The sequence below is a fragment of the Nelumbo nucifera genome, chromosome 6 (assembly GCF_055504915.1).
Source record: "Nelumbo nucifera cultivar China Antique chromosome 6, China Antique-T2T, whole genome shotgun sequence".
In the NCBI taxonomy this organism is placed as follows: Eukaryota; Viridiplantae; Streptophyta; class Magnoliopsida; order Proteales; family Nelumbonaceae; genus Nelumbo; species Nelumbo nucifera.
In genome coordinates, this window is record NC_142654.1 from 45,846,666 (window position 1) to 45,918,754 (window position 72,089).

Below are 72,089 nucleotides of genomic sequence, written 5' to 3' on the forward strand. Positions count from 1 at the left end.
ATGAAGCTGATGATGGCCGATCTGAGAAATATAGAGCAAGGTTCAGGGGAAGATCTCTTGGCGTACGTCATGAGGTTCCAAAACTAACTCACTCCATTTTTTATGAACATGCCACAAAGAAAATCTTCATCGAACAACATGTCAAGGGATGTGGCCTGCTTATAGAATAGGCATCAAGAATGTGGAGGTTGAGATGTTCAGTCAACTATGGAGATGTGTAAAAAGAACTGTGCGCATGGTGAAGAACACCTCACACCAGCCTTCACCATATGGAAGGAATGAAGCATATGCAGTCGACTGGAAGCCTCAGAACAATAGAGGACCTAGACAGGGGCCCTACTACTGTAATGCCGCCCCGGGAAAGAGAAGTGACCTGCCATCCCTCCTCCCTTCACCTGCACAAAAGAGGAAGTAATTATCATAATAAATAAATTAGTTGAGGACGGGGTGATCAATCTACCACCACCACTAGTAGGAGTAGACCCAGAGGAGGGTAGACGCGACAGAAGGTGATGGAACTATCATCAATCACTACACCATGACTTCAGGGACTGTTTCTCATTAAGAAGATTGTTCGTACAAAAAGTAAAGTTGGATGAGTTCATAGAAAGAGACCCAACACGAGTAGAAATTGACCCCCTTCCAACCCATGCCCAAGGGGGAAATATCAACATGGTAGGAGCAACAAGACAGTAGCAGTCGGATGGGCTGAAAGAGAGACTCGAACAAAGCTAGGAGCTCCAATAGTTCTTCAATAAGCAGATAGAAAGCACGTCAACAAGAAAACTAGCTATCAAAGCGTTGGTAAAGTCCTCGGGATGCCATTAGAACCTTATCAGCCTGATCGCTAGCATGGAATTCACAGCGGAAGACATGTTAGCTATCGACCCCCATCACAACCGGCCTCTATATGTTTCAGCAAGAGTGGGGGCTTCCAAATGATAAGGTCAATGATAGATCTTGGGAGTTCTGTTAATTTGATCTCCTTCTACACGTTGAAGCTAATGAACATACAACGAGAGACTATTAGAGGACTACCGATGGAGGTCACATATTTCAATGGAAACACGTCTGTCACAAAGCAGTCCATTGAACTACAAGTAGCGATCAGGCCATTCTCCATCTCCCAGGAATTTCAGGTCATCTCAAGGAGGATGGCCTACCATGACCTCTTGGGATGAGCTTTGATACAAAGCCTAGCTCTCGTTCCATCAACACATCACTAGTGCGTTAAAGCCAAACACAAGGGGCACGTGATCAGAATCCCAACTACCAGAGTTCCCTTCGATAAGACAATGACCCACCTGCAAGACATGATCTATTACACAGAACTGGCAGATGAAGGGGAGACAAGGATAGCCAAGGTAGAAAGGGACGAAACTACCAGACCTTGCACAGAATAAGCTTCCAGTAGCTATAGAAAAAGAAAAAAAAGAACCAGATGCATGTGGGTAACAGATGGTGATGGGAAGAGCTATTACACCATCGTCACAGACTGTGAAGGTGAGGAAGCACTGACAAGTAAGAAGGCCATTCCTGAGGTATGAGCTGGTTTATGAATTCAAATTATGATTTACTTACATTATTCTAGAGCATGATCATAAGTTGTCCCTAGAAGTAAAATGTAGGTTATGCTTTATTTCAAAATATATTGTGTTCATCGCAAGACACTGTTATGAAACTATTTCCAGAAAAGTATATGTGAGTCCTTTATTTTTGGCCAAATTATCTCCTGATAACATGAGTTATGCAATCATGATTCCCTCTCTAACAAAGCTCTAAGTAATGTTTCAACTAGAACTAATTTGTCAAATCATTTTCGCAAAATGATGTTGTAATTTCATCATTGAACAATAAATCGCAACCCGAAAATGAATCACAAATGTTAGAGGTGCGACAATGAACAATATTAGACTCTTGATTAGTAGCACACACAAAAAGACATTGAGTATCGCTTACAACAAAGGGAACTGATAAAGGAGACTTTAGAAAATTGTGATAAAGTTCAAATACCTCCCAAGCGCATGACAAATTCCATCGACATAGTGAAAGAACCCTTAGAGGAGATAAACCTGGTGGTAAAAGGAGCAGAGAAGAAACCACTATACATATCAACCAAGTTAGGACCCAAGCGAAGAGAAAAGTTGATCGCACTACTGAAAGGTAAAGACCTTTCTTCATCACAAACCACTGAAACCTGTTAAAAGATTTTAATTTGTGTGTACTTTCATAGAATTTCAAGATGTTTTCATCTGGTTGTACGACCAGATGCTAGGCCTAGACCTGGACCTTGTTAGACATTTGATGAGGGGCATTTTGGTCACCCCACACAGTAATAGACACGTGGGCGTTGTCAGCAATGCAGCGTCCAACTCAGCAAGATAGCTCGACAAATCGGAACGTGGCAATCGACATCAGGGTTCCGACAATGACAGCTCGCCCCGAAACCGTCCCACATGCCATGCCCACTTGAACACCATTACTGCTTCTACAAGAACAGCTTGTCGAACTGTATGCCACAAGACTCGAGGGTGACTTGTAATCGCCGCACAAATCTAGCAACTAATAGTCCAACACCCCCCAAACTGTAGAAATTACTCCGTAGAAGACTCAGAGACGTTGCCTGATGGCACCTAAACCTTAAATAGCTATAAAAAGAATGCAAGATCACTCTGAAAGGTCTGTGCACTAAAGCTCTTGAACTCTCTTGAATTCTCACAAAAGTCCCCTTTACTAGCTTAAGCATCAGAGTGTTCTCCTAGGTAAAACATACTCAGGCACTCCAACCCTTCTTTCTTTACAGCCCTACTTAGCTCAGACCTATAGTTTATAGCTCAATAGTATAGCTTGGCATTGCTAGATTAGAACTTGGTTCGGCCCCAGTCACTGACATGAGGGAGTGAGTAGGACACGCATCATCAACATTCACTGTGCATAGACCCCAAGTTCAGACCAGTAAAAAAGCCACAAAGGATCTTTAAACTGGAGGTAGCTTTGAAGATTAAAGAAGAAGTCAAGCAACTCTTGAAAGTGAGATTCAACAAACCCATAGCACACCCTCAGTGGTGGGCCAACATAGTACTAGTGAAGAAGAAGAAAGAGCAACTCAGGTTAGTGTTTCTAGCTTAGTTACCTAGTCTTAGCACATCACCAAAAATTAACCCATCCCAACCGTATCGCATGTGTTGTGTTGACTTTAGAGACCTAAATAAAGCTTGCCCCAAGGATGAGTTTCCCCTACCGAACATGGAGGTGCTGATAGACTTGACAATAGGGAGTGAACTTTTCTCCTTCCTAGATGCTTACAATGGGTACAACAAAATCTTCATGGACCCTACAAATGAAGCTCACATGGCCTTTAGGACACTGATAGGAAACTTCCACTACAAGATGATGCCCTTTGGTTGAAGAACAACGGAGCCATATATCAGAGGGCCATGACACATGTCTTCCATGACATGTTACACAAGAAAATTGAATGCTATGTGGACAATATAATGGACAAAGAAATGAGGTAGGCAGACCATCCCGATGTGCTGAGGAAGGTGCTTAGTTGGTGCAAAGCTTTTAATTTGAGACTTAATCCATTGAAGTGTGCATTCGAAGTGCAATCTAGAAAATTTTTGGGAGATAGAGTTGACCAAGTGGGGATACACCTAGATGAGAGTAAGGTGAAAGCAGTCCTAGATCTCCCACCTCCAGTTAATGAGTCCCAATTAAAAACCTTTATAGGAAAAGTCTCATACCTTAGGAGGTTCATCCCCAGTCTTGCACATGTAGTGATGCCATTAATGAAGCTAGTTAAGAAGTCTGCAGAATTCAAGTGGACAAAGGAGCACCAACAGACTTTTGAACAGTTGAAGGTTACCCTTGCTAAGGTCCCAACCATGTCACCACCCAAGGAAGGTCATGAATTCAGGGTATACATCGCATCAGGTTCAAAGGCAATAGGATGTTTACTAGCACAAGAAGACGATGAAGGAGTAGAATGTTTAGTATACTACGCTGGTAGGACCCTTAAACCAGTCGAGAAAAATTACTCCCACGTGGAGCAGTAGTGCCTCGCACTGGTATTTGCCACACAAAAATTCAGACATTACATCCTAGGTCAAAAGATGAGACTCATTGCACGAAGTGACGCAATCAAGTTCTTCATGGATAGACCTCCCCTTTTTAGCAGACTTGTCAAATGGATAATGAAAATGAGTGAGTACATGAAAGAGTATACCCAGCCCAGGGCCATTAAGTATCAACCAACGGTAGATCTCCTTGCCGTCTTTCCCTCCAATGGTGACTTTCCCATATTATAAGAAATACAAGGAGACATAACCATGATCGCAATAGTTGAAGGAAGAGAGTGGGTCCTGACTTTCGATGGAATCAATACTAGTACTTCAACAGGTGTCGAAGTCACCTTAACCGCACTTGACGATCAAACCTTCGCTTACTCCTTCAAACTCTAGTTACCCTATTCCTACAATATAGCCGAGTATGAAGCTTTAGTTCTGGGTTTGATCAAGGTAATAGAGTTTAGAGCAAAGAAGATTAAAGTGATCGGTGATTCCAAACTGGTAATAGGCCAGCCTGATGGAAGCACAATAGTAAAAGAGTTGACTATCTTGCCATATAGGACCTTGATCCAGAGGCTAACCCACAACCTGGATGTAGACTTCGAACACCAGAATAGAGCCAAAAATAGGTTCGCCAGTGCACTGGCTACCCTAGGATCGAAAATTCAGTCCAACATAGACCCGATCAAAATTACCATCTAGACACTTGCCAAACAATCCACTGTCACATTAGAAGACTGGGTAGAAAAGGAGGATGAAATCATGTCGGACGACTGGAGGTACGAAATAATCCAGAAATTAAGCAGCCTGATAGTGGGGACACATGATAACAAAGTGCTTTTAAGGTTTCAACTAGTAAATGGAGTGCTATATCATAGATAGGCAGACGGGGTGAGAACATGATGCTAAGGGAAGAGAGAGGCGGAGGCGATCCTAAATAAGACCCACAAAGCCTATTGTGGAGACATCACCAGCACACTATATGGAAAATTGCAAAGGTTGGGGTACTACTGGCCTATTATGAAGTCAGACACCGCCAGAGTATAGTGCGAGTCCGAGAACTTTATCCAAGAGGTGGATGGGAGAGAATGCCTCGTGGTAGGTGAGGAGGATTGGAGGAGTATGTACATAAGCTACATAGAAGACAACACACTACCAATAGACCTAGCATTGAGAAGGACACTTCTATCCAAAGCTAAATGGTTCTACCTCTAGGAAGGTTTATTATACAGAAAGTCCCACACAAGGAAACCATTGTGATGCTTGGCCAATGAAGAAATTGAAGAAGTACAAGAAACAACCCATAGTTCTGAGCCTACCCCACACCAAGGACAGTTAGCCATGCATAACCATATTCTACACTTGGGATTCTATTGTCCCACCATGATGGAGGACACTCAAAAACATTTGCGTAGATGTTATAAGTGCTAGATCCATGCTAAAAGGATACACAAACCTGCCAATAGCCTTCATCCTATCATCACACCTTGGCCCTTCCACACCTGGGGAGTAGATCTCATAGGTAAAATCCATCCTCCCTCCAGAGGATACTGTTTCATCATAGTGGCCACAGATTACTTCACTAAATCGGCAGAGACCATACCCTTGCGAAGAATTTGTGCAGAGGATAATGTTTTATCATAGTGGCCACACATTACATGTAGTCCACCGACTTGGAGTCCCAATTAGGATTTTGATAGGCAATGGCCTATCTATTAAGAATTAGAATGCCCATGACCTTTTAGGGCGGTATAGTTCAAGATTAGGAACATCAACGATGTACTACCCACAAGGCACTGGCCAAGCAGAAGCCACCAATAAGACCTTACTAAGAATGTTGAGCAAAAAAGTGGTCGATAATAAAAAAATATTGGTTAGAGAAGTTGTTTGCAATCATCTGGGCTTACCGCACCACCATTAGAAAAAGCACATAGGCGACACCTTATTCACCAGTGTATGACCAAGAAGAAATGTTGCCAACAGAGATACGTGTGGTGTCCACTCGTGTAGCCTTTGCGATGGGGAAAAAGGATTAGAGCAGAAGAAATTGATCAACTCCTCATAGAAAAATTGGAGGCTATAGATGAAAGTAGGGAAAAGGCATTGCAAAAATAGAACAAATATAAACAAGCCCTAGCTACAAATTTTAACAGATTGCTAAGACCCATGAATTTTAGAGAAGGAGACAAAGTACTCCAGACAACATTGAACGTTAGACAGAGTAAGTCCACTAGAAAATTCGCTCCAACATGGGAAGGCCCGTATATGACCAAAGAGGCTCACTCATCTGGCTACTATGTATTAAAAACCATAGATACAGGAGAACTAGATGAAACAATAAAAGGCTACTGGTTGAAGCCTTACTTTGAATAGTATTGTACAAGTTGTAATTCCACTGTCTCATGAATTTGATTCAAAGATGAATATATCAAAGATACTATACAAGTTTTCTCTTTTGCTGAGCATTCTTATGAGATTGCACTTTGCTTATAAATAAATATAATGAAGTCCTAATACATATGTTAACAGTTCATGCTTTGCAATAAAGTCTACCTTTTCTTCTCAGTTTCGGCGATAAAGCCCTGATGTGTCCATGTATATAATCAACTGATAACTCTTTGTTGTTACAACATCTTGATCAGTATAACTTGTGTACTAAACCTTGAAAATGTCTCTCATATGTTCTTATCTCCTGGCAACCCTAGGATTGCACTCACATTCCCTAGCAACCCCAAGAAGGCCTTGGCAACCCCATGCTTACTCAGATTCCCCGGCAACCCTGGGAAGGCCGTGGAAACCCCAAGCACACTCACATTCCCAGGCAACCCCAGGCACACTCAAATTCCCCAACAACCCCGGGAAGGCCTTGGTAACCCCAGACGCACTCACATTCCCTAGCAACCCCAGGCACACTCAAATTCCCCAACAACCCCAGGAAGGCCCTAGCAACCCTAGACGCACTCACATTCCCTGGCAACCCCAGGCGCACTCAGACTCCCTAGCAACCCCAGGAAGGCCCTAGCAATCCCAAGCATGCTCACATTCCCTGGCAATCCTAGGAAGGCCTTGGCAACCCTAGATGCAATCAGATTCCCCGACAACCCCGGGAAGGCCCTGGCAACCCTAGGTGTGCTAAGATTCCCTGGCAACCCTAGACGCATTCAGATTCACCTTGCAACCCCAGCAAGGCCTTGTCAACCCCAGGCACAGTCAGAATCCCCAGCAACCCCGGGAAGGCCCTAGAAATCCTAGGCGTGCTCATACCACCTAGCAACCCCGAGAAGGCTCTGGCAACCCCAGACACGTTTATACCACTTGGCAACCCCAGGCTTGCACTCAGATTCCCTAGCAACCCTAGGGAAACCATGACAACCCCATGCACACTCACATCCCTAGGCAAACCCTGGGAGGACTTCGGCGACATCAGGTATGATCTGACCTGTAAATACAAATACTTTGTTAAATTTATAAATACAAAGATCTGAGGAAAAAAATTAGGCCATCTCATACATAGATGATGACACTTTGTTAAGTACAATGCTTATTCTAGCAGATTTGTCATGGGACAACCAAAATTCATCGCAAAAGGCAACAAAGGACTCAATCTCGAATCCTAACCACGTCGCTCACACAAAGACTTATTTCCTCTAGGCATGACAATGTCTTTCCTACTCCTTGGGAAAGTCGTATTCTCCTATAAAAGGTTCAATTCCCCTTTCCTATGCCCATGCTAAGTGGTTTACATTACATAGAGATATCCTTATCACACCTAGTAATGCTTTAGGAAATGGAAGAATAGTCAATTTCCTTCTGCCCTACAAACATTTCATGATTAGAATCCAATTGTGATCACCGGGAAACATACAGAGGCATTCACTCATGATGAAGGATCACAAAACATTCGATCACTTGGGTTCTATTTGATTCCTACAAATGCACCTTGCAATAAAATTCATGACTCTGAATAATCGCATCACGTTACTCAACAAGCGTGCTAGGCCTTCAACCAAAAAGCTCACCTAACATGTTTTGGTAAGTACTTATGGCGCGATGGTGTTTTGTCTTTGATTTTTTTCTGATGGAATGGCTCAATGTTAACATACATGTAGTGTATTTTGGGAATCAGTTCCTCTCGCTAGCGGTGTGTAATTAAGACCGGAATTGTATTTATGTCAACACCCACTCACGATTATACTCCAATCATAGCAATACATGATTGCATAAAAATTCACAAAACACCCAACTTCAAACAATCAACCTTATTTCAATGATCACACAGAACTCCCGAACGTGGGAGTACACGTGATTTGGCACGCCGACGCATAGAGTTGCGATAATGCTTTCTCCCAAACTTTGGTTATGATTAAACATAGGAGCACTATACACAAAAACACCATATCCTAGGGAATCATAGAATTCCCTACAAAAGAAAATCCCTTCATTTTCAATTAAAGTTTCAACGGATATGGGTTATCCTTTCTTGATCGATGATGAGACTGAAAAGAACCCTATTTTTGTCCCCTAATTTTCATCTTTTTACATTCCTTTAGCATTTAAATGGACTCATTACTCTTGTATTTCGATTCAGGGCAACAAAGAAGGCAATTGGAAGAAAACAGGGCAAATCGGGTGATTTTGCACAGTTTCGGCGACATTCAGTAATCTGGGCATAACTCATTATTCCGGACTCCGAATTGGAAAATTTAAGAAGCATTAGAAAGAAGAAAGAAAGACCCACAACTTTTATGTTTTGGGTTTTGACATATTCGACCCGAATCGAGTACGAAAACGAGCCCGAAGTCGGAACAAGTTCGCAGCCAGGCCCATTTCACGACTGAAGCCCAACTCGCAGAAGCACCTTGAAACAACCCAAGTTATCAAAGCAGCCCAACTCGAAATCAAGAGTCAATAGTCCCAATTTCGAATGTAATCTCCAAGGAAAGAGTCTTATCAGATCTAAAGTTTTGAATGTAATCCTAGAGAGATAAGAAGATTGAGATTAGATCATTAGATAAGAGATAGGATATGATTAGTTCAAAGAAGATCAAGACTCCCTGAAGATAGGATGATCTCCTAGGAGTTGGAAAACAGCCCTCTCCTTTGGCTATATAAAGAGGGGGGCAGACCAGCTCTAGCATCACTCACTCCAAGATCCAAGAGATCATCAAGAAAATCAAGAAACTCAAGAAAGCAGTTCGGCCATGGAGAAGCAGAGCATGGAGATTGCGCAGATCATGAGCAACTAAGCTTCTTTTTCTAGTTCAAGGGGGGAGATTCAATTGTGTCATTGTGAGGTTCTGTAGTTAATTTATTGTCTTGCTTTCTAATTCATGTATTCATTGATCCTTGTGCATATTTTTATTGGATGTTGATGTTAATTAGTTTGACAAACTGAATTAATGTTGATTTTCCTATTGCTATCCATGATTTCGGTGATCCGTAATTGTCACGAATAATGGTACAAGTATAAATTAGGTTAATATCTTTTTGGGTCAATTGTTCATAACAACGCTTGACCAATGTTTTAACATGGTTAAACCTAAAGGAATCGATGGAACAAGATTCAGTAATTGCAGCTATCTCAATTATTGTTATTTTGGTTTAACTGTTTTCACAAATCTTAATGCTATCGCTGTTTAACATGGAACACTATCGTTCCCAGTTGAGTGGTGATAAGTGTTGATCGAATGCTGGGTTTGGTCAACTGAATTAGGAAAACACAAGGTTTATTATGGCTATCCTAATAAATCTAAGGTTAAATGCTTGAAATTCAAGATTACCAGAGATACCTATGTTCGATGGCCAAATGGCTGAACCGAACCCTTGAACCAGAATTTGGTAAGACTGATTTCTCTTGTTTGTTTAAGTTGCTATTTACTTTCTGTTCTCTTAATTTCAGCATTTAATTCTCCCACTCAGTTACTTTATCCATTCGGATAAGAAATTATTGATTTGCTCCCTATGGGATTCGACCTAGTACCACTTTTTAATGCAATTATTTTATTGTGGGACTAGTACTAATTTTGAGTGCTTCGACAACCCGTCAAAATTTTGGCACCGTTGCCGGGGAGCAACTTTAATTTCTTAGCTATTACCTTCTTTTTGTTAACCTTCTTGTTTTATGATTTGTGCTTCTCAACGAGGTGAACTCGAGTACAACCCCGAAATTGAGAGGACCACCCGTCGTTTAAGGAAGGAGGCGAAACAAAGGAAGGACCATTCACCTAAAAGGGTGAACTCAGATTGCGATTTACCTGCTTGTGATCTACCCATCTTTGAAGAAGAAGAAAGAATGGCTGACAGAGAGAGGACATTAAGGGAGTTGGCTGCACCGATTATGAACCAACAACCCTTATGCATAACGTATCCCACGCTTGAGGTAGCCTTTGAACTCAAATCTTGTTTGATTCAACTATTGCCTATATTTCATGGTTTTCCAGGTGAGGACCCTCATAAGCATCTAAAGGAATTCCATGTCGTCTGTTCGAGCATGAAGCCCCAAGGTATGACCGAGGACCAGGTAAAACTCATAGCCTTTCCATTTACTTTAAGAGATAAAGCAAATGATTGGTTGTATATTCTTCCTCCCGGTTCAATACGCACATGGGATGAGATGAATAGGATATTTTTAGATAAATATTTTCCTGCATCCCGGGCTGCAAATATAAGAAAAGAAATATGTGGAGTTCGGCAGTTTGGTGGTGAGACACTATATGAATATTGGGCAAGGTTTAAACAACTTGTTGCTAGCTGTCCACACCACCAAATACCCGAACAATTGTTAATCCAGTACTTCTACGAAGGGCTCCAGCCCATGGATAGAAGTATGGTAGATGCAGCCAGTGGAGGAGCTTTAGTGAACAAGACACCTGAAGCGGCCAGGGAATTAATTTCCAACATGGCAAAAAATTCACAGCAATTTGGTGCAAGGACAGATGGTACCATTAGGCATGTAAATGAGGTAAGTCATACTAACTTGGAAAATCAGATTTCTGACTTAACTGCCTTGGTTAGGCAACTCGCTGCAGGACAATTACAAACTGCCAGGGTGTGTGGTATCTGTTCAATCCCTGGTCACCCTACAGACATGTGTCCATCACTACAGGATGGATCGATGCAGCAAGTAAGTGTCGTAGGAGGATTCCTGGGCCAGCCCCAACGAAAGTATTATTCCTACTCCAATTACTACAATCCGGGGTGAAGAGATCATCCAAATCTAAGCTACGGGAACCAAGGAGGATAGCAGAAATATCAGCCCCAGTTTTTTAATCGACAGCCCCAGTTTTCAACACCCATCACAGCGCAAGGCCAACCCCCAAATTCAGGTATGTCGTTAGATGATATAGTCAAGGCTCTAGCTACTAATACTCAACAATTTCAGCAGGAAACAAGAGCCAACATTCAGAATTTGGGGAACCAAATCAGCCAACTTGCCACTTCCATTAGCAAGCTGGAAGCGTAGAACTCCGGGAAACTACCATCACAAACGGTAGTCAACCCAAAAGAGAATGCAAGTGCAGTGGTGTTGAGAAGTGGAAGAGAGTTGCAGCCCCAACCAAGTTCACCATTGAAGGCGGCCAAGGAAGAGGAAGGACAAGGGTCAAACGACAGCCCCATTGAGGTAAAATCCGACCCCCCTCTCCCTAAAGTTACTAATGTTGTACCACCTTTTCCTAGAAGGTTCGCCAAGTCAAGGAAAGAGAAATATGAGCAAGAAGTGCTAGAAACCTTTAGGAAGGTGGAGATCAACATTCCCTTGTTAGATGTAATCAAACAAATCCCAAAACATGCAAATTTTTTGAAAGAGTTATGCACTAACAAGAGAAGGCTGCGAATTGATGAAAAGGTAAGAGTTGGAGAGAACGTTTCAGCCATGATCAAAAGGACCCTGCCAGAAAAATGTGTTGATCCAGGTATGTTTACCCTACCTTGTGTGATTGGCAACAAACGAATCGAGCGTGCCATTCTGGACTTAGGTGCATCTATTAATGTCATGCCATACTCGATTTACTATGCATTGTGACTAGGTCCTTTGAAAGAGACTAGAGTTGTTATCCAATTAGCTGATCATTCTAATGCCTACCCAGAAGGGATTGTTGAGGATGTATTGGTGCAAGTTAATGATTTGATCTTTCCAGCTGATTTCTACATCCTGATGTTGGAAGAAGACACAACCACGAGTTCAACCCCACTTTTATTAGGCAGGCCATTCATGAAAACGGCCAAGACCAAAATAGATGTGGATGAGGGTACCCTCTTCGTCGAATTTGACGGAGAGATTGTAAAATTTAATATTTTTGAAGCAATGAAATATCCTAGTGAATGTCATTCGATCTGCTCTACTGATACCATTGATTCGATTGTGCAAGAAGTTTTTGGAGAGGAAAACATGGACGATGAGTTGGAATATAAGGCACAATCGGACAGGGAAGAGGAGATCGATGCATCCTATGATACTCTGGAACCGGAACAAGAGGTAAGTAATTCTGATGTTCAATCGAAAATTTCTCATACAAGGTTGCTGCCCTCTGTTTTGCAGGCTTCGGAGCTGGAACTAAAGACCCTACCTGATCACCTAAAATATGCATACTTGGGCAAAAACGAGACACTGCCTGTGATCATTACAAAAGGGTTGACTGAGGAGCAAGAGGAGAGGCTCATCAAAGTCCTAAAGGACCATAAGGAGGCGATTGGCTGGACCCTAACCGACATAAAGGGGGTCAGTCCTTTTAGAGGATGATGCCAAACCGGTTAGAGAACCACAAAGAAAACTCAACCCGGTAATGAAAGAGGTAGTAATGAAAGAAGTGCTTAAACTGCTAGATGAAGGGATAATTTATCCACTTTTAGACAACAAATGGGTAAGTCCTATTCATGTTGTACCTAAGAAAACTGGGATTACTGTAGTAAAAAATCAAAATAATGAACTAATTCCCATGAGGGTACAAAGTGGCAGGCGAATGGTAATAGACTTTTGAAAACTTAACTTGGCCACTCAAAAGGATCATTTTCCCCTACCCTTCATCGATCGGATGCTAGAGAGGTTAGCAGGTAAGGCTTTCTTCTGTTTTCTCGATGGGTTCTCAGGATATTATCAGATTGTTATTGTGCAGGAGGACCAGGAGAAAACAACATTCACTTGTCCATTCGGCACCTTTGCCTACAGATGAATGCCCTTTGGTTTGTGTGACGCTCCAGGCACTTTTCAAAGATGCATGATGAGTATATTTTCTGATTTTATTGAAAAATGCATTGAAGTGTTTATGGATGATTTTACTGTTTATGGTGATTCGTTTGATGACTGTCTAAATAGTTTAAGCAAAATTCTGAATCAGTGTGTTGAAACAAATCTTGTCTTAAACTATGAAAAATGCCACTTCATGGTGAAGGAAGGCATTGTGTTGGGACATGTAATTTCAGCTAGAGGAATAGAGGTCGATAAGGCCAAGATTGACTTAATTGTGAGCTTACCCTACCCTACAAATGTTAGGGAGGTTCGTTCCTTTCTTGGACATGCAGGTTTTTATCGCATGTTCATCAGAGATTTTTCAAAAATTGCCCTGTCATTGTCCAATTTGCTGCAAAAGGATGTGCCTTTCGATTTTGGTGATGAGTGCAAGGAAGCATTTGACAAGCTTAAGAATTTACTAACAATTGCACCCATTATTCAACCACCCGATTGGAACTTGCCATTTGAGATCATGACCGATGCAAGCAACTATGCGATAGGGGCTGTTCTAGGTCAACGAATAGATGGGAAGAGCCACGTCATTTACTATGCTTCCAAAGCAACTACACAACTACTGAAAAGGAGCTACTAGCTATTATGTTTGCTCTAGATAAATTTAGATAATATTTTCTTGGCTCTAAAGTACTTGTGTTTTCTGACCATGCAGTTTTGAAATACCTAATAGCGAAGAAGGAGTCAAAACCGAGGCTGATAAGGTGGATACTCTTGCTCCAAGAGTTTGATCTAGAGATCAATGATCGAAGGGGAGCTGAAAACTCGGTGGCTGATCACCTAAGTAGGTTGGTGAAGGATGAGGACTCCTCACCCATTTGTGAGTTGTTTCCTGATGAGCAGTTGTTTCACATTTGAGACATGGTACCATGGTATGCTGATATTGTGAACTACTTGGTCACCGGAGTTTTGCCTAATGACCTTAGCAAATCCATGAAGAACAAAATCAGGTATGAGGCGAAATATTATGTATGGGATGAACCCTATCTATGGAAATTCTGTTCTTATCAAATGATTGGGAGATGTGTCCCTGAAGAGGAGTAGATGTCGATTCTAATTTTTTGCCATAATTATGCTTGTGGTGGCCATTTTGGGCCAAAGAGGACTGCTCGAAAGGTTTTAGATAGTGGGCTGTATTGGGCAACCCTATTTAGAGATGCATACTTGTTTTGTAAAAATTGTGAAAGATGTTAGCAAACAGGTACACTATCTCACAGGAATGAGATGCCCCAAACACCCATTCTTATATGTGAAATATTTGATGTTTGGGGCATCGATTTCATGAGACCCTTTCCTTCCTCTTATGGTTTTTCTTATATACTTGGCAGTCGATTATGTCTCAAAATGGATGAAAGCTAAGGCCACCAAGACTGATGATTCTAAATGTGTTGTAGGGTTTATCAAATCTAACATCTTCAGCAGGTTTGGCATTCATCGAGCCATCATAAGCAATCAATGGACACACTTTTGCAATAGAACAGTAGAAGCCTTGTTGAGAAGGTATGGGGTGCATCACCGAATCGCCACTGCCTATCACCCCCAGACTAACGGGCAAGCTGAAATTTCCAATAGAGAGGTAAAGTCCATCTTGGAAAAGACAGTGAATCTGAGAAGGAAGGATTGGAGCCTATGCCTGGATAATATTATCTAGGCATATCGAACAGCTTACAAGACCCCAATAGGTATGTCCCCCTATAGGTTAATTTTTGGCAAATTTTTCCACTTGCCGGTCGAAATTGAACATAGGGCCTATTGGGCAATAAAGTGATGCAACATGAATATGGAAGAAGCAGGGAAGGAAAGGAAGCTCTAGTTGCAAGAGTTGGAAGAGTTGAGGTTAGAGGCATATGAAAATTCAAGAATCTACAAAGAAAAGACCAAATTGTTCCATGACAAGGTACTCTTAAGAAAACAATTTAAAGTTGGACAAAAGGTCTTACTGTACAACTCTCGCCTCCAACTCATGCCAGGTAAGTTGCATTCCAGATGGATGGGTCCTTTTAGTGTAACTAATGTATTTCCTTATGGTGTAGTAGAGATCGAAAGTCTCGACACAGGTAAGATTTTCAAGGTGAATGGGCATCGATTGAAGCTGTTCCACGAGGATGCAAATGTCTCCTCTACGATAGACATCTCGTTGGACATTCCTCAGTATTCATTCGATTAAAGAAGAAAAAGGAGGATGTCGAGCATAACGACGATAAACAATTGCGCTTGTGGGAGGCAACCCATTGTGTTTAGTTAGTTTTGTTATTTTGTTTGGTTTTGATTTTTGTGTTTAGCAGAAACCCAACAAGACGAACAGGGAAGTACCCCCAAATCCTTCTACTTCATGCATAATCACATACATTGGGGACAATGTACAACTTAAGTGTGGGGGGATTAGGGAAATCTGATGGAATTTGGATAACCCTAGCATGCTTCGATCATCACTTTTTTTTTTTAACCTTGCCTTTTGAAATTTCTGCTCCCCGGAAGCTTATCCTTGAATGATTTCAACTTATCAGGAATCATGTGCCTAGGCTGAATAAATAGGATAGGATGCAAGCATGACTAACTGAATCGTTCTTGGCTGCTTATGGTACCTCATGATTTTAATCGATCAATAGGCAAGATTCATAAATATCTGTCAAACATGGTTTGATTATTCTAGAACTTGCTGTGCTAGGCATATTGAGACCACGATCGATGAATTTATGGATCAGGCGGTGAGACCCTGTGATTCTTGTGCAAAAAAAAAAAAAAAAGAAATAAAATCGTGACTAATGTGAGATGGAGCATAAAATGCACTCACATCTAGAAACGAAAGCAAGGGTGAGATGGAGCATAAAATGCACTAACCCTAGAACCCCAACCCCGTTCTCACCTTCAGATCCTTGGAATTCATACTAAGTGGTGGAGATGTGATACATAGCAAGCTTATGGAAATAAGAACACCTTGTTTTGATTTAAAGAAAGGTAATTGAATCTGGCTGAATTGGTTTGTTAAAAGCAATGAGCACCCGTTCAGTCCAAGGAGTTTCAGCCCGGGAAGGCTTGTCTCCTTGACTATCGATTTAACCAAGGACCATGAAGAATGGTGATTTGCAATCACTCATGGACAAGAAAAAGGGGAGAAAGAGATGAAAAGGGAAAGGTTACCAAGACTGGACTGAAACATGCAATGGACCAGGCCTGGTAGAGAGAAAAAGAAGAGAGATTCAATAGTTAGGTTCTCTTGTTTTTACTTGAGTTTTGCCTTGCCTAAGGATGGGCAAAGTTTTAAGTGTGTGGGGATTTGATGAGACTGAAAGAACCCTATTTTTGTCTCCTAATTTTCATCTTTTTACATTCCTTTAGCACTTAAATAGACTCATTACTCTTGTATTTCGATTCAGGGCAATAAAGAAGGCAATTGGAAGAAAACAGGGCAAATCGGGTGATTTTGCACAGTTTCAGCGACAGTCAGTAATCTGGGCATACCTCTCGATTCCGGACTCCGAATTGGAAAATTCAAGAAGCATTAGAAAGAAGAAAGAAAGACCCACAACTTTTGATGTTTTGGATTTTGACATATTCGGCCCGAATCGAGTACAAAAACGAGCCCGAAGTCGGAATGGGGCCACCAGGCGAGATCAGCATGATGGAAAAATCTACATTGAATGGGGCCTGCGATGAAACAAGGCACATTAGGTCAACACGATAAACCTCATTGCACAACCAAAACACATTAGTAGAGTAAATTTATACAAACCCTTTTGCCCATGATAGGAACTTCTACTACCTCTGCGTTGGGTTGAGCTTCCGTGGTGTCCACACACTTCAAAATAAAAGACTACAATGATATTACTTACAATAGAAAACTATGTGGTTACGCAATGGTAAAGTAAGATAAAATTTCACTTACCAAACTAGCCCGTTCCCGAAGGGGCCACCGAGCCCTACACATTTGGAGGGATGTCGCCACTCTCCATAGACTGCAAAACAATAATCCAAATATGACCCAGTCATTTGAAATAAAACAACTGAAATAACAATAAAGAAGGGGGGATGAAAGATAATGAAGGGAAGGGAGATCCATCATATGGATGACCGAACCATGCAAGGTGGCTCGGTGAAATTTCAAAAATTTCTTTCTCCCATTCGGGAATCCTATTCCCTGATTTAGAAAAACTAAATTTTCAAGGTTCGTTCTTGAAACAAACCGAACCAAATCTGAAACAAAGATTAGGGAGAGGAATACCTGATATGGAATCCACGCAAAAAAGCTCCTCCCAATGTAGGTGTTCACACCCAAAGAGGTTACCAAATCCTTCCTCCACTAAAGAAGACCCAACTTAGGGTGAGGAAGGATCAGTAGGAAGATTCTTCAACAAGAACCCCAATTCTTCAGCAAGAATCAAGCAGGGATGTGAGAACAACTTCAAGATTGATTCTTCTAGCAAGAATCAATATCAAGATCCAATCTTTATCACTCCAAGAACTGGAGATCGAATAAGGTAGGGTGGAAAGAGTAGGAGAGAGAATTGAATGCAAAAAACTGTGAAACTGTGTAACCTTTTTCCAGTTCACCCTCCTCCTTTTAAATAATCCTTCAAGAGTTAACCTCCTAATCTGATTAGGAGTTTCTTGATCCAAATCTTTATTTGGATCTAGACTCTTTAAGTGATAAGGCCTATCCCTTATCTTATCTGCAGATCAGGATCAGCTTCTCCTAATCCAATTAGAAGTTTCATAATCCAAATCTTTATTTGGATCTAGACTCTTTAAGTGGATCGGAATTATCCTTTTATCCTTATCTGCTGACCCATACCCAGATTTGCCCCTTATTTTAATTAATCATATTAAACTCAGTTCAAATTCAGATTTAGGCCCATTAAGCTTTAAGACTCATTTTCCTTTAAGTGTTGGTTAGCTTGGCTCTCTTTGTATGGCATGGGACCCCATCATAGATCTCCACATAAGCCACATGGTTTCAGCCTAACCTCTGTTACAAGGCCTGGTCGAATTCACTGTTGAATACAGTGAACCCCTGAGTCCATCAGTATGGGCAATTAATAGGCCCAACAACTACACTAAATGGTCCTTGGGTCTAGCCATCTTATGAAGGCCCAAGGACTGTGGGCAGGTGTGAGATTATCCCATTAGGCAAAAGCCCTAAATGGTCTTAAACTTAACCTCTCAGCCCATAATGATCAAACACTGCCCGACAAGAGAGGACTTCTCCCTCGGCTACAAGGTATAGTGTTGCACTCTCTACTCACATGGTTCACAGGAATTAAAACCTTTTCCAAACATTTTTTGAAACCATAATATATATGTATATCTCTATATAAATATATTTTGCAAAACACAAATCTCAACAAGTTTAAAATCAACTACCGATAATTTAGGTTTCCATCAGAGAGAGTTTATTCCCCAATTATTCACTTTGTCCGATAAAGGGATTGATCCTGTCACTATGATCACCCGCTCAGGTAAATTCTTGAACTGCCCCAACATACCTAGGTTTTGACCCCCTCTAGGGATCTCACTGATTGGCATATCAAAGACAACCCAATCCAACACCTAGTACAATATCATAATCGAGTCTAGGGGTCTGGTGTAACTGTTAGATAGTGTATGCCCTTAGCTCCAATCAGAATGATGTACATTATGACATTTAATGTAAATGAATAAAGTACATATTTGATTCATTTTATTATGGTGTGTTTCTGTGTAATACCCTTAAACTGGACACATATTGAGACTTGTGTTAGTTTAGAATCTTCACAGTCGTTGGATAGATCTGGGGAGATTTATCCTACAAAGGATGACACTGATATGCCACCAAGTTGGTTGGGGTGGCTTGTCTTAACTGCCAGGGTGAGACCTAAGGTACATGCAGTGTGGATTTTCTTGAAACCATGAACCGGACCAGAAATCCAGTATTGCCCTGGACCTTGGAGATAGATGGGCAAAACTGGAATGTTACACCTGACCCCTAGACTCGATTATCATACTCCACTAGGTGTCGGATTAGGTTGTCTTTGATATGCCAATCAGTGAGATCATTAGAGGGGGTCAAAACTTGGGTATGTTGGGACAGTCCGAGATATCATCTGAGTGGGTGATCATAGTGACAGGCTCAACCCCTTTGTTGGACAAAGTGAATGATCGGGGATGCACTCTCTCTGATAGAAACCAAAGCTGCCGGCAGCCGATTTCAATCGTTGAAATTTGTTTCGCAAAATATATTTATATAGAGATATACATTAATATATTATGGTTTCAAAATATTTGCAAAAGGTTTTAATTCCTGGGATCCATGTGAGCAGAGAGTGCAACACTGTTCCTTGCAGCCGAGGGAGAGGTCCTCTCTTGTCAGGCAGTGTTTGATCATTATGGGCTGAGAGGTTAAGTGTAAAACCATTGAGGGTAATACCTGATGGGCTAATTTTGCATCTGCCGACAGTCCTTGGGTTTTTATAAGGTGGCTTGACCCAAGGACCATTTAGTGTAAATGTTGAGCCCATTAAGAGACCATGGTGATGGGCTCAGGGGTTCACTGTCACCTACAATGAATTTTCCCATGCCTTGTAACAAAGGCTGGGCTGAACCCATGTGGCTGATGTGTAGATCAATGTTTGGGTCCCACGCCATACAAGGATACCCAACTGGGCAGCAGTTTGGAGGATAAGTGAGCACATGGACTTAATGGGCCTAAAGCCCAATTCGAACTGGTTTAATATGATTAATTAAGGAGGGGCAGTTCTGGGATTTAGATTAGTAGATAGGATAAGGGATTGACCCTATCCACTCAGAGAGTCCAGATCCAAATAGAGATTTGGATCAGGAAACTCCTAACCAGATTAGGAGGGTTGATCTTCCTCTGCAGATAAGATAAGGGATTATCCTTATCTCTTAAAGAGAGTCCAGATCCAAATACAAGATTTGGATTAAGAAACTCCTAATGGGATTAGGAGAAACTCTCTTTAAAGCTATAAATAGAGGAGGAGGGCGAACCCCAATTCACCCAATCAGATTACAGATTCAAGAGAGGAGACAGCTCCAATTAGACTGACGCCATCTTCTGCTCTTGCCTCCTCCTTTTGCTGCCGCCATTTCCAGTTCGATCTCCGCCTGTAAGAGCGATCAAGAAAGGTTATTGATATCAGTTTTTGGAGAAAAACTGATCTGAAGTCGTGCTCACTCGCCCTCCATCAGATTCTTGGTGAAGAATCAGGTTCTTGTTGAAGGACCACTCTGCGGATTCTGCTCCACCCTACACTGTGTCATCTTCAGTGGGAGCAGTCTTTGGAGACCTCCTTGGGTGCGAACACCTTCATTGGGAGTTACTACTACTCTGTATCGGTTATATCCCTCTCCTACCTTTTGGTTTCAGATCTGGTCTAGTTTAGGGTTCAAGATTGATCCATGAAAATGCAGTTTTCTAAAATAGGGAATGTGATTCTCACATGGGAGAGAGAGAAACTTTTGAAATTTTGCCCAACCTACCTGTAGGGTTCGGCTATCCATATGATGGATCTCTCATCCCTTCAGTGGTATCAAAGCCAGGTTCAAATCTTGAACTGAAATTGATCAGATCTGAAACTGCGCAAATGGGCAGAAGGCATTCTACCCGATTTGCGCAGATAATAGATTTTCTGGGAAATTGGTTCCCAGATTAAGGGCAATTGATCTGAAATTAAATCCTTTTAAATCTGATATATATTTAGAATTTTTCTTTATATTTATCTTGATTTATGGGTTGTTCGTATGGTGGAGATCGCATTCTTTAATGGCGTAGGACAACTGCGATTTGCAGTTCTTTACATTCTGGTCTGTATTTAATTTTTTTTTAATTTTTAGATTGAATGTATAGGAATTCGATCTGATGTAATATTAATAGAAAATTAGGGTTTTTCTATTTTATTTCAATCAAGATCGAAGTTGATTGCGCAGAAGGAAGGATTTTCGCAGATTAGGGTTCGCCCATCTGCGATTTGCAATTTGAGAAACTGCAAGCTGCAAACTAACCTTTCGTTTTGTAGGGTAGCAGATCTACAAACAGCCCTTGTACTGATTCTTGATTGTCTTTTATCAGTAATTTAATTTCAGATCAATTCTTGAATTAAAAATCAAACCCTAGACCCATTCGAACCTGATTGGACCAAACTGGTTGGACCAAATTTGTGGTTCGATGGGGGCTGTTCTTAGCTCTAATTTTCCACTGTTGGGTCAAGGGATTGATAGTTAATTGCAAGATCTAATTCGGCCAACACCTGTAAAACCAAGTTTTAATGTGTTAAAACTGCTTCAGCCCATTAACTACACAAAAGCTATATGGGCCAAACTGCTCTTTGCAATTCAGCCCATATACCTAGATAATATTAATCAGTAATATTATGGATTATTATGGGCTTTAATAATGGGTTTTACAGATATTAATTGATTAAATCAATTTTATCCCTGCATGTGATGTATGGATGTGTGCTGTGCAACGTTCATGGGCCATAAGTACTTGGCCCATGCTGATACGATAGTGGCTCTTGCGCACACCATGGCTGAATGCACATCATTTCCATGGTGTCCTTAAGATCATTGGATGATCTCCCTTTGTGGTGGGCCCCACACCTCCCCAGGAGGAATGTGCGGAACCCTAGCCGATTAGGGCCCACCTAAATCTGGCTTTATGAAAGTCAGTGGGAGCCACTTTAGTTTGACCTAAATTAAACTATGGTGTAGCTTTTGTTCCCTCCTAAAATATGAGTGCATGTGATAGGGAGATTCATATGATGAGCTCTCTAAAGGCCTTCCATCATTAGCATGAAGATGGGTCATTCAGTAATGAGGAAATACACCATAAAATTGGGTTATCCATTTTCTATTGGATCTGTTGGAATGTTTCATAAGATGATAGGGGCATCATAGACCGATGTGGGAGGGGCCTATCCAAAAATGGAAGACTCTCTCACGGTACCTTGGCATTCATGAATATGATGGGTGAGCACTCACTGGACAAAAAGGTTTAACCTAAAATGGCAATGAACCTTGTCTGACAGAGGCTAAAGGAAAAACTCATAAGATGAATGGATATGATCCTTTACAAAAAGGTGGTGGGGTTATGCAACTGAAACAGTTGGCTCCATGCACCCTATGTGATTTCCCACATTTCCAGAGACATAATTCATAGTCTCCGTCACTGAGATAGGAGGGAAATCTCAGAGAATAACAAATGAGAATGGAACATAGATTAGAAGCCATATCTATGTGGATAACATGAAAAAAATTAGGTTGTGGACTAATATTTGCTTTTCATCAGAAATGGCAAACGGACAATTCGCTAAACTATTGGACGACAACAAACTTAAGGGCCCAAACTATGCTGACTGGTACTGTAACCTTATGCTGGTCCTCACTTCTGAGAAGTTAGACAAAGTAGCTAAGAATCCTGCCCCAGAGCGTCTAGATGATAGGGCTTCTGAGGCCCGTAGGAGGGACTATTAGGAATGGGAAGAGAAAAATTCCCTAGCCCGCTACTACATCCTTGCCTCCTTGGATAATCTGATACAGTGAGAATTCGATCAGATCGAACTGTCCAAGGATATCTTGGATAATCTGAGGACGATGTACGAAGAGCATAATTGTTCTACTCGGCAGAAGGTCTTGAAACAGTTCATGACCGCACAGATGTCCAAGAACCAACAGGTTCATGACCATTGTCTTCAGATGATGGGATATATTAATGAACTTGAGGCTCTTGGATCCGGGCTTGACCATGTCATAAAGGTGGATGCCATCCTAAACTCTTTGCTTCCTTTCTTCAATCAGTTCATCATGAATTATAACATTAACAAGCTAAACGTTAGCATCCAGAAACTCAGCAATATGTTGTAGAGGGCCGAGGAACTGATAAAGAAGGATGAGCCCATTGCTATGCTTGTTAAAGCCAGCAAATCGGGCAAGAAGAAGAGGAAGGCAAAGAGAAAGCCTAAGAAGAAAGCTACTAAGTCTAAGAAGCAGAAGAAAGATAGGGCATCAGATGCTTGTCACTTCTACAAGCAGACCAGCCACTGGAAGAGGAATTGCCCTCAGTACCTGGAATCCAAGACACAAGGTAATTTTGAATCCTGTGTCATAGAAACCAATTTGTTGGTAACTTCTGCTTCCTGGTGTATTGACTCTAGGGCTTCGACTCGTGCGTGTAACTCACTGTAGGGGTTTAGGATAAGCAGAAGATTGAGTGACAGAGAAGTAACTCTTTACTTGGGGACTTCTGCAAGTGTTGCAGCTACAGCTATAGGAACTGTAGAGTTAATTTTCAGAGATAGAACTATTGTACTAAAAGATTGTCTTTATGTATAGAATTTGAGAAGAAATTTGATTTCTGTTTTAAAACTGTGTGCAGATGGATATTCTGTTCTTTTTAGTAATATGATTACTATCAAAAGAAACAACAAATTCCTCGCATACAGAGAACTTGAGAATGGTCTCTATGTTCTCCATCATTCTCTGGAAACTAACATAGCCGAAACTACGTTGGATGACATCCCCAAGAAAAGAACCCGTGATACAGTTAATCCCACGTGCAAACTACGTCGGATGACATCCCCAAGAAAAGAACATGTGATACAGTTAATCCCATGTGCTTGTGGCATTACCGACTTAGCCATATTAACATAGATCGTATCACAAGGTTGGTAAAGGATGGTCATTTGGATTTTCTAACTGTAGAAGATCTTCCAACCTGTGAACCTTGCCTTCAGGGTAAGATGACGAAATGGCCATTTAACGGTAAGCCTGAAAGATGTATAGGCACGCTTGACCTTATACATACTGATGTATGTGGTCCCATGAGTGTTAGGACATGTAACCAGCACGTTTATTTCATAACATTTACCGATGATTACTCTCGGTATGGTTACATGTACCTAATGAGACACAAGTTTGAATCATTTGAAAAGTTCAAAGAGTTCGACAAGAAGTCGAGAAGCAGTTAGGGAGAGAAATTAAGACCCTTCGATCGGATCGAGGTGGCAAGTATCTCTCTAACGAATTCAGGGACTACTTGAAGGTCAATGGGATAGTATCATAGTTAGCTTCTCCTGCTACACCACAGCAAAACGGTGTGTCAGAAAGGAAGAACTGAACTTTATTGGATATGGTCCAATCACTTCTCATACACTTAGAGTTACCCACATCCTTTGGGGTTACACATTGGAGACTACGATATATGTGCTGAACTGGGTTCCAACCAAATCAGTTCCGAATACTCCCTATGAGCTTTGGACCGGAAAGAAACCAAGTGTAAGACATTTGAAGATTTGGGGTTGTCCGACACATGTCAAAAGAACGAGTGCGGACAAATTGGAATCCAAGACCAGTGGTTGCCTATTTGTAGGCTACCCCAAGGGCTCTGTGGGTTACCTATTCTATGACCCAGGAGAACAGAAGGTGTTCTGTAGCCGAAATGCCCATTTCTTGGAAGATGATTACATCCTGAACAATCATCGTCAAGAAATTGTTCTTGATGAGGAGAGCTCAGGGTCCGTGGGAGATGTCCCACAAGTTTCAAGTAATGACCAACCTAGAAGATCTACCCAAGTTTCCAGGCCTCCAGTTTGTTTTAGCTATGACCAGGATAGTTACCTGGTGGAAGCTACGACCAGTGAGGAGGATCCCATGACTTATACGGAAGAAATGTTGGACATAGATTCCTTGAAGTGGGTAGATGCCATGAAAGTTGAGATAGACTCAATAAAGACCAATGGAGTCTGGACTCTAGTAGATTCACCCCTGGGTAAAAGCAATTGGTTGCAAATGGATCTATAAGAGGAAAAAGGGCCCCAATGGTAAGGTTGAGACCTACAAGGCTCGTCTTGTGGCGAAAGGGTACACTCAGAAAGAGGGAATCGATTATGAGGAAACCTTTTCGCCGATGGCCATGCTTAAATCTATTAGGATCCTGCTAACTATAGCAGCATACCATGATTACGTGATTTGGTAAATGGATGTCAAAACTACATTCCTGAATGGAGATCTTAGTGAAGATATCTACATGCAGCAACCGCAAGGTTTCATAGTTGCAGATCAGAAACACATGGTATGTAAATTAAATAGATCCATATATGGACTTAAGCAAGCTTCTAGGAGTTGGAACATCTGGTTTGACTCTACCGTCAAAAGGTTTGACTTTGAGCAAAACCCAGATGAAACCTGTGTTTATAGGAAATCTAGTGGGGATAAGATTATGTTCTTGGTTCTGTATGTGGATGACATTCTACTCATTGGAAATGATGTAGGAATGTTAACTACGGTGAAAGTGTTGCTTTCACGGCAATTCTCCATGAAAGATCTTGGAGAAGCCTCTTATATACTGGGTCTTCGACTCTATAGAGGTAGATCGAAGAGGATAATAGGATTATCCCAATTTGCTTGTATTGACAAGATAGTCAAAAGATACGGTATGGAGAACTCCAAGAAAGGAAATGTTCCTTTCAGGCATGGAGTCACTCCCTCCAAGGCCATGTCTCCCAAGACACCAGAGGAGATTGAGGGCATTAAGGACGTTCCCTATGCCTTAGCCATAGGGAGCATCATGTATGCCATGCTGTGCACTCGTCCTGACATCGCTTAGGCAGTGAGTGTGGTAAGAAGATTCCAGGTCAACCCAGGAGCAATGGACTGCTGTGAAAAACATACTTAAGTACCTTCGAAGGACAAAAGAGTTTTGTCTGGTTCGATGGTAGTTCACTATAGATCCAAGGGCATACTGATGCCGACTTCCAGTCAGATCCAGATGATAGAAAGTCTACATCTGGGTATGTCTTCACGATAGGATCATGTGGTGTTTACTTGAAAGTCAGCAAACAGGGGTCCTGAGTACTAAGAATAGAAGTCCACAACCCAAGCCAAACACATTGCCGAAAGTGAGGCTACCTAATGAATGAAGGTGTTCATTCTTGAATTTGGAATTCAGCACATCACCCATTCCACAGTTGTGAGACAACACTGGATCTATGGGGATTGATGTTAAGAGGTAGCATCAACGGAGAATGTGGCAGACCCATTGACTAAGCCACTAACACAGAAAGTGTTTGAGAAACACGTGGAAAGTTTGGGACTCCGGCTTGTACCCGATTGGACCTAAGTGCAAATTGGAGTTGTAAGACATTTTATGCCCTTAGCTCCAATCATAATGATGTACATTATGACATTTAATGTATATGAATAAGGTACATATTTGATTCATAGTATTATGGTGTGTTTCTGTGTAATACCCTTAAATTGGACACATATGAGACTTGTGTTAGTTTAGAATCTACACAGCCGTTGGATAGATCTGGGGAGATTTCTCCTACTAAGGCTGACATTGATGTGCCGCCAAGTTGGTTGGGGTGGCTTGTCTCAGCTACCAGGGTGAGACCTGAGGTACATGCAGTGTGAGTTTTCATGAAACCCTGAACCGGACCATAATTCTAGTATTGCCATGGACCTAAGAGATAGATGGGCAAAACTGGAATGTTACACCTGACCCTTAGACTCGATTATGATACTACACTAAGTGTCGGATTGGGCTGCCTTCGATATGCCAATCAGTGAGATTCTTAGAGGGGGTCAAAACCTGGGTAAGTTGGGACAATCCGAGAATTCATCTGAGTGGGTGATCATAGTGACAGGATCAGCCCCTTTGTCGAACAAAGTGAATGATCGGGGATGCACTCTCTCTAATGGAAACCAAAGCTGCCGACAGCCGATTTCAATCGTTGAAATTTGTTTTGCAAAATATATTTATACAGATATATATATATATATATTATGGTTTCAAAATGTTTGCAAATTGATTTAATTCCTGGGATCCATGTGAAAAGAGAGTCCAACACTGTTCCTTGCAGCCGAGGGAGAGGTAATCTCTTCTTGGGCAGTGTTTGATCACTATGGGTTGAGTGGTTAAGTGTAAGACCATTGAGGGTAATACCAGATGGGCTAATCTTGCATCTGCCCACAGTCTATAGGTTTTTATAAGGTGGTTTGACCCAATGACCATTTAGTGTAAATGTTGGGCCCTATTAAGAGGCCATGGTGATGGGCTCAGGGGTTTACTGTCACCTATAGTAAATTTGGCCAGGCCTTATAACTAAGGCTGGGCTGAACCCATGTGGCTGATGTGTAGATCAATGTTTGGGTCTCACGCCATACAAGGATACCTAACTGGGCAGCAGTTTGGAGGATAAGTGAGCACATGAACTTAATGTGCCTAAAGCCTAATTCGAACTGGTTTAATATGATTAATTAAAGTGGGGCGGTTCTGGGATTTAGATCAGCAGATAGGATAAGGAATTGACCCTATCCACTCAGAGAGTCTAGATCCAAATAGAGATTTGGATCAAGAAACTCCTAATCAGATTAGAAGGGCTAATCTTTATCTGCAAATAAAATAAAGGATTATCCTTATCTCTTAAAGAGAGTCCATATCCAAATACAAGATTTGGATTAGGAAACTCCTAATGGGATTAGGAGAAACTCTCTTAAAGCTATAAATTGAGGAGGAGGGTGAACCCCAATTCACCCAATCAGATTACAGATTCAAGAGAGAAGACAGCTCCCGTTAGACTGACACCATCTTCTGCTCTTGCCTCCTCTTATTGCTTCCGCCATTGACAGTTCGATCTTCACCTGTAAGAGCGATCAAGAAAGGTTCTTGATATTAGTTTTTGGAGAAAAACTGATCTGAAGTCGTGCTCACTCGCCCTCCATCAGATTCATGGTGAAGAATCAGGTTCTTGCTGAAGGGCCACCCTGCTGATTCTTCTCCAACCTACACTGTGTCATCTTCAGTGGGAGTAGTCTTTGGAGATCTCCTTGAGCGTGAACACCTTCATTGGGAGTTACTACTACTCTGTATCAGGTATCCCTCTCCTACCTTTTGGTTTCAAATCTGGTCTGATTTAGGGTTCAAGATTGATCATTGAAAATGCAATTTTCTAAAATTGGGAATGTGATTCCCACATGGGAGAGAGAGAAATTTTTGAAATTTTGCCCAACCTACCTGCAGGGTTCGGCTATCCATATGATGGATTTCTCATCCCTTCAGTAACTTTTCTAGTTTTGCCCACCTATCTCCAAGGTCCAGAGCATTACTAGAAAATGGTTTGTTTCAAGGTTTCAAGTAAACCCACACTACTTGTGCTTCAGGTCACACCCTAGCAGTGAGACTAGCCACCCCAACTGACTTGGCAACACATTAGTGTTAGCCTTGGCAGGATAAACCTCCACAGGTCCATCCAACAGCTGTAAAGATTCTAAACTAACACAAGTCTCTTAAGTGTCCAGTTTAAGGGTATTACACAGGAACACACCTTAATAACATGAACCAATTATGTTCTATTAGTCATATATAATAAATGCACCAGTACATCAATCTTCTTGCAGCTAAGGGCATACACTGTCTAACATCTATATTGAACTACCATCGAATACCATACAAAACTCTTTTGTCCTTCAAAGGTATTTAAGTATGTTTTTCACAGTTGTCCAGTGCTCCTGTCCTGGGTTAGGTTGGTATCTACTTACCACACTCACTGCCTGAGCAATGTCTAGTTGAGTGCATAGCACGGCATACATGATGCTCCCTATGGCTGAGGCATAGGGAACCTCTCTCATGCCCTTAATCTCCTTGGGAGTCTTGGGAGACATACTCTTGGAGAGAGAGACTCCATGCCTAAAAGGAACATTTCCTTTCTTTGAGTTTTCCATGTTGTATCTCTTGACAATTTTGTCAATGTAACTAGATTGGGATAATCATATTATCCTCTTCAATCTATCTCTATAGAGTCAAAGATCCAAGATGTAGGAGGCTTCTCCAAGATCTTTCAAGGAGAATTGTTGTGAAAGTCATACTTTTATCGTAGTTAACATCTCTACATCATTCCCAATGAGTAGGATGTCATCTACATACAGAACTAGAAATGTAACCTTATCTCCCATTATCTTCTTGTAAACATAGGGCTCTTTCGGATTCTGCTCAAAGTCAAATTGGTTGTTGGTAAAGTCAAACCAGATGTTCCATTTCCTAAAAGCTTGCTTAAAACCATATATGGACCAATTAAGTTTACACACCTTGTGTTCCTAACCTGCAACAATGAATCCTCGTGGTTGTTGCATGTACATATCTTTAGTAAGATCTTCGTTTAGGAATGTGGTTTTGACATCCATTTGCCAATTCTCACAATCATGGTGTGCTGCTACAACTAGCAGGATCCTAATGGATTTAAGCATGGCCACGGGCAAAGAGGATTCCTCATAGTCGATTTCCTCTTTCTGAGTGTACCATTTTTTCGCAAGACGAGCCTTGTAGGTCTCATCCTTACCATCAGGGCCCTTCTTTCTCTTATAGATCCATTTACAATCAATTGCTTTTATCCCAAGGGGTGGATCTACGAGAGTCCAGACTCCATTGGTCTTCATTGAGTTCATCTTAGCTCTCATGGCATCTACCCACTTCAAGGAATCTATGTCCAACATAGCTTTTGTATAAGTCATGGGATCTTCCTCATTGTTCGTGGCTTCCACCAAGTAACTTTCTTGATCATAGCCATAACGAACTGGAGGCCTAGATACCCGGGTAGATCTCCTAGGTTGCTTATTATTTGGAGCTTGTGGAACACTTTCTACTCTCTTGGGTTATAGAATAAATGTCTTACAGAGCTTTTGGGGTAGCCTACAAATAGGCAACGGCTGGTCTTGGATTCCAATTTGTCTACACTAGTCTTTTTAACATGTGTTGGACAACCCCAAATCTTCAAGTGTCTCACACTTGGTTTCTTACCAGTCCATAGCTTATATGGAGTTTTAAGAACATATTTGGTTGGAACCCGGTTCAGCACGTATATCTCAATCTCTAATGCGTACCCCCAAAAGGATGTAAGTAGTTTCGAATGCATGAGAAGTGATCAGACCATATCCAATAAAGTCTGATTCCTCCTCTCTGACACACCATTTAATTGTGGTGTAGCAGGAGGAGCTAGTTGTGATACAATCCCATTTTCATTTAAGTAATCCCTGAATTCTTTGGAGAGATATTCGCCTCCTCGATCTGATCGAAGGGCCTTAATGTGTCTCCCCAACTATTTCTCGACCTCTTGCCTGAACTCTTTGAACTTTTCAAAGGATTCAGACTTATGTCTCATTAGGTACATGTAACCATACCGTGAATGATCATCAATAAATGCTATAAAGTAAACGTGTTGGTTACGTGTCCTAACATTCAAGGGACCACATACATCAGTATGTATTAGGTCAAGCATGCCTGCAAATCTTTTAGGCTTACCTATAAATGGCCATTTCATCATCTTACCCTGAAGGCAAGGTTTACAAGTTAGAAGATCTTCTATAGTTAGAAAATCCAAAGGACCATCCTTTACTACCCTTGTGATACAATCTAGATTAATGTGGCCAAGTCAGTAATGCCATAGGTACGTGGATTAACTGTATCACAAGTTCTTCTCTTGGGGATTATTTCCAATGTAGTTTCAGTTAAATTAGTTTTCAGAGAAGGATGGAGAACATAGAGACCATTCTCAAGTTCTCCGTAAGTGAGGAATTTGTTATTCCATTTAATAGTAATTAAATTACTGAACAAAATAAAATAATCATTGATGCACAATTTTGAAACAAAAATCAAACTTCTTCTCAAGTTCGGTACATAAAGACAATCTTTAAGAGTTACAATTCCTTCTCTGAAGTGTAAATCTACAATTCCTATAGCTATAGCTACAACTGTTGCATAAGTCCCCAAGTAAAGAGTCATTTCTCCATCACTCAACCTTCTGCTTGTCTTGAACCCCTGCAATGTATTACATGCATGAGTAGAAGCCTCAGAGTCAATACACAAGGATGTAGAAGTGACCAACATATTAGTCTCTATGACAAAAGATTCAAGATTACATTGTTTCTTGGTCTCCAGGTACTGAGGATAATTCCTCTTCTAGTGGCAGGCATCTGATGTCTTGTCCTTCTTTTGCTTTTTAGGTTTGTTAACCTTTTTCTAAGGTTTCTTCTTTGGCTTCCTCTTGTTCTTGCCCGACTTGCCACCTTCAATAAGCATGGCTATGGGCTTATCCTTCTTTATCATCTCTTCAGCCCTCTGCAATATATTGCCGAGATCCTAAAGGCTAACATTTAGCTTATTCATGTTGTAGTTCATGATAAATTGATTGAAGGAAGGAGGTAAAGAATTCAGGATGTCATCAACTTTGGTGACATGATCTAGCCTAGATCCAAGAGCCACTAGCTCTTTAATGTAACCCATCATCTTTAGACAATGGTCATGAACCAACTGGTTCTTGGACATTTGAGTGGTCACAAACTGCTTTAGGACCTTTTGGCAAGTAGAACGATTCTCCTCTTCACAGATGGTCCTCAGACTATCCAAGATATCCTTGGACACTTAAATTTGATCGAATTGTCTCCATATCAAATTGTCCAAGGAGGCTATGATAAAGCACCAGGCAAGAGAATTATTCTCTTCCCATTCTTGAACATCCTTCGTGCGAGCCTCAGAAGCCCTATCACCCAAGATAATCCGGAGCAGGGTTTTTAGCAACCTTGTCCAATTTCTTGGACGTTAATATCAGCATAAGGTTACAAAACTAGTCACCATAGATTGGACCCTTAAGCTTATTAATGGGTGCAATTGTTAATAAATTCTTAGGCTTGTCAAATGCTTCCTTGCACTCATCACCAAAATCGAAAGGTACATCCTTTTGCAGCAAATTGGACAATGGTAAGGCAATTTTTGAAAAATCCTTGATGAACCTGCGATAAAACCCTGCATGTCCAAGAAAGGAACAAACCTCCCTAACATTTGTAGGGTCAAGTAAGCTCACAATCAAATCAATTTTGGCCTTGTCGATCTCTATTCCTCTAGCAGAAATGACATGTCCCAACACAATGCCTTCTTTTACCATAAAGTGGCATTTTTCATAGTTTAAGACAAGATTTGTTTCCACACATCGATTCAGAATTTTACTTAAACTATTTAGGCAGTCATCAAACGAATCACCATAAACAGTAAAATCATCCATGAACACTTCAATGCATTTTTCAATAAAATTAGAAAATATACTCATCATGCATCTTTGAAAAGTGCCTGGAGCGTTACACAAACCAAAGGGCATTCGTCTGTAGGAAAAGGTGCCGAATGGGCAAGTGAATGTTGTTTTCTCTTGGTCCTATAACAATCTGATAATATCCTGAGAACCCATCGAGAAAACAAAGAAAATCCTTACCTGCTAATCACTCTAGCATCTGATCGATGAAGGGTAGGGGAAAATGGTCCTTTCGAGTGGCCAGGTTAAGTTTTCGAAAATCTATTACCATTCGCCAGCCACCTTGTACCCTCATGGGAATTAGTTCATTATTTTGATTTTTTACTACAGTAATCCCAGTTTTCTTAGGTACAACATGAATAGGACTTACCCATTTACTATCTGAAATTGGATAAATTATCCCTTCATCTAATAGTTTAAGCACTTCTTTCATTACTACCTCTTTCATTACCGGGTTGAGTTTTCTTTGTGGTTCTCTAACCGGTTTGGCACCATCTTCCAAAAGGATCCTATGCATGCAAATCGAGGGGCTGACCACCTTTATGTCAACTAGGGTCCAACCAATCGCCACCTTATGGTCCTTTAGGACTTTGATGAGCCTTTCCTCTTGCTCCTCAGTCAACCCTTTTGCAATGATCACGGGCAGTGCCTCTTTTTCGCCCAAGTATGCATATTTCAGATAATCAGGTAGGGTCTTCAGTTCCAACTCCGGAGCCTGCAAATCAGAAGGCAACAATTTTGTGTGAGAAATTTTCGATGGAATATCAGAAGTACTTACCTCTTGTTCCGGTTCCGGAGTATCACAAGATGCATCGAACTCCTCTTCCCTGTTCGATTGTGCCTTGTAGTCCAGTTCATCATCCATGTCCTCCTCTCCAAAGACTTCCTACACAATCGAATCAATGGTATCAATAGAGCAGATCGAATGACATTCACTAGGATATTTCATTGCTTCAAAAATATTAAATTTTACAATCTCTCCGTTGAATTCGACGGAGAGGGTACCCTCATCCACATCTATTTTGGTTTTGGCCTTTTTCATGAATGACCTGCCTAATAGAAGTGGGGCTGAACTCGTGGTTGTGTCCTCCTCCATCTTCAGGATGTAAAAATCAGCTGGAAAGATTAAATCGTTAACTTGCACCAATAGATCCTCAATAATCTCTTCTGGGTAGGCATTAGAACGGTCAGCTAATTGAATAACAACTCTAGTCTCCTTCAAAGGACCTAGTCTCAATGCATAGTAAATCGAGTATGGCATGACATTAATAGATGCACCTAAGTCCAGCATGACACGCTCGATTCGTTTATTGCCAATCACACAAGGTAGGGTAAACATACCTGGATCAGCACATTTTTCTGGCAGGGTCCTCTTGATCACGGTTGAAACATTCTCTCCAACTCTTACCTTTTCATCAATTCACAGTCTTCTCTTGTTAGTGCATAATTCCTTCAAAAATTTTGCATATTTTGGGATTTGTTTTATTGCATCTAACAAAGGAATGTTGATCTCCACCTTCTTGAAGGTTTCTAGCACTTCTTGCTCATATTCCTCTTTCTTAGACTTTTCTAACCTGCTAGGAAAAGGTGGTACAACAGCATTAGTAACTTTAGGGAGAGGGGGGTCGGATTTTACCTCAATGGGGCTGTCATTTGACCCTTGTCTTTCCTCTTCCTTGCCTGCCTTCAATGGTGAGCTTGGTTGGAGCTGCAACTCTCTTCCACTTCTCAACACCACCGCACTTGCATTCTCTTTTGGGTTAACTACCATTTGTGAGGGTAGTTTCCCGGAGCTCTGCGCCTCCAACTTGCTAATGGAAGTGGCAAGTTGACTGATTTAGTTCCCCAAATTCTGAATGTTGGCTCTTGTTTCCTGCTAAAATTGCTGAGTATTAGTAGCTAGAGCCTTAACTATATCATCTAATGACATACCTGAATTTGGGGGTTGGCCTTGCGCTGTGATAGGTGTTGAAAAATGGGGCTATCGACTGAAAAAGCGGGGCTGATATTTTTGCTGTCCTCCTTGGTTCCCGTAGCTTAGATTTGGATGATCTCTCCACCCCGGATTGTAGTAATTGGAGTAGGGATCGTATTTTTGTAGGGGCTGGCCCGGGAACCCTCCTACGGCACTTACTTGCTGCATCGATCCATCCTGTAGTGATGGACACATGTCTGTAGGATGACCAGGGATCGAACAGATACCACACACCCTGACTGGTTGCAATTGTCCTGCAGCGAGTTGCCTAACCAAAACAGTCAAATCTGAAATCTGATTTTCCAAATTATGGCTTACCTCATTTACATGTCTAATGGTACCATCTGTCCTTGCATCGAACAGTTGTGAATTTTCGGCCATGTTGGAAATTAATTCCCTGGCCGCTTCGGGTGTTTTGTTCACTAAAGCTCCTCCACTGGCTACATCTACCATACTTCTATCCATGGGATGGAGCCCTTCATAGAAGTATTGGATTAACAGTTGTTCGGGTATTTGATGGTGTGGACAGCTAGCAACAAGTTGTTTAAATCTTTCCCAATATTCATATAGTGTCTCACCACCAAATTGCCGAACTCCACATATTTCTTTTCTTATGTTAGCAGCCTGGGATGCAGGAAAATATTTATCCAAAAATATCCTAGTCATCTCATCCCATGTGCGTATTGAACCGAGAGGAAGAATATACAACCAATCATTTGCTTTATCTCATAAAGTAAATGGAAAGGCTATGAGTTTTACCTGGTCCTCGGTCATACCTTGGGGCTTCATGCTCGAACAGACGACATGGAATTCCTTTAGATGCTTATGAGGGTCCTCACCTAGAAAACCATGAAATATAGGCAATAGTTGTATCAAACCAGATTTCAGTTCAAAAGCTACCTCAAGAGTGGGATATGTTATACATAAGGGCTGTTGGTTCATAATCGGTGCAGCCAACTCCCTCAATGTCCTCTCTCTGTCAGCCATTCTTTCTCCTTCTTTGAAAATGGAAAGATTACAAGCTAGTAGATTGAAATCTGAATTCACCCTTTTAGGTGAACGATCCTTCCTTTGCTTCGCCTCCTTCCTTAAATGACGGGTATTCTTCTCAATTTTGGGGTTGTACTCGAGTTCACCTCGTTGAGAAGCACGAGTCATAAAACAAGAAGGTTAACACAAATAGAAGGAAATAGCTAAGAAATTGAAGTTACTCCCTGATGAGAATAAAATTTGTCATATCTTTAACTCTCAATATTCAGTATTTTACACTTAATTGGTACCTAATTGGACTCATTACTCTTGTATTTCGATTCAGGGCAAGCAATAAGGCGATTGGAAGAAAACAAGGCTAATCGGATGATTTTGCACAGTTTCGGCACTGATCAGTGATCTGGGCATAACTCTCAATTCCAGACCTCGATTTGGACAATTCAAGAAGCACTAGAAAGATAAGGAAAAGGCTCACAACTTTTATGTTTTGGATTTTGGTAGAATCGGTCCGCATCAAAGACGAATTCGGGCCCAAAGTCAGAGCAATTTCGTAGCAAGGCCCATTTCGCAGAAGAGTCTTGAAGCAAGCCCGAATTGTTAAAGAAGCCTAGTTCGAATTCAAGATCCAAGAGTCCCATTAGAATAGAAGTTGAATGTAATCTCAATAAAAGAGTTTTTTCAGATTTAAATTCTCAAATTGTAATCCTAGAAAGATAAGAGATAAGAGTTAGATAGGATAAGTTCAAATTAGACTAGGACTTTCCAGTTTGAGGATAATCTCCTTAAGGGAGTTGGAGAGCAGCCCTCTCTCCAAACCTATATAAAGGGGGGCGGACCAGCACCCAAGGCATCAATTCCTTCAAGAGAGCTTCAGTCTTCAGAGAGAGAAATCAGCAACCAAGGAGGAAGAAGCAAGAGTTCGCCCCCCTTTCTCATCTGGAAGCTGCGATTTCATCATGAGGTGTCTGTAAGTTACTTTTTCTGGTTGAAGGGTTAGGGAAGCCTTGATTCTGTAACATTGTGAGATCTAATTGATTTTTATTTCAATTCATTGTTTATGGGTATTCATATGTTTTCTGTGAATTAACTGTGAGGATTATTTTCGTTGATTAAGCAATAAGGACCCCTTGCTCATTCAATGAAAATAATCTATGGCCGATTGAACCTCCAGTTTCGTATATGATTGGTAGGTTCGATAATGGTGGCAACTAACATAAATTGATTGCAAAAAAGTTTTTGATCTATGTTAGGAAAATGCATGATCTGGTTTAAATGGTCCGAGCTTATGAGATCGCTGACTAGAATTGGGTCTCTCCCCTCTTAATGCTATTAATAGGTTAAATCCTAAGAGCTTGTTTAGGACTGCCTATTAATAAGGGAAGCAATCAAAGAGCTTGTTTTGGTTGTCGAATAATAAGAGTAGAGGCTGGCTGTTAGAGCTTGTTAATAGCTATAACCAATTTATTCATAAACATACGAATCTATCTTTGCATCAAGGATCAATGCTATGAAGCAAAGCTGAACTTGTCCCTTCAATCGGAAGTTTTCTCCCATCGATTTAATCTTTTGTTTTCTGTTATTTTTTGCTATTTACTTGTTTTCCTTAGCTTTACAAATTCCCCTTAATCCATCTACTTGGAAATAAATTCACCCAATCCTTGTGGAGAACGACCTTGCTCATCACTATCTGCAAATTATTAACCTAGAGCAAGACTACTTATCTTTGGTTGGGTTCGGCACCCACCACTCCCCGGCAACGTCGCCAATATTATGACGGGTTTGTCGATGCCCTCAAAATTAGTACTAGTCCCACAATAAGATATTTGCAGTAAAAGTGGTATTAGGTCGAATCCCACAGGGAGCTAACAGTAATCTCTTAGCCGAATGGATAATATTACTGAGCGGGAAAATTAAATACTGAAATTAAAAGAAGAAATAGCAAACTTAAACAACCAAGAGAAATCGGTCTTACCGAATTCTAGTTCAGGGGTTCGGTTTAGCCAATTGGCCATCGATCATAGGTATCCCTGGTAATCTTGCAATTCAAGCATTTAACCCTAGATTTATTAGGATAGCCATAATAAACCTTGTGTTTTCCTAATTCAGCTGACCAAACCCAGCATTCGATCAACACTTATCACTAATTGTCTGGGTACGATAGCGTTCCATATCAGTTAGTGATAGCATTAAGCTTTGTGAAAACAGTTAAACCCAAAACAACAATAATTGAGACAGCTGCAATTATCGAATCTTGTTCCATCAATTCCCTTAGGTTAAACCATGTCAATACATTGGTCAAAGGCTGTCACGAACAATTGACCCAAAAAGATATTAACTTAATTGCTACTTGTACCACTATTTGTGACAATTACGGATCACCAAAATCATGGATAGCAGTAGGAAAATCAACATTAATTCAGTTTGTCAGACTAATTAACCCATCAGGTAATGTGAGATTAACCCATCTTATGAAGGCCCAAGAACTGTAGGCCAACATTAATTTAGTTTGTCAACATTAATTCAGTTTGTCAGACTAATTAGCCATCTTAAGAAGGCCCAAGAACTGTAGGCCAATGTGAGATTAACCCATCAGGTAAAAGCCCTAAGTGGTCTTACACTTAACCTCTCAGCTCATAATGATCAAACACTACCCGACAAGAGAGGACCTCTCCCTCGGTTACAAGGTACAATGTCGCACTCCCTACTCACATGGATCCTGTGAATTAAAACTTTTTGTAAACATTTTGTGAAACCATAATATATATGTATATCAGTATCTAAATATATTTTGCAAAAAACAAATCTTAACAAGTTTGAAATTAACTACTAGCAGTTTAGGTTTCCATCAGAGAGCATGCATTCCTGATCATTCACTTTGTTCGACAAAGGGGTTAATCCTGTCACTATGATCACCCACTCAGGTGAATTCTCGGACTACCCCAACATACCCAGGTTTTGACCCCCTCTAAGAATCTCAGTGATTGGCATATCAAAGATAGCCTAATCCAACACCTAGTGCAGTACCATAATTGAGTCTAGGGTTTAGGTGTAACTTTTCAGTTTTGCCCATTTGTCTCCAAGGTCCAGGGCATAATTGGAAATTGGTCCTGTTCAAGGTTTCAAGTAAACCCACACTACATGTGCTTCAGGTCTCACCTTGGCAGCTGAGACAAGCCACCCCAACTAACTTGGCAGCACATTTGTGTTAGCCTTGGTAGGATAAACCTCCCCAGGTCTATCCAACAGCTGTAAAGATTCTAAACTAACATGAGTCTCTTAAGTATCCAGTTTAAGGGTATTACACAAAAACACACCATAATAATCTGAATCAATTATGTACTATTAGTCATTTACAATAAATGCACTAACACATCAATTTCATTGGAGCTAAGGGCATACACTATCTAACAACAAACATGTTACGTACTGAAACAATGTCTATAGGACCCCGCTTCGGTCGGCGGGGAGCCATCTTCTTTATGCGTCCACTCGAGAACCCAACGCATGTGACCTTCTTGGAAGGCACCATGACTATCAACACTACTGGCTCCAAAGATGGCACAACCTCATTAGTAGGGCACTCCCACAACTGCAATGCATCAACGCCCAAGTCAACAAGTTTCAGGACAGATGTGGGCCAAAACGAGCGAGGCACTCTCATAGACCTCCGCTTTTTTGTGATAGAAGTATTGCTACTCTCTCCCACCTCTAAATTGGATGGCCTCCTTCGGGGGTTTTCCCCACCTCCCTTGGCAAGTGTGATGAAGGAGTAGACAAAGGGGTAGATGAAACGTCCGCCTGATTGGTAGCATGACCCTCCAGGGGAGCCAAAGCATGACAGGGGTGTGGGTTTTTCCTTACTAATTCTTGAAATCCTCCAAATAATGAGCAGAGATAAGAAAATTGGAAGGATATAGAACCCTGCACCCTTCTTAACCCTGATGGGGAATCTTGAACAACCAGAAAAAGCAAGGTCGTAAGGACGAACCCAGAATACGACCTCCCCCAAAGATCTTAGGAACTGTCTGCCAATGTCATCATAGAAAAACTGACATATCACCCGGTCTAGATCGTAGGCAGCCATATGCGCTTCACCGGTGTGGTCAAGATATGCCACCACACCAAGCCAGTTTACCAATCACGCGATGCTCGCAGCAGGACTATTCACTTCCATAGCACAGTGCTTGTCGCAGTTTTCCAAAATAGACATGCCAACACAGAATGTCATGGCATGGTGAACAACTTCAGTGTATGGCCTCCAAACAATCCCATCAAGAGAAGTCAGCTTCATGTTAATCTCGCTCATCCTGAAATTTTTGTGCCTAGGAGTTTGGAGCCAACGCTTGCCCTACAAACCTCAAACTCCTTTTCTTCAAATTCATCACCCCTCATGGTGGCGACGGCAACTCAAAAAGGGGATAGGCGACGAGGTGTGACGCTGAGGTCGAAGCGCTCACAAGAAAACATCCAAAGGAATGTTGCACAAATATAACTAATGCGCCTCTTGCAGCTTGGGTCCACTACCTATCGGACGGTATCATCCATATGTTCGTAGAGATAGTCTAAGAAAATTGAAGCCAATGGCAATTGATGGTCACTAGCAGCAAGAATGGCGAGCAGAACTAGGACTGTCCACATGCCACAATCAGGGAGCCTAAGGAAGAGGAAACAGGAAGAAACATACAAGATAAATGCGGCAAGGTGGCACTGAGTATTCGCACCACATACCATCACGTCCGTCCTACCATGGGATTTGAACCAGAACTCCAACCATTCTTCCAATGGTATCTTCCCACGTGCAGAGGCTCAATTAACTCAAGCCTTGTAAGCTGCAATTTCATGAAGGAGTTCGTCATAGAGCTCCCTTAATTCTACAGGAATAAACTCGATGTGCTAAAGGCGTTGGGCAGACACAACACCCCCAATGGGCAACGCCAATAAGGCAGCCACATCCTCTACTACAATAGTAAACTCCCCAAATGAACCCACGAAGGTATGGGTGCAGCAACACCAGTGCTCCAACAAATGAGGCACATACTTCACTCCTTCCCTGCCTTCAAACTCTAGTTCCCCTACTCCCACATTTTAATTGAGTACAAAGCCTTAGTTCTGGGTTTGATCAAAGCAATAGAGTCCAGAGCAAAGAAGATTAAAGTGATTGGTGACTCCAAGTTGGTAATAGGCCAGCTCAACGGAAGCACAATAATAAAAGAATTGACCACCTGACATACAAGACCTTGATCTAAAGGTAAACCCATGACCTAGATATAGACTTTGAACACTAGAATAAAGCCAAAAATAGGTTCACCAATGCACTAGCAACCCTAGGATCAAAAATTCGGTCCAGTAAACACCCAATCGAAATTACTATTCAAACACTTGCCAACCCATCAATAGTCACATTAGATGATTGGGTATAAAAGAAGGGAGAAATCCTAGTAGATGATTGGAGGTACAACATAATTCAGAAATTAAGCAGCCTGGCAGTAGGTACACAGGATAGCAAAGTGCTTCTTAGGTTCCAACTGGTGAATGGAGTACTATACCATAGACCGGTGGACAGGGTGAGAACAAGATGCTTAGGGAAGAAAGAGGTAGAGGTAATCTTGAATGAGACCAACAAAGCCCACTACGGAGATATCACCAGCACCCTGTACAGAAAATTGCAAATTTTGGGGTACTACTGGCCTGCAATGAAGTTAGACTTTGCCAGAGTACAATGCAAAAGCGAAAAGTGTATCACAGAGGTGGATGGAAGAGAATGCCTAATGGTGGGAGAGGAAGATTGGAGGAGCATGTACATAAGCTACTTAGAAGACAACACACTACCGATAGACCTAGCACTAAGAAGAAAGCTCCTATCCAAAGCTAAGTGGTTCTACCTCCAGGAAGGAATATTGTACAGGAAGTCCCATATAGGAAAACCTTTGCGATGCCTGGCTGGTGAAGAGATTGAGGAGGTACTAGAAGTAGCCCATCATCACACCTTGGCCCATCCACACCTGGGGAGTAGATCTCATAGGCAAAATTCATCCCCCCCCCCTCCAAAGGATCCTGCTTCATTATAGTGGCCACAAATTACTTCACCAAATGGGTAGAGGCTATACACTTGCAGAGAATTTGTGTAGAGAATATAGCCAATTTCCTTAGGCAACATGTAGTCCACCGATTTGGAGTCCCGATGAGGATCTTGACAGATAACGGCCTATCTATTAGGAACTAGGAAATCTGTCACCTTCTAGGGCAATATGGTGCAAGACTAGGAACGTCAACGACGTACTACCTGTAAGGAAATGGACAAGCATAAACCACCAATAAGTCCCTACTGAGAATGATTAGAAAAATGGTGGCCGATAATTAAAAAGATTGGTCAGAAAAGTTGTTAGAAACCCTCTGGGCTTATCACACTACCATTAGAAAAAGCACACAAGCGACACCTTATTCACTAGTGTATGGCCAATAAGTAGTGTTGCCGGTAGAAATACGGGTAGTGTCCACTCGTGTAGCTTTTGTAATGGGAAAAAGGACCAAGCCAGAAGATAAGGTACTCAAGACAACACTGAACATTAGACAAGTTAAGTCTGTTGGAAAATTTGCTCCAACATGGAAAGGCCCGTATATGATCAAAGAGGCTCACTCATCTGGCTACTATGTATTAAAAACTATAGATACAGGAGAATAGGATGAAACAATAAATGGCTACTAGTTGAAACCTTACTTTGAGAAGTATTGTACAAGATGTAATTATACTATCTCATGTATTTGCTTTAAAGATAAATGTATCAAAGATATTGTACAAGTTTTCTTCTTTTGCTGAGAATTCTTTTGATATTGTACTACAATGATTTCCTGATGCATATGTTAACAGTTCATGCCTTGCGATAAAGTTTACTTTCTTTCTCAATTCAGATAATAAAGCCCTGATGTGACCATGTATATAATCAATTGATAACTATTTGTTGTTACGATGCTTTGATCAATATAACTTGGGTACTAACCCTTGAATATGTCTCTCATATACTCTTATCTCCTAGCAACCCCAAGTGCACTTAGTTTCCCCGACAACCCCAGGAAGGCCCTAGCAACCTTAGGTACACTTAGTTTCCTCGACAACCCTGGGAATGGCCTAGCAACCCCAAGCATGCTCACTTTCCCTAGCAACCCCAAGAAGGCCACGGGAAACTGAACCATAGTAGATTTTTTCTTCCCTCTAATTGCCTCATGACAAATGGCCAATCACGATCACCAAGAAACGAACAGAAGCGCTCACTCATGGTCAGGGTTCACACCCATAGTAGGACTATTCACTTCCACAATGCAGTGTCGATCACCGTCTGTAGGAATAGACATGCCAACATAGAACTGAAGGGATGAGAGATTCATCGTATGGACGCCCAAAGATTGCGGAATAAGGGGGCGAATTTCAAAAATTTTTCTCTCCCTTCAACTGGGAATCGCATTCCCTGTTTTAGAAAATCATATTTTCAAGGATCATTTTTGAACCATAAACTGAACTAGATCTGAACCAAAAGGAGTAGAAGAGGATTATACCTGATACAGAGAAATAATATCTCCCAACGAAGGTGTTCATGCCCAAGGAAGGATCCAAAGACTGCTCCCACTGAAGATGGCGCAGTGTAGGATGGAGCAGAATCAACAGTGTTATTCTCCAAGAACTCTGTCCTTTGCAAGAATCAGCAGGATGGTACGTGAGCATAGCTTCCTATCAATTCTTTCTCAAAGAGCTGATGTCAAGATCAAATCTTAACTTCTCCCACAACTGGAGATCGAACTGGCTAACAGGGCGGCAAGAACAGGGAGGCGGCAAGAAAGAATTCTGCAGCGTTGCTTAATTCTTTCTTCTCTATGATTTCAGCACTAAAGAGGATCTGAATGTGTGTCTTCTAAATGCTGCCGCCCCCTCCTTCTTTTGTTAACCTAAAAGATCAGCTCCTAATTCAAGATTGATCATTGAAAAAATATGATTTCTAAAGTAGGGAATTCGATTCCCTGCAAAGATGGGAGAAATTTTCGAAATTCGCCCTATCCATTCCGCAAGACTTGGGCGTCTATGTGATGGATATCCCATCCCCTTCATAAGTAAGGCGCACAATAGGCAGTAGCACACGCGGGTTATGTGGATCTCCGAGTGAAAGGAAAGCCAATCCTCGAAAAGATCCCCATAGGGACACATGGCAAAACCCCAATAGAGAATCCTTCTCTGAATGAAGGTCATTGACCCAATCACAAATTATCCTCATCACTTATCCCCCATTCTGTCACTCTCCCTTGGTACCCTAGCCTTCGGATTGATTCCCCAGCTCTTGGCTTTTCTCTATCTTTCAAAGAGACCACCTCCCTATCCTAGCCACCACCTTACCTACAATGGGTTCATCGCATAGGAAAGATGAGCTGTTGGCTGATCGCAAGCATCCATGTGGTATCAATCTAATGTCTATTGTGTTCTGAGGAACTATGCGAGCACTATGTACCTATACCTTGATTCGGTGTCAGTTGTTAGGGGAACACTGCTAAGGTTTTGCCACGTGTTTTATGAGATCTCTCCAAGATGAGGTTTTCTTTTGTTTGAATTCTCATAATACACGTATGCTACTTCCTTTCATGAGTCAACTAACATGGCATGGATGACATTAATAATCAATACTAATCTTACGTGTCTTTTCTAATCTTACTAGGCGTCCTATTACAAGTGACGTTGGTCAGTCATCATGTTTCTTTGTTCGTCTCTGACTTGCAATGGCCATGAACTCACCGTAGGTTTGCGATGGTTTCATACTCATCGCAGATATCTAGTGTAGATACATAGTGCTTGCCCAGACCATCAAAGTACAGAAGACACTAAATTGATACCACTTGGATGCTTGTAACCAGTTCATAACTCATTGGCTACTTGCGATGAGCTTATAACTCATCGAATATCTGCAATGAACATCTGACTTATCACACATTTGCGATAAACTTGTACCCATCACAAGTCAAGATAAACACTAGCTAATGTGAACTTACAATGAAGTTTAGACACACACAATTCTGTGATAAACTTTGAACACGCATGGTTCTGTGATGAACTTTGGAAACGTGCGGTTTTGTGATGAGCCCAGACCATTACAGAACTACGGGTTACTGTGAACCAGAGTTAAATATTGGTTACACGTGCAACTTTAGGATCACGTGCATGATAAGGCACCATGTGGGTGTAGTAAAATACGCCTGTTAGATGATGACATCACCAGCATCACGTCGATTAAGTAGGTTACGAAAGGAAGTAGCACACGCGGATTATGAGAATCCTCGGACGAAAGGAAAATTAGTCATTAAGAGATCTCATAAGACACGTGGCGAAACCCTAACAGTTCTCCTTAATGACCGACTGCGAATCTAATATTCCCTTTCCTAATGGGAATCAAATTCTTTCAATGCCTTCCTTTCTAGACCTCATGATCCCTCCTTATAAATGAGAGTCCATCCCATGACGAGATCATCATTCGATCATTCAATTATCCTATCCTGCTCCCTTGTCACTTCCATTCACCCTAATCTCCAAACTCTCACCCAACACTTGGTCTTCCTTCGTCCTTCAAGGAGACCCCCATACCTAGCCACACCACCTCACTTACATTTGGCAACTTTAGATTCCTTTTTGGTGCCATAGCTTTGAGTCTTTTGCAAATCTGTGGTGCTTGTGCTCATTACAAGCTCATCGCAAGTTTGTGTAGGCTTTGAGCTCATTGCAAATATGTGCCAAGTCATGAACTTGTCATGGGTGCCTTTGTGGCATTGGCTTAGCACCTTCTACGCTATTTGCAGTTGTTGTGATCAACATGTAGCTACACTATGCTCATCTTAGGGTAGCATATTAGGTTTGTTACAAACTTGCGGTGTCATTTTATGCCCATCGCAAGTATCAGATAGTACTCTGTGCTCATCACAGGTCTTGCGCAGGACTTTGTACTCATCGTAGGTACCGAAAGGTGCTTTATGCCCATCACAAGCCTTAGATGGCCTTTTGTGCTCATCGCAAGTGTGTGAGCCTGGCATTACTTTGATAATGTGTCATTGTGTTATCACAAAGGTGTTTCAATTACTTTGGGAAAATTCCACTTTAGTACCCTGAACTTTGGGGGTGGTGTCAAGTTGGTACAAAACTTTCAAACATGTCACTACAGTACCTAAACTTTCAAAAAGTGTCAAATTGGTCCCTGCCATTAATCAACTGTCAGTTATCTGTTGAAAATGTTAAAACTAACCTTCAAAAGAAGACACTGTTCATTGTCTTCTACCTTGAGCCCAAAAGATTCTATCTACCCTGAGTTTTTTTTCTTCATGGGATTAGACAGTGGGGGTAGCCATCCCCTTAACTAAGGGACCAAACTGTAAGCCTTTTTTCTAAACCAAACTGATAGTACCAATTTTTGGAAAATCAATAATCAAAACTGAGCTAAAGCCGATTGATTAACCGGTTGATTGGCTTAGTTATACATGTATATCGGTTGGTTTGGTTAACCATTAATTTTTTGTATTGATTAACCGAAACCAAATCCATACCTTCGATTTTTGAAAAAGGAAAATCTATGATACGGAAAAGATTTAGTATAAAAAGAGTTTTGACCAATCAAAACCCACCCATAAAATTTTGAAAAATAACACATGATTGACTGCCACATTTTCAGATAAACACTAAATTTTGATATATCATATGTTGATATGTTGTTCATGAGATCAAATCAGCCCCTTAACTCCCACAACCCGCCTTGTATTCGGAATATCTCTGGATGATAATCCCAGAAATAATGATATCATCATCGGTACACGGCAGCGATGTGCTGTGTAAAGGGCAATCTTGTGGGATGCTGATTTTAAGTCGTTTTCCATATCATAGATTCATAGTCGAAGCCGGTTGGAAAATACCAAATTGAAAACTGAATCGATTCGCTTAACCGGAATTTACGATTTGGTGTTTTAGATTCGGTTCAGTTTTCACCCCTGCCTTAACCCCAATCCCAGGATTTGATCCCACTACGTCTCTGCTACGAGTCAGAGCAACACCAAGTGATTCCTAATTGACATCCGATTCCCCAATCCCGTGCCATAAACCCAATGATGATAGATTGGTCCTGATTTTCTCAACTTCCAAGCCCAAATTACAACCATCGGAGGGCCAGGGCTGTATCCGTCAATTTGCTTCGTCTCTCTCCCTCTCTCTCTCTCTCACTAGAAGAAAGCGAGAGCATGGCTGAGCTCCTCTTATATTCTATCCATGGCGACGCTCTCCTGCTCACTCCATCGTTTTTCTTCTCTCTCCTGCTGTCCTCCAAGCGCCACTTATTTAACGGCTCCCGTTCAATGCTCCCTTATCTCTACCAACACTCAGTCTCTTCCTCAGCTAATTAGAAAACCTGATATACATATTTACACTAGAACCTCTGACTTAAAATGGAAATTTCTTCAACGGAAGCTCCTTTTCCATCCCATTTTATTCTTCAATAGTTTCGATAGGCCTGTTGACACTCAAACCTTTCTCGCTACAGTTAGTGTCTTGGCCGCCATTGCTCTGTCTCTATTTCTGGGACTGAAGGTTTGCTTGGTTACTTCCTTTTTTTTGGTTCGATTTTATGTTTCATTTGTTCTATTTCTAGTGGTTCTTGAAATGTTTTATGATTAGCGTTTATGTATTGGGATTTTTAACTTGTTGGGTTTTTTAGGGAGATCCTGTTCCTTGTCCGCGGTGCGCTGGTAATGGTAATTCATTTTTTCTTCCAATTCCAGTTTAAGAAATATAAATTTATCGTTAGATGTCTTCTTGATGAATATGAACCTTGTACAAAAGAGTCATTCTTGATTACAAATTTATCGTTAGATGTCTCCTTGATTAATATGAATCTTGTACAAAGGTGTCATTATCGTGTTTGATACTTGAATCTTTAATTAAATTTCGCATCCTTTGACATTTCCAGCTTTGTCCTTGCCGTATCGCGGTAACATAGTTTAATATTTGTGGTTGTTGAAAAGTAACTAGGAGAAAAAAAAAGATTGATAGGTGCAAGATGGGACTATGATTGGAGAATTACAACAGAGTTCTGGATTTTTTTAACTGAAATTTGTACCATTTCTTCACTCTTAGCTCATCTTTCAGCAACCCCAAGGAGCCATGATACTTCGTTTGTAATATCTGTGAATCTTGTTACTTGTAACCTGAGTCCAAAACCTTTCTTCATCTACTAGGAAGTAGCAAGAAACTTATTTTTTACCAAAACAATAATGGAGAAAAGACAGAAGGATATTGAATTCTTTACAAATAAATTTTCTTGGTGTTTTGTGTAAAATAGATAGATACATGAACCTTGTTCTGATGCATGTCAATCAACTGGTTTTTATAACTCCCCTAGATTCATAGGATTTGGTGACAGGATAAACCTTAACAGTATATGAATTAGATATTGTTCAATGTTCTTAGTTAAGTTATTACATCATTGAGGATTTAGGTAGAAAAATCTAGATATCTGGTGCTGCTGCATAAAATATTTTTCAATGTTCCTGTTACACCTGTTTCTTAACCTTCATACTGAGCTAATGGTAAAGCTTTCTCAAAAATAAGTGATTGAATGTTGATTACTTGTAAATGAAGCTAGATAATTTGTTTCTTACTGACAATTCCTTCCCATTGTATAAAGCTGCTATCAAAAGTTTTCATGAATTGTCAAAAAACAGGCATCCAAACACAGGAATCTTTTGCATGGCCTACCTTTCAATTGTTTTACAACTTCAAGTTGTTTCTTGAATGGGTGATAAGTTAAATAGTTATCACTGAGCTATTTTAAGATTTCTATTTGTCCAATATAGTGCCTTATCTAGACTGTTCTTTTTCTATTTTTTTTTATAGGTAACAGTCAACTTTATTGAAAACAGTAAATATGTACAAAGACATTCATTTCTTTTACAGAGAGAAGATTTTTCTCCCTCCCCTACGTTTAATTTATAATTGAGCCCAAAAAAAACTCATCTCTACTCACCCCCTGTTTAACTAAAGCATTAGCCATATAGTTTGCTGATCTTTGAACCCATTTAATTTGAATATGGACATTTCTAGTCTGCCACCTAAATTGCTTTATTTCATTTTGGTAGGAACACAATGCTATTTCATTTTTCATCATCCAACTAATTAGCACCTTAGGATCACCTTCAATGATTAATCTTTCTATATTCAAATCTCCTGCCTGTTGAACCCCTAGTATAACATCCATACAGCCATAATTTTTGCCCTTAATGAGTCCCCTACTCCAATCGGACCAGAGAACATTGCCACAATACACCCTTCATCATTTCTAAAGACCCTCCCACGCCTCAATGTCCAGGAGTCCCCATCCTGCTACCATCAAGATTAACCTTTATGAAGCCCTTTTCTGGTGGCACCTATTGTTTATGCATCTCAGCTTTCTTTGAGGATGTTCTCGCTATTTCCTCTCATTTCCTTGGAACATCATGATGCCTTATTCATACTGTTAAGTTGCCTTTTCCATAGCTGATTTTAGTAAGCTTCTCCCAGTTGCTCTTCAAAGAATGGTTATCAACAATTATAATTCTTTTTCTGGATATCTCTTATAAGTTGTAGTGATTGATAAGATGGTTCTTTCTAATGAGTTTTATTTTGTTTATTTATTTTCTAAGGTTGATGGAATGCTCACTGCACATGACACGGTACAGATTTATTAGTCCATAATGATAAATATAAGTAAATTAAATGCTGAATTTTCTCCTTTGATGGATAGGTGGCACAAAATGTGTTTTCTGTGAAAATGGTAAGATGAAGCAAGAGACTGGACTGGTTGATTGTAGAGTATGCAAGGGAGCAGGTATAGTTTCTGAGATTGATATTCAATGTCGGACTCAACACTCAGATATCTGTGAATGCTTGGATCTCCTACCCACAAAACTCTTCCCACTTCCCTGCCACAGGACACAACAGGCACACAGGCATTATCTCCTTTCTCACTCATGGGGAAATGTTCCCAATACACAGTGGTGGTGTCTTGTGGATAGTGATGTTGGAAAAGTTCGTGAATAGGAGATTGGCAAGTGACTTTAAAATTTCCATTATTTTGTTACCGTGTTAAAAAAATTCTACTCTTATCTCCGACCTTGAGCAACTGTTTTTTCTTTTATTTTTAGTTACTAGGTCTAGCATCATTCACTCCAAAATATGATCTCTTAACACCCCCCCCCCCCCAAAAAAAAAAAGGAAAAAAGAAAAGAAAGAAAAAGAACAAAGAACAAAGAACAAAGAAATTCTCTTGGCTAATTCAAAGTGGATTAAATATTGATTGACCAACTTCCATGGCAATTTGAAGTACTTGAAATTTTACAGATTATTAGTAACATTTTCAACCTACTTTCATAAACAAAACATAGTTGAACACCTAGCGTTAGTCCATGATCAGTTTATTGGATTGTATTTAGGTATAATCCTCCAAATGGCGGATGCCTGCATGTGTTAAAAAATAATAAACTAAAAAAAGGTGGATGCCTGCATGATGTTTTCAGTTATTGGGTTCTAGTTACCTCCCATACCACTCAAAGTGATTGATTTGCCATCCATGAGGACATGTAGATCATAGTATTGTATTATTTTGGCATATTTCTAGCTATTCTTTGGTCACCATTAGTGGATGCTAAAATGTTAGGCCCTTCCTTAGTAGAGTGTAAAAGTTTCATAATGCCTTGGCTTTTTGCATGTCCAGTGAAAGGAGACAAGAACAGTTTTCTGCCACTGTTTTACCTTCTAAATTCATGACTTGCTCTGAAATTAGTGCATAATGTTTTTAATTCCACATCCAAACAAATCTTTAGTAATATTTGATTGCATATCACCCTTCATTTCTTTGATCCTTTTGTAATTCTTGCATATCTCTCTGTAGGCCTAATACTCTGTAAGAAGTGTGGAGGTTCTGGATATTCAAGACGCCTGTGAGCTGGAATTCCTGCTTATACAATATAATTTTGACCTGTAAACAATGACTTGCTTTAATGCATATGTGTTAATTTTCCATATTTACTTGACTACTTCTGGGAACATAAGTGATCTTGGGGGAAGAAGTTATTGGGATGTGAAAATGCAATTAACATTTACTAAAATTAATCAGATAATAACAAAAAGAATGGGAAAAATAAAAAACATTCAACAGATGAACAGATGATAACAAAAAAAGAAAGAAAAGAAAAAGCATGCAGTCTGGACCTAAAAAAAAATCATTCAAAAGATGTTATCAATCGGATGATAAAAAAAATCCAATAGATGACAACAAATTCAAAGAAAATAAGAAAGAACGAGAAAATACTCGTCCTCTCTCCAGTGATAACCTCTCGATGCATAATTGCATTTACGGTGTTTGAACTCCAACGTTGGACAGTGTGTACCTCTTGTAAGGGTGTATTTCCTACTACATGATCCTACAATGAACTACCCAATCGAATGAAGAATTATATTATCAAATCAAAATATTATTTACGTGCTTTTTTTGCTTTTCGGGAAGATAAGTGTTTCTTGTAAGGGTGCATTTATCCATGCTTTTTTATTTTCCAACCACATGTTTTTTTATTTTCCAATTAAATAAGACAATGGCCATTATTTTAGCCATAAAAACCATTATTTAAAGGGGCAATTTTGTCCGACATAAGTGTCGACAATTTCCCTAAATTGGAAAAGTTATTTATCCACCTTGTATCACTTACCTGGGTAAGTGATGATAATCAGGGAAAATAATTTTTTTGTGGATCACATATAAATCTGAAAAAAAAATAACAGGAGTATTTTAATCAATGACAACCAAAATCTTATTGACCAACTTTTCAAAGATAAGGGCCTTAAATGGTTTCAAAAGTCAACAAATATCATACAATACACACCTTTAAATATGGACATTAAATACAAAACACGTCTCTTGAGAAAATCCACTTAAGAACTACACAAATGGTAAAAAGAAGAATTCTTAAACATGATTCTAGTGTAAAGAAAAACAAATAGACTTTTTAATAACAAAATTAGAATTTAAAACTTCAAGAATTTCTCATATTTTACAAAATTTGAAAAATAAAATGCAAGTGAGGCGATGCGAGAATGATGTACATTGGCGCCAGTTTGTTATGGTTTTTTTAAAAAAAGTACCTTGCAAAGGAAAAATAGCATTTCCTTATAAAGAAGAAACTTTGTAAATTTTCTATGAAACAGATGCTTTATTTTTTTGTCTTCAAAGTGTTAAACGATTTCTTTTTTCTATTATACCTTTTAAGACCATGTGAAATGCCCATTAAACACTACATTCAGCTACAATTTTAACTTGAAAGAATTATATGGCTCATATCATTAGAAAAGAAAATTATTTACGAAGAGAATTTTCAACTTCTATGCCCTCTATGACTAGCTAATTTCAATGTTGTTCAAACTCAAATTGAAAACAACTCCCTATGATTTGCATTCTCATTTAAAATCAAGCATGGGTAGTGTATTTGGTGGCATCCATATTGTTTGGTCGGTGTCCTACTTGGCCGAAGGCGCCAAGTGGATGTTTCCATGGTCGAATTCCTCGGACCATGTCAACACGCATTTACACCACTGCCCCACCAAAGACCTTGCAAGGAAGTGAAGTCCTATAGAGACAAGGAGACTCGTCCCCGTCAAGGAGGATGCAGCCTCCTAAAATCCTCGGTGGATGACCTCATCAAGATAACCCCGCGAAGTCCCTATCTGACTACAACATGAACACTCATCTATTTAAAAGCATCTCCCCCTCGAGGTAAATGACTTTTTGGTTCTCCATTCATTCTTGTATCCGTAACATCCACTATGGTTTTGACTAGTCTATTTTCTTCAACTTGTCCTAACTGACTTGAGCATCAAAGTGCCTTCCCAAGTAAAATCTCCTCGAGCCTTTGATATCTCTCTACGCTTGCAGACCACAGTACATGTCTTCATCCTTCCACCTCAGCCTTGTGTAGTTGGAAAGACAGCATCAGATTGGCATCGTTTATGAGAAACGCATAATAAGCCTATTCCCCATTATCTCTCTTTTCCTGCACCAAAAGCAACCAGGCCTAGATATGCATCCAATCACTTAAGCACTCAATTCCCATCTTGGGGGACTCACTCATTTTATTTCTCACAACCCCGTGGAGCTCAGCCACAAGCCCAAGTTGACCCTGAACAATTTAATGCCTCGCAACAAAAGGTAAACCACCTCATCATGATGATGGAGGCTCTATGGCAGTTTGCACAAGCCCTAAGGGTGCCTACTGCTATTGATCCTCATCCCAAGGACCCCAAAAGGCAACCCACAAACACTTAAAAACCATACACCAAGAGTGAGCAACCCCAGCAGTCCTGAAGGATTGAATCCCAAGATCAGATCCAGGTTCCCGATGTACGACGCTCTCGGTTTTGTCACTCGCATCTCCCAGCGATAGAACACTTGGCCAACAACAACCAGAGCCCTCTTATGCCGAGTCCAATTTTTTCAAAGACCGCATCGAACTCAAAGACATGTGGCAGTGACTAAGTGACTTGGAGCGCAGCCACGCCAACCAACGTGCTCCTACTATAGAAATAGAAGCTCGTCCTATTGAAGAGCGCCTCGAAGGAACTACTCTTCACGAAAGAGATCATGGACGAGATGCCCCTAGTAGGATTGCAGGCTCTATAGTTGGAGAAGTATGATGGCGCAACGGGCCCGACCGACCGTTTGGAAGGCTTCAAGTAGGGGTGCAAGTCATGCGGGTTGGGCCGGGTTTATGGTCAACCCAAGCTTGGCCCTAAAATTTGGGCTTAAGGCCCAAGCCTAAGGTTAAGCCCAATTTTTCCAATCCAAGCCCAGCCCGTCCTGTAATTTGATGCAATTGGGTTAGGCTCGGGCTCGGGCCGTGTTTGGGTTGGTCAATGAACCCACTCTAAAATTATACATATATAAATGTATTTATGCAAATATATATACATATATTTATGTATGTAAATATGTATACAAAATATACAAATGATATATATACAAATATGTATGTATGTATGTATGTATATATATATATGCAAATATGTATGCAACATTTACATATATACACATAATATGTATAAATGTATATAATTGGGTCGGGCTCAGGCTGAGTTCAGGCTAAGGGCTAGGCTTGAGCCTGACCCAAAAAATAAAAAATCTTGACTTCTTGGGCTTGAGCCTAGCTTGAGGACCAAAAATCTAAGACCAACCCGTGTAAAATTTTGGATTGGGCTAGTTTGGGCTCGGGCTGGGACCGCCCAAGTTGATCCCTCAAACATACTCCATCATCTAGCAGCCCCTCTGACGTTGATCACCAATTCGTGTTCCTTTGCACAATAAATATGGATATCCTTGGGGTGTTTCCTACTATAGTCAGCCAAAAGAAGTTTCTTCTCATTCTTATGAACTTTTCAAAAAGTGGGTCAAGGCTGAGCCCTTGGCCCGCATCATAGCACAAAATGTCCAAGGCTTCTTGTGGAGGAGCATCATCTACCACTTCAATATCCCAAGGGCCCTGTCACAGATAATGAATCACAATTCATCAATCAGAAATTCAAAAAGTTTTGCATCAAGCTAGAAAAGTTGGACAAGCGCAAAGGAAGGTGGGTAGAAGAGTTGTCAAGCATCCTTTGGGGGTACAGGACTACACCTAGAATGGTGATAGGAGAAACCCCACTCAGTCTAGTGTTTGGCAGAGGTCATGTAGAGATCGAATCCCCTACACCCCACACTGAGTTCTACAATGAAGAGACAAACAATGAAGAACTCTATGCCGAATTAAATCTTTTGGAAGAAGAACAGAACCAAACACAAGTTATAATGGTGGCCTATCAACATAGAATGGCCAAATATTATGATGCCTGGTTCAGTCGAAGGCAGTTGAAGGTAGGCCACCTTGTCTTCCAAAGAGTGATCGTACCTAATCCTAGAGTAGGTAAGCTCAACCCCAATTGGGAAGGCCACACAAAATCACCAAGGTTTTAGGACCGGTATGCATGTACCAATCGAGAAAACACCATTGTCACACACCATGCACAAAATCTTGGTCGACCACTAATGACCACACCACGTACAAAGGCTTGGCTGACCAACGGACGAGGCCCAATGACCACACCACGCATAAAGGCCCAACCAACCATTAATAACCAAGGTTTGACCTTTTCCATCTATGGCTAGAGGGTGGCAACTGAACTCCGTGCTTAGAGTTCGTGGCATTGCCAAAGACTCCCAAACACCTACTTGACCTATCATCAAAACAAAGGTAACCGAGGACCATGGCCAGCCCGCCTAGAGAGCATGAGCTCTATGAGACCAGGCACCACAGAGTTCCCTACCAACACTGAGAACTCAGAAGCACCTCAGCTACCACGACCCAAAGTGGTCTAGTAGTAGAATTATTTCCAAGGATAGAGAAGTCCTTGACCACAGAAGGACCAAGGATGGCCTTGGTCCAACAAGTGTAATACAATAAATAAATATGTAACTTGCATGAAAGGATGCCAAAAAACTTGTCTTTCATTCAATTCACCAAATTTTTTTATAAGTATAAAAGCTTGTCATACAGAGTTGTACATAGTATGCTAAAAATAAAAAGGGTAAAGAAAAGAAGGAACTATCACTCTTCCGAAGGAGGGTCCTTAGCTCGGATTTGGCTTTTAGTGGCCACAGAAAATTTGGTAGTCTTGGAGCCTACTCTTGGGATGGCTTGTCGAGATCGAAATGCCCAAACTCTTGCACCACACTTACCACCTCTAGGAACATGTGCATAACTCGCTTTTGACAATGGGTGAACCCTTCTTTCTTCAAGTCACTGACATAATCATCTAGCTCATTTTGAAAGGCCACCGAGAACTTTTACTTAGAGACACCCAGTTCTTGTCAAGAGGGGTTTCTGCAAGATGTCTGGCCAATCTGCAGCTACCGCCACCGGATCTAGATTCTGGATCATTTTATTTATTTATTTATTTTATTTTCTTTGTTGATTCCCATACTTTATTAAATTCTGGTTTTTATTTATTGTCTTGTTTAAATTCAAAACATTTAATTTCATCAATAATAGATTTTATTTTCGTATTTTCTGCCATTTCCAATTGCATTCTCTTGTCCGGATCTAAGTATATATTAATTTTTCACTTGCTTCCCTGTGAATATAACCCGTTCTAACCCATTTACTACGTTAGTATTTGTTTGAGAAACGGTAAAAAATATAATTGTTAAACTGGTGTTTTGGGGTGTTTAACGAAGTGCATCCGGAGACACCAGGCACCCTTTCCTTAGCCTCTTCCACCTCCTTCTTCAACTACTCATGAGCCTCTTTGAGATTGTGGACTTAGTTCATTAGCTTCTGGATGGCATCATCCCTCTCCTCCACCTCCTTCTTTGCCTCGGACAACTCGGCTTTGAGCTGGACATTTTCAACCTCCCTCGCCTTGAAAAGATGGCAGAGAACATGCATATGGTCGACCAAACCAACAACTGAACACATCGCCTACAGAACAATGCAAAAATTCAGCAAAGACATAAGAAGTCGGAAAGGTGAAGGGCAAAGAGAGACTTACCACCATGGTCTGGTGCAAGGTCAAGCTTTCCAATAAGCCACTATAATGGTTGTTGGCCTCCCACCTAATCTTCGACAACATAACACCTCGAGCCAGCTGCTCGACCACCCCCTTCATCTCTAGGGTGTTAGTAGGCTGGACCGTCTAGCGTGGTACATGCATACCGGTCTCATCAACCCCTTGGCCAAAACCTGCCCTTAAACATCTCCACGTAGGGTGGAGGATTAACAACCGTGTTTCTAGGGACCATCCTCCAAGTCCACCACCACAACCTCCTCAAATGACCTCAACCTTTTTGGCAGTCGAGGTGTGATCTTCGTAGAGCACTGTTCAGAATCTACAGCGCCTGATGTCACCACCAAGGCCCTCATTGCCTGACCTTCCTTACAGCCGTAACTTGCATAGGCTTTGCTCGGTCCTCACCACCAGTCCTTTCTAAATTAGAACTTGATCCTAACTACACCAACTACTCAAGTCCCAAAATTAATAATAAAATGAGGGGAATGTACAAATGTAGCAAATAACATCAAATCCCAGTACCTAACTCATTTCCAGAATCATCCAAAGTAGAAATCTATCAAGTCAACAAAAACACAATAAAGGAACAACTCATAAAATGAAGAGAAATAAAATTGTCAAACCATCAAATTCTATTGTTTGGATTGTCAAATAAACTCTCTTTGTCAAATCCTAACATAATTGCAAAAGTTAACATTCCATAAACTTAAGAAAATATCAAAGTTTATGAATACTTTTTCGATCTTATCAAAAATAATGCTCTACTAATTTAATACATTCCCCTTGCATGATCTAATCTAGTTGCCCATAGATCCCTACACATCCTTGCTAGGTAATCTTGACCCATTCCAAGGAAGCCATATTATCTAATTGCCTACATAGGTAGCCTTCTTAGGAAATCTCCAATCAATAGTTAAACGATGATAGAACATGATCAATCCCTCCCTTTTGACCAACACTTGTGTAGACGCTTCAATTCTAGCAATTCATGCCAAGTCTATTACATCAACCTCACCAATGACACCCTATACCCTTTCAAGTCAGGTTTAACCTTGACCCATTCTTGCTTAGGATCCAAGATCTAGTTAGCAAGGTATAGAAACCTTAATATCTCTAGGTGCATACTAGGGGTAGGCCGACTTTGTCATGATTTTCCATTGTCTTTGCCCGCACTTCATCATTTACATGAGCATATCACATGTCATCACTAGAACAAGTTCTTATCCCACACTAGTCTATTCCCACTTGTTAGATGCCTACAACCTATAGTGATATCTTTATAGAACTAACAACATAGGCCCTTTTGACAACCAAGTTTAAAACATCTACCTAGCCTAGCTCCAATAAAGTAAAACAAAAGGACACAACACAAATCAAACAAAAGTTCAAATCCCTCTTAAATTAAAAGGAACCCTTTCAGGATCGTCATGGAGCAAGCTTCTCATCAACCTCCCACCAAGTAAGAATTGTCAATTGTGCTCTACCAAGAAGAATTGGCCAAGATGAAGGAAGACATGAAGGACATATGAGAATCCCAACCAAAACAAATAATCAAGTGCCCTCATCATAATCTAAACCTTCCTAAAAAGGTTAAAATCCCAAAATTCCACAAGTACGATGGATTTAGTTGTCATAGAGCTCACATCCTTCTTTATTGTATGATCTGAAGAAAGATTATTAGCCTACTTATTTTCTAAGAGCATAAAAGGAGCTGCTTTGGATTGATATACCTAGCTCAACCTAAACACTCGAAGGACATGGGGAAGATTGGTGAAATAATTTATCAAGAGTTTTGATTTCCACCCACCGTTGACATGGGGTGATCTAGAACACCTTAGGAAGATATAGGACAAGCTTTTTGAGACTTTCATCAATTGCAAGAAGTTAGTGTGTGCATCGAATGGGGAGTTAAGGATGAAAAAATCCACCTAACATCAACAAATCCACTAGTTGCGATCAAAGAACCTACTGTAGTTGCCACCACACATCAACCTTCATCTTCAACATAGAAACATCTAATTTTAACTAGAAGAGTTAAGAGACGATTCACTCTCCTCCCTCCGCAATCTCAATTGCTTCCTCAACTGATCAAGAATGGATATCAGACACCTTTGTCACCTAAACCAATTCCCAATCCCCTACCAAAAATCTTCAAGATGGGTGAGCATTTCTCTTATCACCAAGGACCAGGGCACTTGTTAAATAATCGCACAGTTCTCAAAGTCAACATCCAAGATTTAATTATTGTCGGACAATATCCTTTAAAGCATAACTAAAATGTGTAATCAAATCTATAACTTTATCATGAACTATGACTAGTTAGATCCCTCACAAGGGGTACATAGGCAGCCTAAGCAATGGCGCTTGGGTGCGACTCAGATAATCAAATAAAAATAAAACTTTAGGATCATCAAATAAACACATTTTAGCATCTTCTCCTAAAACCCTAGGCTTTCTACCCATACAACCTCTAGGTACTAATCCTTATAGTCTAGGCATTGATTGCATCATCTCTGTATTACATGTACACATATTATGCACAACTTTACTAACAATCATTTCATGCATGCTTGCATTCCATTTAAAGTATAACGCTTCCAACGGGAAAGATGACCTCGCCTACTAATGATCAATTCAAAATCCAACAAGAGATTAAAGAACTTCAAAAATAGTGAACCTATTAACCTTCCAAGTTGATTGGCTAATCTCTCGCACAAGAGCAACATCACCAGCTTTTGTTTCGAATCCTACATAACCGCCTTAACCATCCAATAAAGAAGTGAAGAAGTTCAGCCCATTACCTTCCCAACCTTCCCAACTTTTTCCCATCTTGGTCAAAAAATATACCTTCATTTGTTGTCTTGGAAGCCTCCTACAGATCCAAAGAATTTCAACTAGAAAGCTTACTATGCCTACCATTAAGAACCAGGACATGAGACTAATGAATGCTGGCCATTGAAGTATGCTATCCGACGCCTCATTGAGGATGGCCAATACAACCCTAGGCTCAAGCTGATGGACATGCTACCACCTAAAGAACATTTGTATTAAACTTTGTTTTCTTTGCACCTTAAAGTTTAGAGTACTTAGTTTTTACTCAATGAAATCTTGTTTTGTGTCTTTTATCAATATATGTCATGTCCCAATGCTTACTCCCGACAAAACAACAAATTCAATTGGGCCTAATTTATCCTTCTAGTGAATCCAGATTTAATGATCGAAAACATGTAACAAGTCTCATCGATATGATCTTGAGAAAAGTTGGTTGTTAAGTGGAAATTCAAAGAAGGAAATATTTGAAAAGGGGGACAAGCCCGAAATAGCACAGGCATTGAAGGTAATAAGGTAATAAATCGACTTCATAGCAACTACTCTTAAGTCAGCATAAAGCATCAAAACTAATATCAATTGTTCATCGATCAAAGAAAGGATTGGAGGCCATTTTCAGTCGATCATTTCCCTTTGTCCCTCATCAATCATTTAGATGATAGTCAGCCCATTATGCCTTTCATCTAAACTTTTCTTTGACAAAACACACAAGTTTCCAAAGATGCTTGAATCAAAAGGAAAAATCAAAAGGAATAAAAAGGAAAGAGGAAAAAAAGGAAAGAAAAAACATAAAAAATAGGCAAAAAGAACTAGGGGCAAATTCACTAAAGGGCCCCAACATTGTCAAAGAGTAATACTTCTCCCTTGAATGTTCAATTGAGGACAAACTAAACATGTATTTCATTTCATAAGTCATACACACAATCAAGAGATGAAGGGAGGCCATCTATCAATCATTTTACCATGTCTTTGATCCACTAACCAATCCAATGAACATCTTCTTTGACTAAATCCTTGTCTCAAGAGATAGATGTCAAATGTTCAAATTCCCTTACAACAAGTAGAAAAAAGGGAATAAAATCAAAAGGAAAAACTAAGTCAGTAAAGTGCAATTTTGAAGGAAAAAAAGAAAAAAAATGGGGCAATTAAGATAAACATTTGTTTCCAATTTCATCCTAACCCCACATCATTATTCACCCCAATGAAAAGTCCTCCTAGATCAAGAAAGGTTTATGGCTCATGGCATTGAAAGACATAAAAGGCATTTCTCATCCAATGGGAATAAAAAAAGGAGGGAAAAAAAAGAAGAAAAGCAAAAAAAAGTGCTAAAAGCCCTATTTGTCAATCCAAACCTCTAAAACCTATGTCAAAAGAATATTTGAGCCTCCTATCTTTCAATTTTGAACTCTGACCCAAGCCATGTTTCATCCTTTCTAATAAGACCTCCTCGATCTTTGAGAGATTAGCAAGCTAACTTTGGGCACACTTTTTTTCATTAACAATGATGGAATCACAGGTAGACACCCCAGATAAAAAAAAAAGAAGAAAAAAAGGGTTGGATAGGAAAAACTAAACCAGGGGAAAAAGGGCAAAAAAAAAAAAAGAATGATACATTCCAAACTCGCACCACATTAAGGGTAAGCAGGCTCTTTTCAGTGTCATTGCTTTGTTAGAAGTAATCTATGACAATCCACCTAATCCTTGTCAACCTCTTGTCATTTCTACTCCACCCTAGATAATTCCAATCTACGCATCATCTTCTCAGTCGGCAACGTTATACGTATTATCCCCTACTCCAGCCCAAATGTCTCAAATGAAGGAAGGGTTAGGATCAATTATATGGATGGCCAAACCATTCTAAATGGCTGGGCAAATTTTCAAAAATTTCCTAATCCTTCTGGGAATCGAATTTCCTATTTTTTGAAAAACTACATTTTTCATGATCGGTCTTGCATTGAACCAGACAAGATTTGAAACCAACCAAAGAGGGAGATGTATACATGATACGGATACCAAAAGCATAGATCCCAAGGTGGAAGTTCACACCCAAATCAGTCCTAAAACCATCCTCCGCTGAACATGGCGCAGCATATTCTTGAAGTTGGTTCAACAATGCAGTTTTTAGCAAAACTGCAATCCAACTGCTTGAATCGAACTGGGGAGGTGATCACGAAATTTCTCCATATTTTTCTTGCAAAAATCAAAGGAAAAACTGATTTATATCAGTCCCAAATAGTTGAGGTTGAATTGGGAAAAAATTAGGAGACTAAAGGGTGCAGAGAGGACCAGAAATTGCAAAAACATAAAGTTGTCTTGGACTGGTCCGCCCCCTTCTCTTTTATAATCTCTTATGGAGCTATCTCCTAATCTAATTAGGAGATAGTCTAGATCTAAATCAGATATGGACTCTAATTAGAGATATATCTTATCTTCTTATAAGATTAGGTGCTCCACACCTAGATCCAAACCCAGATTCGCCACATGTCACATGACAACTTAATTAATCATATTAATTATGGGCTTTAGGCCCATCAGCTATAAGGCTCACGACTCAAGGGTGTTGCATGGCCAACTTAGACCTGATTTGTATGGTGTGGGACCCCATAATGACCTCACATAAGTCTACATGGGTTCGGCCCTACCTTTGTGAAAAGGTTAGCCGAGTTCACTACTAAACGTAGCGAACCCTGAGCACATCACTATGGGTTCAAAATGGACCCAACATTTACACTTAAATGATCATTGAATTCAGCCATCCTATGAAGACCCAAGGATAATGGACTTAAGTAAGATAAATCCCATCAGGTAATCTACCTTGTAATGGTCTCTTACATTTAACCTCTCGGCCCATAATGATCAAACACTACCCGACAGGGAAGGACCTCTCCCCTGGTTGCAAGGTGCAGCGTCACATTCTCTACGCAAATAGACCCCAGGAACTAAAACCTTTTGCAAACCTTATATCAAACATAGTTTAAATCCACTACCGGCATTTTAGGTTTCTATTAGAGAGTGTAAACCCTATCATTCACTTTGTTTCACAAATGGGCCAATTCTATCACTATGATCACCCACTTAAGTGAATTTTCAAACTTCCCCGATTCTGTCACTACCATTCACTTTGTCCGACAAAGTGTTCAGTTTAAGTGATAATTTCACAAAAAAATACCAATATCAACATGAAACAATAATGTACTTTTGTTCGTTTACAATAAATATATCTGTACATCTATCTAATTGGAGATAAGGGCATACACTGTCTAATAGCTCCCACTTGCACTTTGGTCCAATCGGGTACAAGCCTTAGTCCCATACTGTCCACGTGTTTCTCAAACACTTTCTGTATTAGTGTCTTAGTCAACGAGTTTACCACATTCTCTGCTGATGCTATTTTCTGAATCTGGATGTCTCCTCTACAAACAATTTCCTATAGTATGTGATACTTCCTCTCGATGTGCTTTGATTTTGAATGGGCTCTTGACTCCTTAGCCTAAGCAATGGCTCCAATGTTATTGCACAACAGTGGAATGAATGATGTGCTAGATGGAACAACTCCTAATTCGTGGATGAATTTCTTCATCGAAATTGCTTCATTGGCAGTCTCACTTGCGGCAATGTATTCGGCTTCGGTCGTGAACTACATAGGGTCCCAAAGTATCTAGATATAGACTTTCTATCATCTAGGACAAGCTGAAAGTCAGCATTATCAATATGCCCGACCGTCTGTAGTGAACTACCTGTAGGTACATAGTGGTCACTAAGACCATCAGAGTACAAAAGGTGTTAAACCTACACAGACGCCTACGATGAATTCGTAGCCCATCATACGTCTACGATAAGCTCATCACAGATTTGCAATTGCAATGAACTCATGCCCAGGACAAGTTGTGATGAAACTTTGGCTAATAGGAATCTGCGATAAAGCTAAAACACATACGAGTTTGCGATGAATCCTAGACACGCGTAAAGCTGCGATGAACCCGACACCGTTACAGAACCACGGAATCACGATAGAACAGGAATAGATACTAGTTACACGTATATCTTTTAATTATGCATACGAGTATGTACACTAAACGATGACACCACCCACACTACGTTAATATAATAGGGTCACATACGGAAAGAATCCGAAAGTGATAAGATTCTCTCATAATGATCCCTTGATAGTCAAATTAAGGGAAATATCTCATTCTCTAATAGAAAAGATTTCCTTTCCTAACAGGAAAGAACTTTTTACTTGATGACTTTAACCTCCTCTCTATAAAAGGGGGAGACTAATCTTTTCCCAACAATATACAACCTAGACCTAGGTTTCGGAGACTTGACCTGCATAGCTTTACCATACTGATTACATTAGAATCTCTGGTTTGACATCTCTGATCATCAGATGTATGGTGTTAAAACAACCTCTGACATCTCCCATCAATCATCCTTTTGACATTAAAGACTTGGTCTTCAGATCACCATTCCTGTTCAATCATCAAGCCTTAACAGTGCGGCTTGACCTTCTAGAGAACCCTATAACTAGAGAGGCGGCCATTGAATTTGTTGATCTGAACCGGTCGGGAACTCCACTGGAGAAAGTCCAATCAACGGATTCACAAGCGAAAACTTCAACGACAAACATGCCGCACCAGCCGTTCAATTAGAAACCATTCTTTTATTGAAATTGCGATCAATGGATATGCCGCACTAGCCATTCAATTAGAAACCATTCTTTTTTTCAAATCGCGATCAATAGATATGCCGCACCAGCGACCACCAAGTCCTCTCCTAGAATCGATTTCTCTTGATTTTGATTAGAAGCTTCTTCTTTTGCTCAATAAACATTCCCTATTGGTAATCACAACCAAAAAATATGGGAGTAATTCTTAGTATCCAGACTTCTAGTTGACACTTGCGGAAGGGGATGGTGTGAAACAATATAGACGAAAAAGGAGGAGTGATTTTCAGTACCCAAAGCGCCTCCGCTCACTTCGTCAGTTCAGGTAATCCCTACACAATCTCTGATTTTAAGCTCTGTTACTAATAAAAAAAAATTTCCAAAATCTTAGTGATGTGGCATAATCTGGCTGCTCCCTGTTGGAGACGATCTGGCTGCCAGCAATGACGGGGACTGAGTAACCTACAAGAGGTGAATTAGAGATCCCGGGGTGACTTACATGGCGAGGACACTCTGATGGCTAAGTTAGCACGTCTTAGAGAGCTTGAAGATGATATCAGAGAATTAGAGAGCTAGAGAGCAAAGATTACACATCGTACCTTCGCCCCCTGGGGGGTGAGGTCTTTATATATTGGAATCCCTGCAAGTTTGGTGGAGCAGTTCCTGGATCCTGGCTATGATGGGATCCATTTTCGTGTTATGTGGGGATAATGCCACCATCCGGTAAGATTGCCCATCTCCGCCTGAATCGGGGTACGGTGGAGAGGTCCTCAGGGTTGTCACGCGGAGGTCGGCTTGACTAGGTAGCGAGCTGCCTAGTGGCGAGCTGCCTGAGCTCGTGTTCTTCAGACCCGACCTGCTCTAAATGCCGAAGTGCCTTAGTACTAAGATGATCTTGCACCGAGGTAGGCTTGTCCCAAGGTGAACTCTTTTCGAGGTGGGCCCAGCTGTCCGAGCTCGATCTGTAGCAGACTTAGTACCGTTATCCTGGTTCCGAACTGGTACTAAGGTGATCTTAGTTTGGGATGATCTTAGCTCGAAGTAACTCTAGTTCGGGGTAACAGGGTACCCGAGGTTGCTTTGTAGCGAACTGATCATGCTGAGCTGTCATTTGTGTCTAGTCACGTCCATGCGCCGATCTAATCATGCCGAGTTGTCTCTTATGCCGAGTCACGTCCACGTGTCTCCCTGTTACGAGGTCGGGCCAAATTTCCCTTCATCAATTGCCCCCCACTCCCCGAGCCAAGGTTCTTGACCCGGTGCGGGGAGTTCATGACAAGCCAAGTGGATTTGGTCCGAGGTCTGGGCAGCTAGCCAGATGATTCACGGGTCGGACTTGTTCGGCCACCCGACTCAACCCAGGTCGCGTCTGGCCTACGCGCAGACGTCACACGATCTATAAACTCTGTGGACGTCAAAAAACTATCTTCGGGGGTCGCGCAGCCGGTTTTCCTAGGAGCCGTTGGATCGCTTCGATCTCGACCGTTAGTTCTCGGACATAGCGGCTATAAATAGAGGTTTCGTGACTCATTTTTCTTGCCACAAATTTACAAGTCTGTTCTGAGGTCGCGTCGGAATCCTTCAGCTCAGTCTTCTCTTTGTTTTCTGAGGTCATCCTTCTTTTCGGTGAGTCTGTGTTTTTCTGTTCTTCCTTTGTTTTTTAATCTTGTCCAATTCTAGTGTAGACAGACTTTTGGGTAGTTCTAGCGAGGTTGAGGGTGTCGTGGTGCAATCCGCGGCCCCTGCTGGGGAGGTCAGCTCGCCACAGGGTGATTCCCCTCTTCAGTCTTTAGTGGAAGCTTCTGCTCCTGATGTTGAGCCATGTCGGCTCGGGGAGACCGAGGTTCAGGAAGTGGGTCTGTCCTCTAGGACGGAGGCCCCATCTTCTTCTCGGGCTTGGGATCTAGATGACTTCGGCCCTTACCCTAACTTCTGATAGGCTAATGTACCTTGTAGCTCGCTACCGTCTTCCTAATAGCTTGGTTTTTAGCCTTCCCTTAGGTCAATACCCTTGGGCTCATGATCACCATGAGCTCGCAGTCTTTGAGGAGCAGCTCGCGGCCAGGCTACACTTCCTGCTTCACCCTTTCATTATAGAGGTAGTTAAGTTTTTTAACATTACCATCGACTAGCTACATCCGAACTCTATTCGGAATATAGTTGGTACTATCTCTTTGTTCCACACACACAACCGACCTCTATCCTTAGACACCTTCAGCTCGATTTGTGCGATCAAGTGAAACTCTGCTTGTCTGCACGGGGACGTCAGACAAAGCTATTATATCTCACCTCGGCCTGGTTTCAAAATCCTGTTCGACTACCCGAACAAGGTTCTATCCTGGAAAAGGAGGTATTTCATTGTCCGAAATCCTGAAGGGTGGTCTTTTCTGACCCACTGGAGGGTAGCTATCAAGGATCCCGGGGTGAGCTTGGATGCAGAAACTAGGAAAGTCATCAACTCGTAGAGGGACCTCAGCCTCGAGATGAAGGATTTCTTGGCCGAGGAGAAGCTTGTGTGAGCCCTCTTGGTAGGTTTTCACCTTGGTTCTTTATTTTAAAGTTCTTTTTAATTCACGGCTAACCTTTTGCTCTTGTAGTTACCATGCCGGAGGTCGATGCCGAGAGCCTTCTCAAGAGCTCTCAGAGAGGGAAGAAGAGGAAGGCATCGAAGAGGCTTCGCAGGGAGGTCGATCCTTCAGCCCCTGCCCCATCCGAGGTCCTGGCTGTGGAGCCGATCTTTGCCGAGCTCCCCGAGGAGGAGGTTCGTCCTCAACCCCCCGTTGTGGACCTGGATGACGACCAGGAGGAGGGTACTCAGTCTCGTGAACCGGGGAGCACTTCTGTACCCGAGCGGGAGAGTGTCCAACCTCGTAGGCTGGAGAGCACTTCTGCACCGAGGCCTAGGCCTTCCAATCAGAGCATAATGACTCTCAAGCTTGCAATGCGCAAGAGCAGGGATGCTGCCTTCCCTGACGAGGTCGCAGAATGGGCTGACATGTCCACAGCCCTGCTCGGAGCCCGAGCTACCGGTTACTGCATGGTGGTAAGTACCTTACTTACAGTTTATTTCTTTGTTAATTTCAAATGTACTTACTTCGGTTTTGTTTGCTAGGTGAACTCCGCCATTCAATCGCTGATGTGCCAATCTGAGATCCGTCTGAAGCGGGCTTTGGAAGCCAAAAAAAAGGCACGTGAGCTTCACCACGAATTGAACCTAGCTCGGAGTGAAATAATTTGGGCCATGAATGGAGCCCGAAGTCAGCAGGAGCTGATTTTGGCCATGATGGAGGAGAAGGAGAAGCAGTAGGAACTAATCTCTGCACTGACTGAGGAGAAAACAAAGCAATAGGAGCAGATCTCGATGCTGACCGAGGAGAAGGCGAAGCTTCAACAAGAAAACGAGAGTCTCGAAGCGATGATTCAGGAGCGGATAGAGATATTCGAGACCACTTTCCAAGAGGCGCGAGCTGAGGAAAGAAGCCGCGCTGTAGAACGCTTCAAGGAATCCTCAGAGTTCCACGATCTCCAGGTTGAGTATGAATCGAGCTCCTACCGTTCCAGGTTCAAGCTATGCCGGTACTTAGTGCAGCAGAAGTTCCCTGACCTTGATCCTAGAGTCCTTACTATGTCAGGCCTTACCCCCGAGGTTGCGAAGGCGGCGAACGAAGAGCCTAGCTCATCCGAGGAGGAAAGTGACGATGAAGCTGAAGAGGCGGGCCCCTTGGGTCAGGAGGACATGGAGACCCACCCAGCTGGCAATCTTTCTGAGTGATTTTTGCTTTTTTCTTCTTTCTGTGTTTTGAATGTATGCCCCGAGGCCACCGAGCTCGGGTTTCAACGAAATCCCTGTACTCACACTTTTTCAATTTATGAAATATAAATTTTTCTGAGCAATCCTTGTGCAAAGTAAGAATTGTATAGGTTACCCAAATTGCCGAGCTACCGAGCTGGACAACAAGTAAGGATAACCAAAGTAAAAATTTATCCAAGTGTTTGTAACCCCGAACTATCTACTTGGACTATAAGTAGGGGCAAGTTTACATTATGCACGCCGAGGTGAGTGCTTGTGCAAAGTAAAAGTTGTATAGGTTACCCGAATTGCCGAGCTACCGAGCTTGACAACAAGTAAGGATAACCAAAGTAAAAATTTATCCAAGTGTTTGTTGCCTCGAACTGTCTACTTAGACTACTAGTAGGGGAAACTTTATGTAATGTATGCCGAGGTGAGCGATATTGCAGGGTATATACCAGAACTATTCACGCACAGGCTACTCATCTAAATGTCGGTTGTCCCTAATGGACCCAACTTGTTGATAAATGCCGAAGTGGGCTAGACATCGTAGGGCTCACACCCGAGCTGTCTACACTTTTAGGCATTAGAACTAACTTGCCTATGCCAAGGAGGCGACTGGGACTAGCTCGCCCATGCTGAAGAGGCGACTGGGACTTAGGTGCCCATGCTGAAGAGGCGACTGAGACTTAGCTCACCCATGTCGACGAGGTGACTGGGACTTAGGTGCCCATGTCGAAGAAACGACTGAGACTTAGCTTTCCCATGCCGAAGAGGCGACTGGAACTTAGATGCCCATGCCGAAGAGGCGACTGGGACTTAGGTGGCCCATGCCGAAGAGGCGACTGGGACTTAGGTGCCCATGCCAAAGAGGCGACTGGGACTTAGCTTGCCCATGCCGAAGAGGCGACTAGGACTTAGGTGCCCATGCCGAAGAGGCGACTCGGACTTAGCTTGCCCATGCCGAAGAGGCGACTGGTGAAAGAATGGTAGGATCCATCTAATGGACGCCAAAAAGGTTGCGAAATGGGTGGGCAAATTTCAAAAATTTTCCTACCTTCTCCGAACTGGGAATCACATTCCCTAAATTTAGAATAAAATATTCAAGGGTCCTACTTGAACCATAATCAAACCAGATCTGAACCAAAAGCAAAAGGGAGGAATATACCTGATCCAGAGAAGCAGTATCTCCCAAAGTTGGTGTTCACGCCCAAAGAAGAAACCAAGATCCGCTCCTGCTAAAGATGACACAGCTGTGGGTGGAACGGAACCAGCAGGGTGCGTCCTACACACTGGATCCTTCGCAAGAATCCTCTAGAAACTCTGAACACCGAATCTTTTTCAGTCTTTCCTGCAAGACTGATGTCAAGAACTGATTTCTTGACTTCCTATTGCTGCAAAGATCAAATCTTGCAAGAGGGAATGGCGGCGGCTGGAGGAGAACTCTTGGGACGAAGATGGCTGAATTGCTTCTCTTCTCTCTGGAGTCTGTTGTTAGACAGTTTTGTATGCCCTTAGCTTCAATCAGAATGATGTACTTTATGAGTTTATTGTAAATGAATAAAGATACATATTTGATTCATGTTCCCTTGGTATGTTTCTGTGTAATACCCTTAAACTGGACACTTAATGAGACTCGTGTTAGTTTAGAATGTTCACAGCCGGTGGGTCGGTCTGGGGAGACCAATCCTGACAAGGCTGACACTGTGGTGCCACCAAGTCGGTTGGGGTGGCCTGTCTCAGCTGCCAGGGTGAGACCCTAGGCACATACAATGTAGGATTAATTGAATCTTTGAACTGGACCAGATTTCCAGTATTGCCCTGGACCTTGGAGATTGATGGGCAAAACTGGAAAGTTACACCCGACCCCTAGACTCGATTATGATACTGCACTAGGTGTCAGATTGGGCTATCTTTGATGTACCAATCAGTGAGATCCTTAGCGGGGGTCAAAACCTGGGTATGTTGGGACAGTCCGAGAATTCATCTGAGTGGGTGATCATAGTGACAGGATCAGCCCCTTTGTCGGACAAAGGTAATGATCGGGGATGCACTCTCACTGATGGAAACCAAGACTGCCGGCAGCCGATTTCAACCGTTGAGATTTGTTTTGCAAAATATATTTTATATAAGATATAAAAGTATATATATATGGTTTCTAAATTGTTTGCAAAAAGGTTTTAATTCCCGGGATCCATATGAGTGGAGAGTGCAACACTGTTCCTTGTAGCCGAGGGAGAGGTCCTCTCTTGTCGGGTAGTGTATGATCATTATGGGCTGAGAGGTTAAGTGTAAGACCATTGAGGATAATGCCTGATGGGCTAATCTTGCATCTGCCCACAGTCCCTGGGTGTTACAAGGTGGCTTGGCCCAGGGACCACTTAGTGTAAGTGTTGGGCCCATAGAGCTCATTTGATGGGTTTCAGGGGGTACACTGTCTTCAGCAGTGCATTCGGCCAGGCCTTGTAACAAAGGCTGGGCTGAACCCATGTGGCTGATGTGTAGATCAATGCTTGGGTCCCACGCCATACAAGGAAGCCCAACTGGGCAGCAATTTGGAAGGTTTTTGAGTACATAACCTTAAATGGGCCTTAAGCCCATTTCGAACTGGGCTGATTTGTTCAGTCATTTAAAAGGGGGCGAATTCTGAAGTGGGTCAGCTAAAAGGATTGGGCTTAGACCCTATCCACTCGGAGAGTCCAAGATCTAAATAAGATTTAGATATGGAAACCTCCTAATTAGATTAGGAGACAGCTGATCTGATCTGCAGATAAGATAAGGATTATCCCTTATCACTAAGGGACTTCTAACCCAAATATGATTTGGATTAGCAACTCCTAATCTGATTAGGAGCTGATCCCTTTAAGATTATAAAAGGGGAAGGGGGCGGCAGCCTTGAAGAACACAATAAGATCAATAGCATTCTTCTCTTTAAGAAAGAGAGATTAAGAGATTTCCTGCATACTGCGAATTCTCTTCTGCCGCCACCTTCCTGCCTTTGCCATTCCTTCAGTTCGATCTCCAGTTCTTGGGAGCAATCAAGATTGGATCTTGATTTCAATCTTTTGGGAAAAGATTGATTGGAGCTGTACTCACAAGCCGTCCAGTTGATTCTTGCGAAGGGTCAAGTTCTTTTGAAGAACATTGCTAATTCTGCTCCATCCTTCACTGCGCCATCTTCAGTGGGAGCAGATTATGGATCCTTCCTTGGGCGTGAACACCTCCATTGGGAGATAGTATTTCTCCATATCAGGTATAATCCTCTCCCACTCCTCTTGGTTCAGATCTGGTTCAGTTTATGGTTCAAGATTGATCCTTGAAAATATGATTTTCTAAATAGGGAATACGATTCCCAGTTGAAGGGAGAGATAAAATTTTTGAAATTCGCCCCTTATTCCACAATCTTTGGGCATCCATAGGATGGATCTCTCATCCCTTCATCTGTATGAGATCTGATCTCTATTCGCAGGAAGCTTTCTTGCACCCCTAAACCCTTGGTTGAAAATCTGATATGATTTCTCTCTTAGGGTTTCTCCTCTTTTCTTCTTGATTAAGAAACCTCCTAATTAGGAGTTATCCCAATCCAAATCAGTATTTGGATAGGGGATTATCTTAATCCTATCTGTAGATTAAGTTAGCTTACTCCTGATCTTATCAGGAGGTTACCAGATTCAAATCTGATTTGAATTTGGTCTCCCAGAGTGGATAAGGTTAAAGGCCCAATCCTTTTACTAACATTAATCTCAGATTCGCCCCATAGATGGGTGATCATATCAGCCCAACTCGAAATGGGCTTTTGGTCTATTTAGTGTTCAGTGTTTAACTGGTTTCCAATCTGCTGCCCAGTTGGGCTTCTTTGTATGGTGTGGGACCCAAGCATTGATCTACACACGAGCCACATGGGTTCGGCCCAGCCTTTATTACAAGGCTGAGCCGAATTCACTGAAAAACTCAGTGAACCCCTTGAGCCCAACACTTACATTAAGTGGTCCCTGGGCCAAGCCATCTTATAAAAACCCAGGGACTGTGGGCAGGTGCAAGATTAGCCCATCAGGTACTATCCTAAATGGTCTTACACTTAACCTCTCAGCCCTTAACGATCAAGCAATGCCCGACAAGAGAGGACCTCTCCCTCGGCTGCAAGGAACAGTGCCGCACTTTCTACTCACATGGATCCCGGGAATTAAAACCATTTGCAAACATTTCGAAACCATACATATACATATATATATTAATTTTGCAAAACAAAATTCCAATGAATGAAATCAATTGCGGGCAGTTTGGTTTCCATCAGAGAGAGTGCCTTTCCCGATCATTACCCTTGTCCGACAAAGGGGCTGATCCTGTCACTATGATCACCCACTCAGATGAATTCTCGGACTATCCCACCATACCTAGGTTTTGATCCCCGCTAAGGATCTCACTGATTGGCATATCAAAGGCAGCCCGATCCGACACCTAGTGAAGTGTCATAATCGAGTGTAGGGGTCAGGTGTAACTTTCCAGTTTTGCCCATCTATCTCCAAGGTCCAGGGCAATACTGGAAATCTGGTCCGGTTCAAGGATTCGAGTAATCCCATACTGCATGTGCCTTGGGTCTTACCCTGGTGGCCGAGACAGGCCATCCCAACACTTGGTGGCACACCAGTATCAGCCTTGGCAGGATAAATCTCCCCAGACTTATCCAATGGCTGTGAACATTTAAAAGTAACACGAGTCTCTATAAGTGTCCAGTTTTAGGGTCTTACACAAAATTATACCAAACAACATGAATCAAACATGCACTTTAATTATTTCCACTAAATAACAAAAGTACATCAAATTGGATT

The 72,089-nt window shown here is 41.3% G+C and overlaps 1 protein-coding gene across 1 annotated transcript; it reads left to right on the top strand.

Annotated features, from left to right (window-relative positions):
* The first annotated feature begins 46,313 nt into the window (after nt 1–46,313).
* LOC104587662 (thylakoid lumenal P17.1 protein) lies at nt 46,314–50,412 on the top strand. Its single transcript, XM_010245358.3, has 4 exons — nt 46,314–46,942; nt 47,070–47,106; nt 49,134–49,217; nt 50,280–50,412. Exons 1-4 carry the CDS (start codon nt 46,625–46,627, stop codon nt 50,330–50,332), a joined length of 492 nt encoding a protein of 163 aa, XP_010243660.1. The 5' UTR covers nt 46,314–46,624; the 3' UTR covers nt 50,333–50,412.
* Nucleotides 50,413–72,089: the final 21,677 nt, after the last annotated feature.

Excerpts from the sequence above, each read along its gene's own strand:
- LOC104587662 (XM_010245358.3), top strand. The coding sequence starts at position 46,625 with ATGGCGACGCTCTCCTGCTCACTCCATCGTTTTTCTTCTCTCTCCTGC. Across the intron at positions 46,943-47,069 it reads CTCTATTTCTGGGACTGAAG|GGAGATCCTGTTCCTTGTCC; the intron begins GTTTGCTTGGTT and ends TGGGTTTTTTAG. Across the intron at positions 47,107-49,133 it reads TCCGCGGTGCGCTGGTAATG|GTGGCACAAAATGTGTTTTC; the intron begins GTAATTCATTTT and ends TTTGATGGATAG.